The 72,089-nt window shown below is 40.8% G+C and overlaps 1 long non-coding RNA gene across 1 annotated transcript; it reads right to left on the bottom strand.

Annotated features, from left to right (window-relative positions):
• Positions 1 to 13,794: 13,794 nt before the first annotated feature.
• LOC140466652 (uncharacterized) lies at positions 13,795 to 38,405 on the bottom strand. The gene is made up of 4 exons (XR_011955245.1): positions 38,245 to 38,405; positions 28,477 to 28,660; positions 24,436 to 24,527; positions 13,795 to 13,922 (listed from the first exon to the last, which is right to left on the bottom strand). It is a non-coding gene; the product is annotated as an uncharacterized lncRNA (long non-coding RNA).
• Positions 38,406 to 72,089: the final 33,684 nt, after the last annotated feature.

Here is a 72,089-nt window from a genome sequence, read left to right on the forward strand (position 1 = left end):
GAAACCGGAGCACCCAGAGGAAACCCATGCAGACACAGGGAGAATGTGCAAACTCCACAAAGACACTCGCCCAAGGCCAGAATCGAACCTGGGTCCCTGGCGCTGTGAGGCAGCAGTGCTAACCACTGAGCCACCGTGCCGCAGCATCAGGGTCAGATTTTGCAGGAAAGATAATGGCGTATTAACTATGTGCACCATTATTAACATGCAAATTACCCAGTAAATTCAGAGGATTAAAGAGAGATCGATGAATTGCAATTCTCAGGAACATGCTGGTCCTGAGAAATGTAGCCCATGTATCACAGCTTGAGTTTCCATGGAGTGAAGGCAAGCTCATGGCTGTGTCTTTGGGAAGGAGGTCATTGAGGGAAGGGCATGACATCTCAGGAGAGTAAGAGAAACAAGATTCAAGGAGGTTGGACAGAGAAACTCACTTTTAAATCTCTCCAGCACACCCAGCCTGACTCTGGAGTGACCTTCTGACAGTTCATGGGGAACATGCTAACTGACATTGGTGGTGAATGGGTGACTGAGCAGACTTATCATCCGCTCAGTTTGAAAGCAGGGCTAAGCATGATGTCTGGAAGCCAACAGCTAAACTGAGATCTTACGTATGTTTTCAGTAGAAATCCATTTTCTCCCACTTCCTTTTGTGGATTATTTTGTGGGGCTGTTGCTTTGTTGGTGGAGAGGCCTTCAATCAATTATCAACGGCAGCGGACCAAAGCAGAATAAACCGACCCACTGCCCCTAGTTCGCAGCTGTTGGACTATGCAATTCCCAAAGACCCGAGTGTTCAGATTGTATCCTGCTCACAGGAGCAAAAAAAAATTGATGTCAGCTTTTGGTTAGAACAACTAAACCTTCCAAGCCCCAATCTGGCCTTGCTCTGCCCCAATTTAGGCTTACTCTTGGGAAAAGGCAGCAACCTTTTGGACACAGAGGCAATGCACTAAAGATGAATGGGCAAGACATTTCAACATGCCTCAAACTATAGCTTTCAAAAGAAAAACTCTGATATTGAAGCAGAGCTGAAATGTTTTGGCATTAATAGTGTTGACAGTGTGAGTAACAATTGGCCAATCCAATGGTAATTAAGTCCAGTCAGACTGAAGTGTTTTTCTTGTCCGAGTATGCTTACCGCTCATTATAGTCTTCCTTCCCAAGTCCAAACATCCATTTCACAACACCCTCCATCCCAGAGGTATTTACTAAACCCTTCCCAACTGGAATGTGAAAAGATAATAAATAAGAATGCAGGCCTGACCTCTTACATTCCTGATGACTGAATTAAAATGCTTGCATCTTGAGGAAAAGTGGGATATTTCAATGGTTGGGTTAGGAAGGTGATGCCTTGCTTCTCTCAAACAAAATTTGTTCGCGCTTTCTTGAGAGGTCATGACTTTAAAGTGTTTACGACTGAAGCAAGAAATAGAGCATGCTGAAAATGAAAGTAATAAATCCCATCACCTTGTCTGAGAACTGTGCGGGCATCCTCTTCATACACACTTGATTCTGATGGAATGATATGCAGAAAAGGAGGCTATTCCCACCCCCCATTTCTGTGCTATCCTGTGAGGAATTTTCATGGGAACAGAGTCTCAGCATTGCCATGCAGGAGTTATGACCCAATGGAGCATTTCAGTTGATTTTTCACAGACTGTTGAAAGCAGGGTTTGTATGAGGTGGCGTGATTTGAGGGATGGGCTTATTCCCAGATCATGACCCCACATTCCCCTTCCCCACAACAGGAGGCCAATCTACATTTGTAAATTTGGTAGAATCATAGAATCCTTACAGTGTGGAAACAGGCTCTTCGGCCCAACAAGTCCACACCGACTCTCCGAAGAATAACCCACCCAGACCATTCCCCTACCTTATTACTCTACATTTACCCTTGATTAATGCACCTCATCTATACATCCCTGAAGACTATGGACAATTTAGCGTGGCCAATTCACCTAACCTGCACATCTTCGGAGGAAACAGGAGCACTCAGAGGAAACCCTCACAGACATAGGGAGAAGGTGCAAACTCCACACAGACAGTCACCTGAGGCTGGAATTGAACACAAGTCCCTGGTGCTGTGAGGCAGCAGTGCTAACCACTGAGCCACCGTGCCGCCCCAGAAGAGAAAGGATTGTTGAAGATTGGGAGTGGCTGGGAGGGGAGGGGAAAGGCAATGAAGGTGGGACACCAGCATAGTGGGCCTTATCCTGACCTGACATGGTGGCCACGATCATGCCTGTCACAGGGTTTACAAAACTGGAAGTATCTGCAATGTTGCAAGCACAAAACATTATTTTTAAATCAAGTGTAATATGCATGGAATAAATCCTTTATGAGTTTAACTGCTCTTACGTACTACAAGATCAAGCCCATAATTTCTACAGAGATACGAAGTGTCCCTACTTTGACTTGAGGGAAACTTTAGTTCGAAAACTACTGCTGCTTTTACAGCAGACAAATACTCAATGTGTATGTGCAACATTTACCTGATTGTTATTTTAACAGAAATTTTAATTAATTTAAAAGATGTCACTTTATTAAAGTAGCAGACCACATAATCTTTTGGTTAGATTTTAGAATAGACAAAAATAGAAACTGCTGGCAAAGATCAGCAGGTCTGGCAGGATCTGTGGAGAAAAATCTGAGTTCTGAGGAAGGGTCACTTGACCCGAAAAGCTCCCTCTGATTTCTCTTCACAACTGCTGCCAGACCTGCTGAGCTTTTGTTGCAATTTCTATCTTTGTCTCTGATTTACAGCATCCACAGTTCTTTTGATTAGATTAGATTAGATTCCCTACAGTGTGGAAACAGGCCCTTTGGCCCAACAAGTCCACACTGACCCTTCGAAAAGTAACCCACCCAGACCCATTTCCCCCTGACTAATGCACCTAACACTATGGACAATTAAGCATGGCCAATTCACCTGACCTGCACACCTTTGGAATGTGGGAGGAAACCGGAGCACCTGGAGGAAACCCACACAGACACAGGGCAAATGGTTTTTAGAAATGTGATGGCCTGGTTCAGGATCATAACTTTTAATACTAATTTAAATTATCCAAGTATGCAATCAAACTATTCCTTAACTGCATGCCCATCAGAAAATTATTAGACCAGTTAGTGCCTGAAAAACAGATGTTACCTGGTCAGTTTAAAGTTTGAGAATGTATATCTGCTCCTATTGTCAACAGTAATTTCTTGGCTTGCATTGTATTACCACAGGGTGAGTTGTGGTGGTGACACAACTTTGGAGCCTTACAGAGGTTGCAGCAAAACTGCAATTAGTACAAAATAATGTTTAGAATCGGACCAGCAGACAACTAGACCCCCACTATAAATCTGAGCTGAAGGCAGACACAGACTGAAGGTTGTATCCAGTAACTTTGTTCTGCTCATAGATGTACTAAATATAATCAAAGGACAAAAAAAGGATGAAAAAACTCACGCAAATCACTTTTTAGCACATTGACAGGTTTCTGATTAATTACCTGACAAATTCTAAACTTAATTCGCACTGATTGCAATTTTACTGACAGAACTCTAAGGATCAATTTATCACCAAGAATGCTTTTATTTCTCGAATTCAGTACATTTTGAACTAGATATTTATGCTGATAATAGTACCACACTGACTTTGTAACCATCAATCTCTGATAACAATTGCCATTTAAGTTAATACTCAATTGTGAGTTACCTCTTCCACGAGTCTTCATGTGAACCAATCTGCTCCTGGGTTTAATCAGTTGCTCACATGAACTTGCCAAGGTTCAATGAAGGGTGAATGAAACTGTACCTTTAAAATTAACATTAACTTGTACCTTTAGATAGCAATCTCTGTACTCCAAACAGGGTTACTACAATTGTTCAGCATCTGCATCAGCTTTAATGGTGCAACGCATCAATAGTGGGTCATTGGTTGAGGCTCACTGTTTTCGAAAGTTGTTGATTTTCAGTATGGTGCACACAGCACGGCATTCAGTCATGTAAAGGAATCCTTCCCTCACACCAGGTTCAGGAAATGGTCAGATATACTGGAATGAATGTGCCTGCTTTCTTGTCTCTGTTGCATTTGCCCTGACCACAGTGGCTGTGCTGTGTAATTAACCATTGTCAATGAACGGAACACCTGCTTCATTCAGAGCTCCATCTGTAACACCTCAATAGCTGAAGGAATGAACGTGTTCATAATGGGTGGCCTGGGTTTGCAAGTCTTCCAAAGCAGGCATATTCACATTGGTCAAAGAGATATTTTAAACTCAAAATATGACAGCTTAATTTAAATTAGTGGGAAAGCTAGAAGCAAAATTACTGCGGATGGTGAAAGTCTAAAACAAACACAGAAATTGCTGGAAATACCCAGCAGGTCTGGCAGTATCGATGGAGGGAAACAAAGTTTTGAGTCTAGTATCTTCAGGACTGAAGGGGACTGGAATATAGATTGCTCCTACTTCCTTGCCAACACAATAAGTCACCTCATTCTCATTTTACCATTTCTGACCTGTGCTGTTGCAATGTTCCAATGAAGCACAATGCAAACTTGAGGAGCTACTCCTCATTTTCTACTCAGGCACTCTACAGCCTTGAAGTCTCAACATTAAACTCAATAACTTCAGAAACAGAACGTGTTATTTCTGTTCTCCATTTTTCTAGCATTCTCTCGCCAGCCCGCCAACCCCACCCTCGCATCTGTGTTGGGTTTATGTCATTCCTGCTTCATTCTTAGTTGAAATTGTAGTGATTGTAATGAGGGGAAAGTGAGGACTGCAGATGCTGGAGATCAAAGTCGAGAGTGTGTTACTGGGAAAGCACGGCAGGTCAGGCAGCATCCGAGGAGCAGGATTATAATGAGGTCAGCCAGCTGGAACTCATTGGATAAGAGCTCCCTGATTGAGGTTGTTAATCTGGTCCAATCAGGGAGCCCTGGCTGACGGAAAACCAGTGTCAGAGATTCTGGCACTCGGAGAGCTGACTTTAGCTGGAGAGAGTTCAGAGGAGATTTCCCAGTTTGTTGCTGAAAATGTGTTGCTGGAAAAGTGCAGCAGGTCAGGCAGCATCCAAGGAGCAGGAGAATCAATGTTTCAGGCATGAGCCCTTCTTCAGGAAAGGCCCTTCCTGAAAAAGGGCTCATGCCCGAAATGTCGATTCTCCTGCTCCTTGGATGCTGCCTGACCTGCTGCACTTTTCCAGCAACACATTTTCAGCTCTGATCTCCAGCATCTGCAATCCTCGCTTTCTCCTTCCCAGGATGTTGCCAGGTATGGAAGGTTTCAATTATAAAGAAATGCTGGATAGGCTGGGACTTCTTTCACTGAAGCATACGAGGTTGAGAAGCGACTTTACAGAAGTATATAAAATAATGAGGGGTATGGATAGAGTTAATGGTAGCTGTATTTTCCCTAGAATATGGCATTTCAAGACTAGGGGGCACATTTTTAAGGTGAGAGGAGAGAGATTTAAAAAAGACATGAGGGACAATTTTTTTATACAGAGGGTGGTTCATGTGTGGAATGAACTTTCAGACGAAGTGATGGATGCGGGTATAATCACAATACATAAAAGATATTTGGATAAGCATATGAATAGGAAATTTTGGAGGGATATGGGCAAGGACCAGGCAGGTAGGGCTAGTTTAATTTGGGAACATGGATGCTTGGACCGAAGGGTCTGTTTCCATGCTATATGATTCTATGACTGTTCACATGTGAATAAAGGGTGACTTAGTGATGGGATAGTGGCCTCTGTGGAATTATTTCAGAAATGACCAATTTTCTTTCTTTTATACCTTCATTTATACCCTTTTTATATCTCTTTTCTTTCTCTTTTCTATGAACAATCCCTTTGCCCTCTGCATTGGGCCTCTACCCCATCTGACCTCTGGGTCCTCTGTCTCTGTCAAAGGTATAAAAAAATTGTTGCAGTGGCAGTATCCCTAACTCTCACCCAGGTGACCCCGGTTCAAGTCCAAACTACTCCAGAGGTGTGTAATTAAATTTTTGACAAGGTTAATTAGGAAAAGTACAATAATATATGTCCACAATTTTTTTCCAACATCTTTCAGTTCCGAAAAAGACTCATACCAAACTCAAAATATGAACTTTGTCTTTTCACCATCTGTAGAGAAAAACAATCAGCATTAGTCAGTAAGTCTGTCAATATGAGCCAAAACGATCATTAAAATTGCCAACACATTTACTAAAATATATAACCAAACTAATGAAGTGCTGTGCACTACAAAATGTACTTTTCATCTAATATTTAGCTTACTATTTATTTCTTTAGTTTGGCCACAATAAACAAGAGGTTAAATACAGCATCTCACCAAACAATCAAGTATCTCTTAGACATAACGAATCGTTGTAGCCCTTGTGTGTTAAATTACCACAGTTTACCTGAGAAATGAGCAGAATCCCAAAAAAACGCTTTGTGTGTGATGTATCAATAACTGTTGTGAAAATGGACATTCAATATTCAAATGTCAATATATGATTTTAATATGTGAGATTTTCATGCATAAAGCAAATGTCCATGAAAGGGACATTATTGACATAAAATGGCTGCTGTGGTTATCACTCATCATACCCAAGCAACACACATGGAATATACAACACTAGCTGAATCGGAATTACCATTTTAATCATGAGCCACTAAAACACAGTGACGCATCAACAAATTTGCTTTTCTTGTTTTATTTACATTGGTCAAATAAATTCATATACTGGGAGATAAAATGTTACCCGCTGAGTGGTCAATTTGAAAACGAGAAAATGGCATCAAACTTGGAACATGCAAATGATTGATATTTGCTTCAAGCAGCAAGAGAGAAATAAATGACAAGAACTAATAACAGCAAGGATATTGGAAGCTTTTAGATCGTTTCCCTGCTCAGTCTCAGAAACCAACACAGTTGAAAAAGTACCATTCACTGAAAAATCAAGATTATCTGCAAAGTTCACTACTCTAGAGGCAATGGGACAACAGCATTACCTCTGGCACTCAGGTTTCACTCTCGACGATAATAAAAATTTAAATCTGCAACTGCTTGCATCTCTCCTCTAGTAAAAACAAAAGACTGTGGATGCTGGCAATCTGAAACAAACTCAGAGCATGCTGGAGAAACTCAGCAGGTCTGGCAGCATCTGTGGAGACAAGTAGAGTTAATGTTTTGAGTCAGGTGTGATCCTTCTTCAGATGTTCTCCTCCTCACTTCTTCGTGTTGTCTGCATGCGTCAGATGTCCGGTTTCTTTATTTTTGTTAGATTTAACAATCATTTTCATAATTAAATTATAAAATCCCACTCTCTTTCACTCGAGATAACCTTCGGATTGGCTCTCCTTTGTTTTTGTCCAGTTTAATTGAAGTGTGACATCTCAGTGCTAAAAACAAATCGAAAATATTCATTACAATTAACCAAGAAGGGTCTGAAAAAAGAGGGGAGCCAGCACTCATCCTTACCTGGTCATAACATTAGCAGCATTTGTCTTTATTTAAGTTTCTAAAGCTCTGTTAAACATGTCAGTAATATTTGTCAACATACTGTTCTTTCAGCTTGAATTTGGAACTTGAAAGGTCGTTTGTTTGATTTGAGTTTCTGAACAGCATTACATCTTCTGTAGAGAACTGAGGAAAAGAGTAAATAAACCACAGCCTAACAAAATGTGAGTTGTAAGTTTATCACAGAGATGCATGATTTCCACATGGTAATGTTGCAAAGCCTAGGAGCCACCATAAAACGTCAGGCCGACATTCTCCAGTGTCATCGGTGGCTCACTGGTGGTAGGGGTAGCCTCAGTTTAAAGGCTATAGCTTCATATTTAAATTTAGAATTAGATTTAGGTTTTATTGTCACGTGTAGTCAAGTATGAAGTACAGGAGTGCCCTGAAAAGTGTACAATCTTGCCACACACAGAGCCATCTCAGGTACAATGTGCCTGTGTACAGAACCTTAGAAGTAGAAAAATAAAGAAATAAAAGTTAAAAAGTTCAGCATTACAAGTCTTCTTTGTATAAAAGTAGAAAGTAAAGGAATGAAGTTAAAAAGTCAAATGTTACATTTCAAGTTATACTCAAGACTTTTGAACAGAATACTTAAAGTGACTCCCCAAAGTAATGCTGAGAGAGTAGAACCTTGTCAGGGGAGAAAATGTCAAACCTTCCCTCAGGTCATTGAGAAAGATCCTATGGAATTATTTTTGAAGATGAGCAGGAATTTCTCCTTCATGTCCAGGCCAATATTAAACAATTAAAACGGGTGAGATCATCATCCCTTTACACCAGGACAAATCGGTCACTGTGTTTCTGAAATTACGACAGTTCCTTGGCGATAAAGTGCTTTGGGACACCCCATGATTGTGAAAGGTATTGGGTAAAGGCAAATCTTTCTTTCCACTTCTCCCATCATGGCCCTAAACTCTAACATTTATATGGTGTCTGTCAAGATTCTGCTGATGCTATGGTGGAAGATCCATGGATTCATGAAAAATTTTATATTGCTACATCATAAAGTCAAGTCACCATAGTCCCAGAAGACCATATGGTTCGCTCTGCTTCGTTGGCTGGACAGCTGGTTTGTGATTCAAAATGACACCAACAATAGAGTGCAATTCCCACACTAGCTGAGGTCATCATGAAGCCTTGTGCCTTGTAATGACCCCCAGGTCTAATATTTGTTTCTCTTATAGCCACTGAGTAAATTTCCTTGCAAGTTAAAGGTCAAAACAAGCTGGAGGATTGTTTTACACTGTGTCATGTTTCAGAACGAAAATAGTTATGTGATACAGAACCAATACTTGAAGGAAATTAAAATACAATTCTTTATTTATTATGTGTGACTCATCAAGGAAGAGTCTACCAAACACTTCAATTTATCGACCAATGAGTCTGTTCGGCCATTCAATATGATCATGCCTGATCTGATGATCTTCAATTCTTTTTTTTGCCTTTTTTTCCCAAGCGCTTAATTCAATTTCCAATTAAAAACCTGTCCATTTCAGCCTTGAACACACTTAGCAATCTAACATCTAAAGTCCTCTGCAATAAAGAATTCTACTAATTCACTACCCTCTGACATAAACAAAAATCTTCCTCATTGTTGTCTTAAATAAGCCATCCTTACTATGTGATCATGCTCTCTGGTCCCAGATTCTCCCACAGAAGTAAACAACCTTTCTGCATCTAACCTATCATTCCCCCTGTATGCTTCAGTAAGGTCGGCTCTCATTCTCCTATATTGCAATGAGTACGGGCCCAACCTACTCAATCTCTGTTCATAAACAAAACTCAACATACCCGGTATCAACTTCATCAACCTACTCTGGGCTGCCTCAAATATCAGTTTATCTTTGTTTATATACTCAAACTTGAATGATTCACAGTATTCCAGCTGTAGTCTGACATGAATAGTTTTGGCAATACTCTATCCCCATTGAAATAAAGACGAACAGTCATTTATATTTCCTATCACCTGCTGAACCTGGATTCAACCATTTTGTGGTTTATGCTTAAGAGCCCCCCAAATCCCTTTTTGTTGCAGATTTCTGCAGTCTTTCTCCATTTAAATAATGTTCATCCCTTTCATTCTTTCTACCAAAGTGCATAACCTCACATTTTATCGCATTATATTTCATCTGTCAAATATTTGACCTTTACTTAACCTGTCCATATCTCTTTGTATGGGTCTTTGTGTCATCCACACCATCTGCCTTGAAAACTTGGCTATAGTACCTTCACTTTCTTCATTCAAGTCATTGATATATATACAATACCTTTTGGAAATCTAAATACATTACATTAACAGGTTTCCCTTTACTCACTATGCTTGTTACCTTCTCAGACACCTCAAGTAGATTTGTCGGGCATGATTTCTAATCATGGAATCGTATTTATTCTGCTTGTGTACTTACCCCATATTAGTTAATTCTAAATCCATTGCTATTGTATCTTTTATATTAGACTGTAATATTTTTCCAATGTTAAGCTAACTGGTTTATATAGATGTCTGTTTATTGTTTCCCTCCTTTTGTTGAGTCAATGTTTTACATTAGTGTTTTAAAAACATTCAAATTGTGTTATATGTGAAAAGTCTTTTTCTTCCATCATAAACTTCTGTTCTAATGTTAAAGCAAACTATGTAGCATTGTTGGCTTGTATTTCGTACAATGCCTCTAAACTTCAGCAAATAAATCCTAAGCAATTCAATCTTTTCTCATCAGTCCTGCCATCCCAGGAATCAATGTATTAAACCTTCACTGTACTCCCTCTACAGCAAGAACATCCGTCCTCAGGTAAGGAGATCACAACTGCACCCAATATTCAAGGTGTATCCTCTATAATTGCAGCAAGACATCCTTGTTCCTGTATTCAAATCCTCTTGCTGTTAAGCTCAATACACAGTTTGCTTTCTGTAGTGTCCACTGCATCTGTGTACTTTCACTGACTGGTGCACAAGGACACCCAGGTCTAATTGAGTATTCCCCTCTCAATTTACAGCCTTCCTATTTTCCTAAGTGGATAACCTCACATTTATCCACATTCTAAATTTCCATAACACATCTAAAACTCTGCAGAAATGCACCAGAAGGCTCTCTAAAATGAATGATTTAACTCAACAAAGTATGATGAGAGTGGTGCTGGAAACACACAGCAAATCAGGCAGCAGCCAAGGAGTAGGAAAATCGACGATTCAGACAAAAGCCCTTCATCAGGATTCCTGCTGTGCGTTTCCAGCACCACTCCAATCTTGACTCTAACCTCCAGCATCTGCAGTACCCACTTTTGCTCAGCAAAGTATGATGTTAATCCCAACACACATGCCCAATAAACTTATTTAAACACTGTGGCAAACCCCTTAAATTGATGCCACCTATCATGACCTTTCAGAATCCCAAAGTGCTATGGGTGTTTTTTTTTACTTTTAACTCCAAAATAAGTTTTTTTAATGAGAACTGCTACAGGCTAAAATAATACAGGCTGCAACTGTAAACTGTGTGAGACCATGGAATGTTATACTTGTGGAATGTCAGGGAAAGTTCATAAATTAAGAGATTCTAACAGGGAGAAGTAATGAGGGAGCTATATCTCCTCCTCCCAGCAAAAACTTACCTTGTGCAGAACTTATTTTTTGCCCTTCCAGGTGTATTCAAAAATGGATTAAAAACTGACTGCTACCCTAGTGTGTGTATTTGCACAGAAGCAAGCAATGGGTTTGAGCTCTAGTGCACCATGAAGTTCACAGTTGGAAAACCATTCACGAGTCACCCCTGCTTTGTAGGTAAAAGTATTCTCTCACTGTGAGTGGTCAAGGAAAGCTGTCTAACAAGAAAATCAGAAGTAAATTGGACAACAGAAAGACTTTTGCTTAGATTGTTTGAATAAACTATCTACTAAAAGAAACAGGACATAAGGATTTCAACGACCAGATAAATTCCAAGAATCTCAAAATTGGCTAATCAACTTTCAGTGTTCTAATATCTACTCTTCGCGAATAACCTAATGAAATTGATATGCATATTTTTAACTTTTCTTTATTTTTGGGCTCACTTCATATTACCAAACTAAGTATATGTGTTTGCATTATTAATTATTTTTGGATTACAAAAAAATTAATACAGTTTTTTTTCTGAACTGAAGGAAGCCAAATTTGTTCCTTTTAAAACATCAATTGATTTTGTCACAGAAAAAGGCATCAACAAGGAATGAGATCCACCCTGAACTAATCTTGATGTGACTTCTCACCCAGGCAATAAATGTTTGTGGCATCCATCTGGAACCACGATAGCCTGGAGAAATGCCCTTATTGGAACACACCATTGAAGAACTTGGAACTAAATGTCTGAACAAGCAGTGGAAGCAAATTCAATGATAAATTTCAAAATGCGAAAGGTTCAATAATTGAACAAAAGGATTTAAAACATTAGGGTTTTGAGAAAGGAACAGGAAAATAGGAGTAATTGAATAACTTTTTTCCAAAGAATTGGCAGGGACAAGATGAACCAAATTGTGTCTGTACCATATCATTTAACAATACCAACAAGCCAACGAAACAAGTCTATAAAATAGGCTAAAGAATGCAAGCTACCATATCAACACTCACCTACCAACTTAATTTCATTTGCTTTCCTAAATCTTTTTATCTTTTATATATAAGTTAAATGGTGAGTCAAAGAGTCTATTGTTTTGCACCTCAATTCTTAATGGAGCTATCTATGCCCTTGTTTGTACATTGTATTGTGTTCTGTGAATTAATAATGTTGTGTGATTCAAGCTGTCCCTGATCATCTACTCTTAAATCATATAAAGGACAAAAGATGCCAATACTTTCAGGTTCAGCATCAAGTCCTGGTGCAATCCCTACCATTTGCTAATTGAGTACTGCCTCTAGTTTCCCACGATAAATTGTAGATGTCCCAGGGAAGAGTGAGAGATACCTTTTATTGGTTGGCAAATCAAAGCAAGCGAAAATAAATAATTTCAGAAATGTTTTTGAGGATATACCATAATATTCAACTTTCTGATACTCCACATTTGCTTCTGATTCTCCACTCCAATCTTGCCTCTTATATCAACCCTTGATCATCCAAAATAAATAACTTTCTTTTAACTGTTGTGGTCAGCTGTAGACAATGGTTTGTTATAATTATATTGAGTATCAGATCAGTTTACAAAGAGACGGACAGAAACTATAATTACTGATTAAAATGGAATTTATTTTTAATTGTAGATTCTCAAGATGAAAAATAGCATCATTGTAAGAATGGAGCTGAAACCACTGTAAAAAGTTTTCTGATTTTCTTGGAATTTCTTCCAGGGTTTATTGATGACTATTGGATAAAACAGGCCCATTCACCATGACAGATTGACCTTGGATGCACAACATATTATCTGCCCATATTAGAACTTATATTAATTTGACTATTCCAATCTCTACCTCTATCTTCTCTATGAACATTTTAGCTGGTCTCCTAGATGCTGGCCTGTCACAGTCAATCTAAGCAAGATCATATGGGGTCATGCACGATTCGTCCCACTGAATGAGAGGTAGTGTACCGTTCAGTTGTTATGTTTTTCATTACATGACTACATTCGCGTATGTGGCTCACGCTGCTTGAGTGGTGCAAACTCAGAAAAATAAGCAAAGCTGTAGAAAGTTTAGGGGTCCTAGCTAGAAGCATGGAGCAGATATTTTAAAGCTCTTTAAACAAAATTCCTACTCACATAGAAGCTAGTGCCATCGCTGCATAGCTTCAACATATACAACTGTGCCAAGACAGCAAATCCTAACTGTGTTGCTGTACAATTGTGAAGACGCTGTATTTGGTTCTCTGTAGAATTTCAGGGTCATTCATGCTGTGTTCTGACCCAAACGTAGTTACTGGTCAGATCATCAGAAAAGCAACTGGATGAGATTTTAACCTGAGACAATGAAGTTTGAGTTGTTTAGAACTAAATTTAAAGAAAATAACGAATGCTGAAAGCATTGGAATTATAAAAGTCAGTGAGTGAAAAATGAATAAAATTCAACTAACATTGTGAATGACAGCATTTATCAAAAACATTTTCATTGTGACATTACAATTGTACTTCGTTCCAAGATAGCCAATATTTGTATAAAAACCATGATAAATTACGAGAGTGCTTTTGTCTTGTGTTTTATAGATTTGTTTTAATTGCTGTGAGGATCAAGTGATATTGAAAACGCAACAAGTAAGGAAAACATAGAAAATACTGTAAGGACAAAGTATAGCAGTTAGAGTATTTTGCATAACTACAGAAGCTGTAGAGAAAACCATAAACCATACCAGTGTGGGAGCTTTTTACTGATAAGGGGTATCATTACATACTCAACCACCATTCTAGACCAGCAGTAATGAGATAATTGGATTTGTGCACTCAGTCCACTCCTGGGGCAGTTTTCCAGCTGAAATAGAGCAGAGGGCAGATTAAATAGTGATGAGATCTTACTAGAACCCAATAAGAATTAATTACCATTCAACAGACTGAAATCCTATTATGAGAAAATACTGACCTGTTGTTGAGGTTAAGACCTGTAAATGGTGCACATTTTTTGAAAAAGGAAAATTGCCCACTTCCAACTTCTAAGTCAAAGATTAATATGCTGATTTCTGGGTTATTAGAGATAACATAGAGCCTTTGTTGCAACAATTAACTTTCTTTTTGAAAAATTATGCATACCGATTACATTATTATAAACAGCTCTGAGAAATATGCTTGTGATGTATAATTTCCCATTTAAGCCATGCCCAGGTTTTGACAGCTTTTACATTTTGTTATTAGGATGCGAACTTCACTGACATGACACTATTTACTGTCCGTCCTGAACTGTCCTTGAGATGAAGGTAGTGATGCACTACCTTCTTGCACCACTGCAGTCTATTTGGTGAAGTAGCTGTTAGGGAGTCACTTCCAGGATTTTGTTCAATAGAAGTGAATACATTTCAAAATCAGAACAGTGTATGCCTGTAAGGGAATTTGCATGTGGTGGTACTTCCTTGCCCAGAATATTACTGGCTGAAAGCAAAATCTTATACTCAGTGAATCTTCTGGGGTTGTTTGCTCTGATTTACTCAGATATAATGTTATATCATTCAGTTGTGCTTGATATAGCAGTAGACAGATTATATCACCAGCTCTGCACAAGGAAAGCTGGACATTCTGAAATAGGTCTTGAAGGTTGTGGCATGACTCCTCAAGGCACTAAGAATCGCATTCAGACAGTATTTAACAATTTCAATATTACCTCGTGATTTCAAGCAACGATCACCGTAGGTTTCAATGTACTGTGATTGTTACTGTTACTCATTTTTTTCAACAAACGAGAGACAAATAACTTAAGGACATACTTCTGTTTTACTTTAAAATAGTAAGGCATTTCAAAATGTAAAGTGTTATTTCCTATGTTCTCCAGCAGAAATTAATATCAATTACTAACGTGACCCTAACAGGGACAGCACTGTGGCTCAGTCATTAGCACTGTTGCTTCACAGCACCAGGGTTCGATTCCTGCCTCAGGCAACTGTGTGGAGTTTGCACATTCTCCCCGTGTCTGCGTGGGTTTCCTCTGATAGCTCCGGTTTCCTCCTACAATCCAAAGATGTGCTGGCCATGTTAAGTTAGCCCATAGTGTCCAGGGATATGTAGGTTCAGTGCATTAGTCTGGGGTATATGTAGGGGAAGGGGTCTGGGTGGATTACTCTTTGGAGGGTTGGTATGGACTTTTAGGGCCAAATGGCCTGTTTCCACACTGTAGGGATTCTATTTGTTTCTATGATGCTGTATTTGCTAGAGCAATTAACTCATACTTGACTCGGGGATAAACCTATTAACAGTTGTCAGTTTTCTTAAAGGAACAGGTCATTTTAACTATAACTCGACTTCAACAACAAAATTAGACATAGTACATCACATATTTATGTGAGTGGGAAAAAATCTGGCAAATGGAGCAGCTCATGAGAAAACATGAAACTGCCGATATTGGCAGGAAGAATTAAGAAAAGCACAATGGGGCAGCTCAGTGGGTCAGTGGCTAGCACTGCTGCCTTACAGCGCTGGAGACACAGGATCGATTCGACCCTCTGGTGGCTGACTGAATGAAGTCTGCACATTCTCCCGTGTCTGTGTGGGTTTCTACCGGGTGCTCCGATTTCCTCCCACAGTCCAATGATGTGTAGGTTAGGTGCATTGGATGTGCTAAATGGCCCATAGTGTCCAGGGTGGTGCAGGGTAGGTGGGTTATCAAAGGGAAATGGAGGGTTGCAGGGATAGGATAGGGTCTGGGTGGATTGTTCTTCGGAGGGCCGGTATGGACTTGGCGGACTGAATGGCCTGCTTTCATACAGTAGGGATTCAACGATAATATCGAAATGGTGAATGATTTCAAAATTGCATGAATTACAAAAGGCTAATATGCAGGGATGGAAAATAATTAAAACAAATGGAGGGAACTAATTGAATGCAAATGTGAGGTGGAGGGCTCTTGTGGTATTGCCCCTACCTCTAAGCCAGGAGAACCAGGTTCAAGTCCTACCTACTCCAGAGGTGGGGAATACAACCCTGGGCAGGTTGATTAAAAGTAGGGAGGTTATGATTCAGTTACAGAGGGCACTAGTGAGATCACATTTCTTTATTTAAAGGGTAATAGAAATGGATTGGAAGCAGTTCAGAGAAATGGTAAAATTGTGAATTATCCACAACATCATATTATAAATGCAAACTTTTAACACAATTCATTCATCAGCTAAGTGCAAAATAACATGTTTTGGATTGATTATGCTGTATTAAAATTACAGATATGTATTATGTAATGGTAAAAACCTTGAAAAAATACAAATGCATTTATACCAGATGTGGTCTGAACCTGGTGTTAGAGCTCAAAGTGACATTGACAGAAAATAAATTAAAGTTTTATGATGAACAAAGTATGAAGTTGGAGTCCAAATGGAGTTGGAGTCACTCTGGGCCCTCTGTCTGATTTTCACTTTCCAAGATGTAAAGCAGTTTGTGATTTTACTGAAGCTAAACTTGTGGGAGACCATTTGAAAAATAGCTGATATTGGATCAACCACCTGCTAAACATCCCTCCTAAAGCTCAATTCATTGCCTAAGGTCAGAATTCCCTCTGTGGAGCTGAAAAGCTTTGTAATACTTGGCACTGCCTGTGAGGGGTGACATGTGCATTGACAGATATCCAGTCAGACAGGTGGGAAGTGAAATTTCTCTGACATTTCCACAACGGTCTTAAGATCTCACAGTCTGGAAATTTCTTTTCTTCCCCCTGCTAGGAATGAGTGTTTCTCAAATGCAGTGAAAACAATGATAACCATCAGCGGATTAGCACACGTCCTTTCACCTTCTGGGACTGGGTTCACAATCAGGCCAAACACAAAGGATAAAAGCCTCTACTGTCTGACGTCAAAAGCTGTTTTTTTTTAAATCCTGGGACCTGAACCAGAGTCGATTGAAGGTGCTTTCTTTCCTGTTATAAAATATCATGCAAAACAATAGAATCTGCGGAAGCAAGTCATTCAGCCCTTCAGGTCCACACTGACTCTCTGAAGAGCAGCCCACCCCGAGCCAGCCCCTTTTCTTTCCCTGTAACCTCACATTTTTCATGATTGATCCACCTGGTCTGCACATCTAAGGACTGTGTGTGGAAACTGGAGCACCTGGAGGGAACCCACACAGACACGGGGAGAACATGCAAACTCCATAGAGACAGTTTCCCGAGGGTGGGTCCCTGGCACCTTAGGGCAGCAATGCTAACCGCTGAGCCACTGTGCTGCCCCAGTAGTGGTGACTTAAGGGTGCTTGACCTTTTCTTGCATTACGTTACACTAGATTCCCCAGCACGTTTTCCACCATCCTATCGTGAACCATGCTGTAAGTGAGATTGGATGTTAAAACAGAGGTAATTGTTGCCAGGAGATGATGCTAAATCACCAACCTCCTATAATGTGAACTGTAAGATAAAAGTTGTATGGACTGAATGGTCTACTTGGGGTCAATAAAGTGTGACGCTCGAAAATTCACAGCTGGTCAGGCAGCATCTGAGGAGCAAGAGAGTCAACATTTCAGGCCTCACCCTTCATCGGTCTATTCTCATCCATATTATCATGAGGTGATGTTTATGTACCAGATTGTTTGATATTTCTGCATATTTTTTAATGTTTAGTTTGAAGGAAAGATTTGTTATAAGTTCAGCCACATTCTTGATGGGACAATTACAATGTTTATTTCCATTGTTTTTAACTCCAGTTTCTTCTGCTGCTTTTTGGGCTCCTCTATAAAATATGAATTCTAAATAAACACACTCAAACCAAATTAAATTTTATCTGATGAACAGGAGGCATTGGCCTAGTGGTATTATCACTGGACTATCAATCCAGAAACCCAGGTAATGTTCTGGGCACCTGGGTTTGGATGCTACAATTGGCACTTGGTGGAATTTGAATTCACTAAAAGTCTGGAAATAAGAATCTAATGATCGCAATGAAACTACTGTCAATTTTCAAAAACCCATCTGAATCACTAATGTCCTTCAGGGAAGCAAACTACCATCCTTACATGTATGACCTATATGTGACTCCAGACCTATGGCAATGTGCTTGACTCTTAACTGCCCCCTGAGATGGGCAATAAATGCTGGCCTAGCCAGCCACACATTCATTTCCTTCGTCATTTCCGCCACCTTCAAACAGACCCCACCACCAAGGATATATTTTCCTCCCCACCCCTATCAGCATTCCAGAAAGACCACTCCCTCCGTGACTCCCTCGTCAGATCCACACCCCCCACCAACCCAACCTCCACTCCCGGCACCTTCCCCTGCAACTGCAAGAAATGCAAAACTTGTGCCCACACCTCCCCCCTCGCTTCCCTCCAAGGCCCCAAGGGATCCTTCCATATCCATCAGAAATTCACCTGCACCTCCACACACATCATTTACTGCATCCGCTGCACTGGATGTGGCCTCCTATACATTGGGACACAGGCCACCTACTTGCGGAACATTTCAGAGAACACCCCTGGGACAACCGCACCAATCAACCCAACCGCCCATGGCTGAACACTTTAACTCCCCCTCCCAGTCCGCCAAGGACATGCAGATCCTTGGCCTCCTCCATCACCAGACCATGGCAACACGACACCTGGAGGAAGAGCGCCTCATCTTCCGCCTAGGAACCTTCCAACCACAAGGGATGAATGCAGATTTCTCCAGCTTTCTCATTTCCCCTCCTCCCACCTTTTTTCAGTCTCAACCCTCAGACTCAGCACCGCCTTCTTGACTTACAGTCTTCTTCCCGACCTCTCCACCCCCACCCCCTCTCCGGCCTATCACCCTCACCTTAACCTCCTTCCACCTATCGTATTCCCAACGCCCCTCCCCCAAGTCCCTCCTCCCTACCTTTTATCTTAGCCTGCTTGACACACCCTCCTCATTCCTGAAGAAGGGCCTATGCCCGAAACGTCGATTCTCCTGTTCCTTTGATGCTGCCTGACCTGCTGCGCTTTTCCAGCAACACATTTTTAAGCTCTGATCTCCAGCATCTGCAGTCCTCACTTTCTCCTAGCCACACACTCATCCCATGAATGAAAAAAAAGGCAGACTCAGTTGCAGTCTATTCATTCATGGGGTGTTGGTATCATTGCCTGGAGCAGCGTTTATTACCTGTTCCTAATTGCCTTTCAATTGATTGGCAAGTTAGGGCCGTTTCGCAGGCACAAGAGTTAACATTGCTGTGGGTCTGGAGTCATTTGTAGTCCTTGACCAGCTCAGGACGTTGGATTTCCTTCGCGAAAGGGGTATTAATGAATCAGATGGGCTTTTACATCAGTGGTTACATTGTCAATCACAATGTACAATTCAAACCCCTCCTGTCCCCACAATACTAATGTGGAGCTCTGAATTACTAAGTCAGTGCCATCAACATTACGCCATCATCTTTCCATAAATGTTAAGTTGCCACCTCATGCATAGATTACTGCAGTTCTACAGCTGATGGGTGGTTGTTGTGCAAGCATGAAGTTGCATTTTAACAAAAACTTCTAATGGAACTCCTGGTGTTCACTGCATACCACTGAGATCATTAGAGTGGCTGGAGGAGAGAGAGGGAGCCCAGCTCCACATTGGAAGACAACTAGGATTTTTAAAAATAATTTCAGAAGCAGGATGGCTACATGAATAGGAAGGGTTTACAGGGATATGGGCCAAATGCTTGCAAATGGGATTAGATTAATGTAGAATATCTGGTTGGCACAGACAAGTTGGAACAAAGGGTCTGTTTCCGTGCTCTATATCTCTATGGTACTAAGAAATTGGGGTCGGTATTGCTTGTTGATTTAACAACAAGGAAGAAGCTTTTCAAACAAGAAGTAATTAGGTGAACTGTTCCTTTAAAAGACTTAAGAGTGAAGCTCTTCTCCTTTGGATGAAATGTAGTTTAGCAAATCTCCCTTTTGAGAATTACACATGTCTGCTGCTGTTTGATTGCACAGTGGGAACAGGCAGCTTGGGTAACCAATAGTAACCTTGCACTTCGACTCTCAATGTATAACATCGGCTGGACTGTTTTTAAATAATTTCTTACTTTCATGTGGATTTCGGCCTGCCCAGAACAGCTGCCGCCTCCTCAAATTTAATCATAACATGAAAGATGATACTGTCCCATCAAATTTGTGAGGTGACTCTTCGCAAAGGGATGGGTACAGACAGCTGACAGGACTGATTTGAATATACTGCAACTTGGAAGCTTGACCTGGTTATGACAAGCTCCTGAGAGCAGTGTAACTGAGAAATAGAGTAAATGGCAATGTCAGCCCCAGAGTGTGTTGCAACAGACTAAACACATATGTTCCTGTAAATAGGGAGAGAATGAATTCAGGAACTGACCTTGCTCCAGGGATAAGTGCTAACTGTTATTTAAATTTAATTTGCTGTTCAAAGTACAACAGCAACTTGCATTTGTGTAGAAACTGGGAACAAATAAGGCCTCAAAAAGGAGAAATGGGATAAGAATGAAATATTGGACTATTGAAGGAGGGATGTGAAGGGACAACTTAAGTAGTTGGAGCAGAACTAAAGGAGGTGGCAATTCTGCATTTTTTAATCGGAGAATCGAGTCTGAAAAATCATCGTTGTATTAATTGTATTCGAAAGTAATTTTCTGTCTGTACTTGAGCATTTTCCACATTCACTGAGATTCAGTTACAAACTGCAGTCAAAATCCATAATGACAGACACTTGGGAGCAATTTGCATAACCTCATAATGGTGCGCAGCATGCGTTGACAGGAAAAGAGGTTTAGGTCTCATGAAGAGTCATACCAGACTCAAAATGTTAACTCTGTTTCTCTCTCCACAGTTACTGCCAGACCTGCTGAGTTTTTTTTCTCGCACTACATGTGTTTGATTCAAACTCTGTCCCCAGCATTCTGGGGAGATTCTGCCAAATGAAAAACCACAGTGATTAACAAATAAGGAAGAAGGACAATAGGCGATAGAGCTCACTCAACATTCATATCTGGCTGGTTAGTTTTGGTGAGTTTTTGTTTGTACTTTGGGATCAGACTGCCATAGTCTTCCTATAGATGCCACGAAGCATGAAGAGATTCATAGATAAGAAAGGACGTATAGTTCCAAAAGAAAGGCATCTCACACTGAGCCAACCATTAAAAGAAAATACAGTAAAGAACAACAGAAAATGTAATGATCTATGTGTTACAACAAGACCTCTCCTAAAGTATTTGAATAAAATCCCAAATATTTCTTTATGGGGAAAGGTTCATGTGGTAAAAGCCATAAAATGTCAAAGAGTAGTTTGCTTTTTTATAAATGGGGAGATAGAGGGTGCAGGTGCTTATCAATAGTGAGATATATGTACAAATCAGTCCGCAGTAAATGCAATAGAATCAGTTTTAAATATTCTATTGTGGAGATGTCAATAAAGTCTTTCAAAGTTTACAACTTCATCAAGATCATACCCAAGATGAAAACCCATGTTATGACAAGAGACTGGAGCTATCTCCACTGGAGCAGAAAAGGATAAGGTCAGGTTTAATAAAGGCTTTATTTTATTATAATGAAGAATTTTGATGTAGTGAATGGGAAATCAAGACTGTAAGTTTTAAATTAAAGCTTCCATTGCAAATTGTTCAGCCTTTATAGAAAATGTTCAAAATTCAGATTCATTGATTCAAGGTTAATGAAAATTGAATGATTTACATCAGATTTACATGGGGAGATGGTGATGGAGAAGTAATGGGAATGGACTGTAGTGCAGAATCCCAAGTACATATTTCATTGATATGGGTTCAAACCCCACCACTTGGAATTAAAAAAAAACCTGAGTTTGATGGCAACCATATAATTGCTGTCAACTATTGTAAACATCCATGTGTTTCACTCATGTCCTGCAGAGCAGTAAACCTGCTGTAATTGTTTGGTCTAGACCACATGTGCTTTTAGATTCACAGCAATGTGGTCAATTCAATTTGCTGTCTGCAATAGCGTGGACAGCCATTGAGTTCATTGCAGCTTGGGATGGACACCAAACCCCAATACATTCCACATACAAGAATCAAGGAGAACAAATACACAAATGATTGATCTGCAGCCAGCTTTTCATCTCACTATCAAGTTTGAACTATCAAGTTTCGAGAAAATTTGTAACTCAGGTTGAGGTTCTGGATGTAGGTTTGCACGCTGAGCTGAAAGGTTCATTTTCAGATGTTTCACAACCATACTAGGTAACATCCTCAGTGAGCCCCTGAATGAAGCACTGGTGGTGTACCCCGCTTTCTATTTAAATGTTTGAGTTTCCTTGGGTTAATGATGTCACCACAGGAAATGACATCACCAATCCAAGGCAACTCAAACATATAAATAGAAAGTGGGCGACATAAATGAAAAGAGGCCATCAGGCCCATTGATTTTGCATCAAACCTTTGCAGAGCATTCCACTCAGACTAAACCCCCTACCCAATCCCTGTATTTTTATCATGGCTAATCCACCTTGACTACACATCTCTGGACACTACAGACAATTCAGCATGGCCAATCCACCCAACCTGCACATCTTTATACTGTGGGAGGAAACCAGAGCACCCAGCAGAAACCCACACAGACACGAGAACACATGCAACTTCCACACAGTTGCCCAAGGCTAGAATCGAACCTGGGTCCTTGGCACTATGAAACAGCAGTGTTAACCACTGTAGCACCTTGTCACTCTTGATGGCTGACAACTTTTCACTCAAGGTGGCATGATATCCATAAAATATATTGAATATATTTGACAATATATTGTATCATTTTATTTAATTTGATTCGATAAAAGAAAGAATGATGAAGAATATGTGATCTAAATAAATAGTGGATGAAGATGGAATCAGGGACTTTCTAAGGTGTATGTTTCCTCAACTTATCTGAGGAAGGGTCACCGGACCCGACATGTTAGCTTTGATTTCTCTTCACAGATGCTGCCAGACCTGCTGAGCTTTTCCAGCAACTTCTGTTTTTGTTTCTGATTTACAGCATCCACGGTTCTTTTGATTTTCCTCAACTTGTCTGTCAACCGGGATTTGGAGGTGCATAGTGAGGTATACTGACTGTGTGGTGGATTCGGAGGGCTGACTTTGATTCAGTTGCTTGTTATACATTCCTCCTGAGTTTTATATCCATTCAGATCTCTGAAACTTTTGTCCAATCTCCCTATAGTACATAGAATGATTGTTCCTAATGGCAAAAGCAGAGAAATCAGACTTAAAGTAATTGAGAGAAGAACCAAAGGCAACGTCTTTATGGAGATGTCATGTTGATGATAAAAGTTTCGCAATCAGTCGCTCATCAATGTTTAATTAACTCTGTGAGTTATTTTATTTAAAGCAGTAAAACACATAATTTATAAGGTGGTGGATATTGTAGCAAACCAACCGATTTCTATGTGTTCAACTTGAAAACCCAAAGCAGACTAATTATCAGGCTGTGTCACTACATTGTATATAAACATCATATGAAGTCCATAAATGTAAACTCACTTAAAGGCAAGGTACACATACTGTAGCAATGAGCACTTACATTTCAGAATGTACTGTCTGAGTGGTGGTTGATTCAATAATTCATTTCAAGAAGGAATCAGATAAGCAAGTGAAAGAGAAAATGTGTAGGGCTATAAGGAAAGAGAAGTGGAATGGGACCAGCTAATTTGCTCTTACAGGAAGCCAGCATGGATTCAATGGGTCAAATAGACTCCTTTTGTGGTATAACATGATTGTATTCAATGACAATACTCTCATTTGTAGTCAGTGCTCGCTGAGGATCTATACTACAGTATGTTTTAATATAGTAGTCACTCCAACTGGAAGTACATGGCTTGTGCAGATGTTGAAATACTTGTGTTGTAAGTTTCCCTCCCCTGCATTATGTGAGTTAGTTAAGATCTTTATAGCTTTTTCAATCAATCCTGTCAATCTGGGCAGTCCCGAATGCAACAAACAAAAGTTTTATGTACGGAACCAACGTAGCATCATTTAAGGGAGTTAGATTCATTGCCACATTTCTAATTATTTATTTTCTGAAAAAATATTACTGGCCTTGAAATTATGCTCTGTGAAAATTAGCATACAAATCCATTAATACCCAATTCCTTAATCTTATTTTAAGGTGGTCTTAACATGTTAAAAATTAATCATGTTAATCCCTCCGTGAACAGAAAGAGTAGCAAGCAAAATTTGGATGCTTGTTTTTGCGTAGCTTAATTTCAAGAACAATGTTTTATTAACTGTATGGAATTCTCGGAAATCAGCGACATTTGGTTTGTCATTTAGGTATACTTGGATTGGAAAAAAAGTAACCGTTCAAAGACCAAGTTAGATATAATATTCCATCCATTCTGTTTTGTTAAATATGAAAAGTACCAGATGATCTGTTTTTGGAGCTGTTTCCCATGTGCTATCTCAGAAGCTTGAGTTGAACTTGGCCTTGCCACTTTCAGGATGTAACTCTATACCTGGAAAATAAAGATGCCTGATTCAGAGCATTGTAGAAAGTTCATTCTTCAGGGACACAATATTCATTTCAAACCCATCAGTGTCAGTTGTTCCACTAAGTGGTGACATAATCAAAATCCTAATGCCCTTTGGGAGTGTTCAGCCAAACAATCAGCCTGCACTCACTCTCTGACCTTCTCCAAAAGCAATGGGCACCTTTTTCCTCTCTGTGGAAGAGGTGATTGTCAACGTACAGATATAATGGGACAGGGAGGGGGATGCGCAGTTGTGCTATGGGGGGGAAAGGGTAAACATCCGATTTGGACCACTTGCTCTATGATACAAAGTGGCAGGAGTGAAGTGTTTGGAGGAGGGCTGGGGGTTGTTGAGAGCAATACAAAGGTAAAAAGGAGAAGTTTACAGGTAAGCATTCCCTGGACTGACTCTTGCTGTTACCTTGGGATGTTGAAGCTCCGTAGCTCAATGTTGGGGTCACAGAAGAGGTGAACAATTTGTGGATTTTAGCTGCCAATCGATGCATGAGAGGTTACTTTGCAATATTTGAGCATATTCCAGGGACAAGACATGGGTAATGTAGACACAGTGCACGATTTATTCGTCTGCTATATCCTTCAATTATTAATATGGGCACAGGCATTTTAAAATTGTAAAACATACTTTGAATCTAATTTTGTGCCTGGGATCCCACTTATTTGTCAGAATTCCAGTCCGAGTAATATCTGATGAGTGTGACACATGGACGTATATATAGGTTACAAAAACCCCACACTTTGGCAAGAAAGGTTTAATAAATCCTGAGTGACTGCATTTAGTTCAATTCATTTTGACCTCTACTAAATTCATAAATGGGATTAAAGTAAAGAGTGTCTGCCTAGTCCAAATGTTTAGTTAGCGCTATCAGTTTCAGAGTCCCACCACATGTGACAGCTAAAAGCCCTGCTTAATTACTGTGCTATGTCATAAAGTGCTTGTAACTATTCCTTATTTGGTAAATGTTTAAGACAAAAATGCCATTTAATAATATTGGTGACATGGTTTTCTGTGAAACACTTGGAAAAATTTATCTTTTATTATTTGGACAATACAGTCTGTTGAGTGCAGTGAACATTACTTAGTCTTAGGTATAATTTGTTTCACAGAGTCTACCTGCTACTGGCTCATTATACTGCTTTATATTCCAACTTCATTGCCAAGCCCTGATATGCATGCATACTTGATATTCCAATTTGATGCCAAGAAAAGATCCATCAATTGTATAAGAGACAGGTTTGTGCTGTACTAATATTCAGCCACTTTTCAGACACAAGCAAAGTGGCAAATGTTGCATACAAGGAAGTTAAGGAGGTTAAGTCATCATCCCAATAGTCCAAGAGCCAAAGAGAGTCTGCAAACATAGACATGAATGGCCTTAGATTCTCACTCAACAGGTGGTAGGCATTCTGTGATGACATACAATAATGAACAAGCCTCAGAGCAGTACCTCCAAGTATACCTAATTATACTTACAGTGATTACTCTGTAAGCTAGTAGATAATTCACATTCTAAGTTATGGACAAGATTGCACTGCACACTTCATCCAAATTGAACTGTTGCAAAACATTTTAATTACCAGCCTTCCAGAGACAACCATCAATGTATGGATCATAATACCATCCAAATACTCTGAGGGTAGTTTTATTGCTGCTGTCAGAGGTGAGGACAATATGTGAAGCCATTAACCTAATCTAAAATGAGATAGCATACTCAGTGAAGATTTATCTTTATTATTTGTCCCTATGGCTTGAGTGACTGAGGATTCCAAGGCTCAGTGTTCAATTTTGTTAAATACCAAAATCAAGTAAAATCTACTTTCTCCATTACGTCTGCACCATCTTTAACAAATTTGCTGCCAATTTCTAACTGATTTTTCTTGTTGTGGTTGAATGTGTTTAAGTGGTTATGGCAGGTGAGCCCTTTGAAGAAGTTTAGCAAAGGTTTTTGCTTGTAGATTGAGAGGGTAGATTTGAACTAGGATATGTATACTTTACAGTTACACATACCTTCTTGTAATACTAATTTTCTAGTAAACAACAGTTAATACTATTCATTTTTCCCTTAAATTGAAGTTTGGTTAATTGTGTTATGAGATTTGAGCATTGTTGGCCAGGCCAGGTGCTATCTTTTGCTGCTGCATGTTGGGGTTGGTTTAGCTCAGTTGGCTGGACAGTTGATTTATAAAGCAGTATGATGCCTATAGTGTGGGTTCAATCCCCACGCTAGCTAAGGATGCCATACAGGACTGTCCAACGCAACCTCTTCCCTCACCTGAGGAATGGTGACCTTCAGGTTCAATCACTATCAGTCATCTCTCTAATGAGAGAGCAGCCCAATGGACTTGGTCAGACTATGGTGCCAGTAATGATGAAGAGATTTTTAGCACAATTCTAGACTATGCAAGTGATTATGCAGGACCACATAGAAACATAGGAGTAGGGACAGTCCATTTAGTCCTTTGAATTTTCTCCAATATTCAGCATGATTATGGCTGATCATCCATTTCAGTCCCCTGTTCCTTCTTTCTCCCCATATCCTTTAGCCCTAAGAAATATCTCTGACTCCTTCTTGAAATCATTCAATATTTTGGCCTCAATTGTGTTCTGTGGCAGAGAATTCCATAGGCTCACCATTCTCTGGGTGAAGAATTTCTCCTCATCTCAGTACTAAATGGCCTATGTCAGATTCTTACACTGGGGTCCCTACTCTGGTTCCCCAGGCATTAGAAACATCCTTCCTGTGTTTACTCTGTTTAGCTCCTGTTAGAATTTTCTATGAGGGCATCCACCCTCATTCTTCTAAACTGCAATGAATATAGTCCTGACAGATCCTACCTCCCCTCATATATCAGTACTGCCATCTGTTAGGACATAGGGTAAACTCTCCTGCCTAATTTAAACCAGCAACACAGAAAAGATTTATACCCCGCAGTGAGCTGTGATATTCAAGAGGCCAAGAACTATTTAACATAAAAATTGACAACTTTATTTCTTAAAGTATAACAGAGAATAAGTAACTAACAGCTATTCACAACTTCTTCCTCTAACCTATCTTTCACCTTCCCCATCTACAATATAAGTCCAATAACCACCACCGTCCGATTGAGATTTATAAAACTAAACTTCTTATCTCAAAAGCGGGCAGCTTTCGGTTCTTGTCTGTATTCCTGTCTTCTTTTCTTCTTCTTGAGTATTCTGCTTCACAGGTTACTGATCGATAAAGGTACCTTTTAGAGAGTTATTTTTCAGGCAGTCTTTACATGCTGGTAGCTTGGCAGTTCAAGTTTCCCCAGTCTTATACCCTCAAAGCATCGGATTGTGTCATTAGCTTTTAAGATTGTCAATATACTCAATTCAAACTTGATTGGAATTTGGTATTTCAGGGTATAATTTAAACTGATTGGCCAAATTCAAATTTGTTTTTGTTTCTTAGCAACTCAGCCTGTGCTATCTGATCTGAACCAAATGTTACATTATAAAGTCTCCAGCACTCATGTGCTTGCCAAGTCCTTCACTCTCTTAAAGGTACAGTACACTTCCACACCTTTGTAACACATCACAGGAATCAGAGTTGAGAGTGTGGTGCTGGAAGACCACAGCAGGTCAGGCATCATCTGAGGAGCAGGAGAATCGACATTTCAGGCATAAGTCCTTCATTAGGAATGGAGGAGAACTTCTTCAAGGTAATCATCCTTGAAAGAGGCTTCACAGTAGGGTTGAAATCAACTAGGAGAAAGTGAGGACTGCAGATGCTGTGCTTTTCCAACACCACACACTTGACTCTGATCTCCACCATTACAGGAATCAGTCTGTTAAATATTTGTTGCACTCCCTTCATAGCCAGAAAATACTCGATCAAATATGACATTTAGGTGTGCATTTAGATTCTCACTGAGGGATTGATAATATACTCACAGTAAGGCTGTTCCTCCAAGCTGGAGACGTGACAATCAACGAGTTGACTTTCCATGATAGTGTGCAGTCTGTTCATTTAAAGGTCAGTGTTGTATCAAGACCACAAAGTGCCCGGAATGGTGAGCAATTGGAGTAGGTTTCTAAAACTGCCAGCATCTGAAGGAATTGCCTCTTAAAACTTATCCTGAAAATGAAAAGTGAGAAATAAAAATTCTGGTGTCTCCGCATACAATGTGCAAAAAGCATGGCACTGGGAGGGATATCAATCTGAAAACATGCCTAAGATGGCAGCAGAGTAGAATTCTGAGCCAGAGCTCGTCCACTCCATCAGTTTCTTTTCTTTTCTCTCTTCTCACATTGTTCTTTTCTTTTTCTTTTTACCTCCCATCCTTGTGTGACATTGGCCATGTTGGGGTGAACTCCAGAGCAGACTCCCAGCCTCAGCATGGACTCAAACTCCCAGCTTCAGTGTGGACTCGAACTCCTGGCCTCAACATGGACTTGAACTCCTGACCTCAGCTTGGACTCGAACTCCAGGCCCTGAGGTGAAGCCCAACGATTGAAAGGACTGTTATTCTGAACTCTTATTTCTCTATTTTTCTAATTTATTGCTGGACCTTTTGTTTCTTTATTTTTCTTAATTTTTTGCCCTAAGAATTTATACTTATGAATCTGTACCTTGGTCCCTGTGTACCTAAGTTGCTGGCATAAGTGGCGATTTGTAAATTTCTCGCTGTACTCATGTGATTACATGTGACAACACAAAATATGTGTATCAGACATGAGAAAATAAGAATTTCAGAACTCTGATATGTGAGATGGACTGAGAATTCAGGAATGACAATATATTGCTTACATCAAAATAAAAGACAACCACTAAATCATTCAGAAAACTAACATACTGCAATAGAAACAGAAATTGCTGGAGAAACTCAGCAACATCAGTGGAGAGAAGGCATTCAGCACTTCAAGTCCTGTGATCCTTCTTCAGAACTGGATTCGCAGTTTAACTCTGCATTCACGCCACAGATGCTGCCAGACTTGCAAAGTTTCTCCAGCCATTTCTGTTTTTGTTTCAGCATTCACACTTCCAGCAGAACACTACAATGCTGGAAATTGTAACATAAAAAGAAATTACTGGAACTATTCCACAGATCAGGTAGCATCTGTGTAGAGACAAATAAAGTTAACAAACAGCGTATCAATAGCACTTTAGAATGAAAAACAAGTAAAATTTGCAAATGGCACAAATTGGTCTGACAAGCTTTGTACATCTCAGACCAGTCCTGCAGTGAAACCCTCTTTATTTGAGGTATCACTGCTTTCCTTTTACTGTGTTTTTTTCTCTCTGCGATAGTGCCGGGAGGTGGTGGGGGAGGGAATTATTTCAGGTTGTGACCTCCAATTAGACAGTCCTGTATCACAGGTCATTCTGTTATAGCGCACGTCTCATCAACGCAAATTCGCTGTAACGGGATTGATGAACTGGAGACACTCTTGCTAGAACATGAACTTTTAGAATGAGTGTTGGCTGTAACACGATTACATCACCAACACTTTAAGTGCTGTTTCTGACCTGCAAGTTTTCTACAAGCCGGGGTTGCACAAGAACGCAACCATCACGTTACAGAAAAGCTGACTGTATTCTGTACCAGAACAAGCCAATGAAGAGGGTTTTTATGGTTTCTTGGGTTCTCTGACTGGAGAGTTTCAATTATGAAGACAGATTGGACAGACTGGAGTCGTTTTCCTTTGAGCAAAGGAGAGTGAGAGGGGACATGATTAAGATGCATAAAATTATAAGGGGCATAGGTAGCGTAGAATGGAAGAAACTTCTCTCCTTGATGGGGAGATCATTGACTAGGATGGGACATATTTCTAAAGGTATGAGGAAGAAGACTAAGAGGAGATGTGAGGAAACCTTTATTACTCAGGGAGTGGTGGGACTCAGAAAGTCATTGCCTGCAAGGGTGGTTGGGGAAGAAATCCTCATAAACATTGCATATGTATTTAGATAGAGTCATAGAGATGTACAGAATGGAAACAGACCCTTCAATCCATCTCGTCCATGCCAGCCAGATATCCTAACCTAATCTAGTCCCACCTGCCAGCACCTGGCCCATATCCCTCCAAAGCCCTTCCTATTCATATACCCATCCAGATGCCTTTTAAATGTTGCAATTGTACCAGCCTCCACCACTTCCTCTGGCAGATCATTCCATACACGTACCACCCTCTGTGTGAAAAAGCTGCCCCTTAGGTCCCTTTTTAATTTCTTGCCGATCTCACCCTAAACTTATGCCTTCTAGTTCTGGACTCCCTCCACCCCAGGAAAATACCTTGTCTATTTATCCAATGCATGTCTCTCATGATGTTATAAACCTCTAATAGTTCACCCCTCCAACTCTGACTCTCCAGGGAAAATGTTCCAGTCTATTCAGCCTCTCCATGTAGCTCAAACATTCCAACCCTGGCAAAATCCTTGTCAATCTTTTCTAAACCCTTTCAAGTTTACCAATATCCTTTCTTTAGGATGGACACCAGAATTGAATGCAGTATTCTAAAAACAGCCTAACCAATGTCCTGTAACCGCAACATGATTCCCAATTTCTGTACTCAATGCACTGACCAATAAAGGCAATCATACCAAATGCCTTCTTCACAATCCTACCTACCTGTTACTCGACCTTCAAGGATGTACACTTGTTATGTCAATGCATACAAGGCTATGGGACAAGTGCTCAAAAATCAGTTTAGATTAGTTAGCTAGTTGCTTGAGACAGCACAGACATTATGGGTTGAAGATCCTTTTTCTGTGCTGTGGATTTCTATGATTCAATGCTCAATTAGAGAAATTGAAGTGATGCTTGAAGCATTTTGTCAGAGGGATGATTTCTGATCAAAGGGATCACTGCAGTTTTTAGGCACATTCAGCCACATGTAGATTTTCCAGACTGCAGCCAATAATAGGAACAGAGAGGAACCCTGAGAAGACTGACCTGTGGGTCTGTCATTCTTACCTGGAGTTGCAACTGAGACGCAGCAGTGAGGTAAGCTCTCTTAAGGACACGAGGAGAATGAGAGCCTCCCAAAGGAAGAAGCTAGACATGGATGGAAGTTGTTTTCAAAAGCCATCATCCACAGCACAGTCTCTGCAACCTGGAGATTGAGCACCAAGATTATCCAGGATCTCAGCTGGGTCTGGTTTCTCAGTGTATTACTTTCATTGAGAACGTTCTTTCATCAAATGTCAGGACACTGCATGGATATCCTGCTTTGCAGGGAAAGAGGGAGTCAATTTTTAAAATTCATTTGTGAGATGTGGGTGTTGCTTGCTGGGCCAGCATTAATTGCCCGTCACTAGTTGTCCCCTTGAGAAGGTGGTAGTGAGCTGCCTTCTTGAGCCGCTGCAGTCCACCTGCTGTAGGTTGACCTACAAATGGGGAGGGAATACCATTAGGGAGGGAATTCCAGGATTTTGCCACAGTGATAGTGAAGGAATGGTGATATATTTCCAAGTCAGGAAGGTGAGAGACTTGGAGGGGAACTTGAAGGTGGTGGTGTTCCCATGTATCAGCTGGCCTTGTCCTTCCAGATGGAAGTGGTTGTGGGTTTGGAAGGTGCTGCCTGAGGATCTTTGGTGAATTTCTGCAATGAATCTTGTAGATGGCACGCACTGCTGTTACTGAGCAGCAATGGTGGAGGAAATGGATTCTTGTGGGTGTAGTGCCAGTCAAGCGGGCAAAACATTGTGGCTGGCAGCAATGACCGACCAAGAAGAAGATATTTCTGACTTTTTCAGCAATGTTTTCAAGCAGTCAGCTGTCCTACTAGAGCCCGAGGGGTTAACAACTTGAAGGAGCTACCCTGCTGGAATTCAGCCTTCAGGAGGAAGTTAGGGTCGTAAATGTATGGTAGCGTGCATGATGTGTTTAATGATAAAAATGCTTTGTGGTAAAATAAATGCTCGAGGTATGTCTGACTTGTGGTTAAACTGTGTAGCACCAACTTGGAAGGTTAAGATCTGCAAGTTAGCTAAGATCCCCTCTTACGTTTTAAGCAGACCACATCATTTCCAATGCATTTCAATGCTTTATGACAATCCTGTTATAAGAACCATTGATCTTATTACTCTCATCAAAGCACCGTGTTAGACAGACCATGACTGATTAACATTAGCGTAAGATAGCCCTCTGTCAGCACATGACATCCACATACTCATTAATTGCTAATATTGGTAACTGGCCATGTTTTACATTCAAAATTCTATAGATCAAGCCAGGATGATCCTGATTACTTATTACATTGAGAATTAAGCAGTTTGTTGTCTTAGTTTAGCAACAATGATCAGGAATAAAAGTGAGGAATGACCTTCCCTCATATTAGCCAACCAGACATAATACTTTACTTTTATTTTCATTTGTTGACAGTGCTTGAAATTATTTCCTTAACCACCAGCAATAGGAATGTTTTTTCAGGCATCCAAGCTCTCATGCTGGTTTGGCCTACAGCTGGAACCAGTGGTCATTCAGCTTCCCATACCCCCCATAAGGAAACCCAGTTGTGGACAAGCAACTCCTGCAGAACAGACACAAGTAGTAAGCTTCCATCTTTGGTATTTCCAAGGCAGTGCCCCTTGGTGTTTGGGAGGAGGGGACGAGGTTGTGTGTGTGTGTGTGTGTCTAACGGTGTCAGTTTAACACAAGTGCCACATTCAATCGAGCAGCTGCTTGGGAAGCTCTCAAAACCACATGCGTGACCAGAAGCTAATGGTTTCTCTCTACTCCGATTCCAAATTGTAACAAAGCAGCAAAGTGATCAACCACCCAGTCACCGAGTAATGATAGCGGTCCTTTCATTGGTAACAAGATAAACACATGAGCAAGTTAAAAAAAGGAAGGAAATGAGGCTAGATGAAGGTGGGTGCAAAGGAGGCTAATGTTAAGAATAGGATAACCATTGGCTATGAAAGCTTTACATGTCTGCATAATTCCAATGTTAGCAGAACACCTGGCAGGAAATGCTTCTTACATTTGCAACCCCTGATTGAGAATGTCACCACTGAAAAGAAAATTGAAAGACTTGCATTTGTATGGTGCCGTACTCAAAATTGCAACAATCCAAAGTGCTTTCCAACCAACATGGCGCTTTGGAATTGTGGTCACGACTGTAGCAAGGTGAGCCACGTATCCTGAGATTGTTCACCATTATTGCCATCTCAACATGATCAGCTTGGGAGTCCCAACCATGAAAGAGAGATTCTAAAAGAATTGTGCTGGCGGTAAAATGCTCAGTGTTCTGGCTTAGTTGGAAACATACATAAAATGCTTTGCTATGTTTTGTAAAATGCTTTGAGATGTTTCAGAATGCTGTGTAATTACAGGTTAATTTCTTTTTTTTTTATCTTGTACATTATTGACTAACATTGAAAACAAATGCAGGAAGGCATTTGTGAGGGGCTTTTGCCCAAAACATCGATTTTCCTGCTCCTCAGATGCTGCCTGACCTGCTGTGCTTTTCCAGCACCACTCTAATCTTGACTCTGATCTCCAGTATCTGCAGTACCCATATCTGCCATAAGTTGTGATTGACCTGTTGCAGAATGGTTACAATCTAATTACTTAAATATTGCAAAGAATTAAAAAGTAACACAAACCTAATATGAAATCAAAACAGACTGCACTGGTTAGATTTACCCTGCACAAGTGCGGGTACAACAATCTTTGACAGAGCCTTCAAACCCATCTGGTTCACTAATGTTCTTCAGGGAAGGAAACTGCAATCCTTACCTGGTCTGGTCTACATGTGACTCCAGACCCCCAGCAATGTGGTTGACTTTTAACTGCCCTCTGGGCAATTAGGAATGGCAATAAATGCTGGCCCAGCCAGCGACACCCACAGCCTGTGAAAGAATCGAAGAAAAAGACGCCAAAATGCAGGAGATATCACTCTGGTGCATCTTTGGAATCTGAGCATCCAGTCTCTATCGCTCTGATGTCACAAGGTTTGCCCCTTGTTTATAAGGTTGGAAGGAAAAAGCAAGTTGAAGAAAGGCATTTTTTTATGTTCCACAAGCAAGGGCAATAATCTGGAAAGCAGTGTAACCTCTCAGGCCAAATACCATGAGCAAATCCTTTTTTTTCTCATAATTTGGAAGCAGCTCTAAGACCTATGGAATTCAAAAGATTTTTGCCTGTTATTTCTCAATGCTTTCAACTTCCACTGTGTTCTCCCTTTGTGTTCAATGGTGGCTTCCAGGCAAAACCATGCACTCTACATAAACACCAAAGATCAAGTCAACATTGCTGTTGATGAGCTGTTGACAAAATGAAACTAGCAACCTGAAACACAAGCAGCACCGATGCTGCTAGATCAGCTGAGCTTCTCCAGCAATTTCTATTTGCGTTTCTGACAACCTGCCTCTCCTTGAACAACACAGACTCCATGGGCTGAAGGATGTCTTGTGTACTGTGTGATTCTGGGTTGCACATAGTGGATGGGTTGGAATAGGCATCCTCTTGACGTGTCAATTTCACCATTTCCAATCCTCCATTGACTTCCAAATCCACATGTTCTTTCAAGTCAAAACTCAACTCAATGTTTCAGTTCAATGACCTGTCACCAGAATGTTCCATTGACCTATAATGTTAACTCTTTTATGTTTGCCACAGATCTTGCCTGAACTGCTGAATCTTTCCAGCACTTTCTGTTTTTATCTGTGGAAGCTAGATTTGAAGACATTGCATTACGCCTGTGCATTGTCACTCTGGCTGCTGCTGCTGCTAAGCACAAATGCAAGCATCTATCCTAATTGTTTGAACCTAATTCTTCATTTGCCAGTTTTCATTATTCCTGTCCCAGAGAGACAAACACAGGGAATGATACATTTTCAGGCCTAATGTCTACTTTTCTCTAACACTTTCACCTGACGGGCTATTGGCACAGAAAAGGATGTCATCAGAAGGATATTGGTTTCCAAGAATGGCTTAGGTGTGAGAAACCTCACATTGATAACTTGGGACTCTTTTCCATGGAGAGAAGGGGGCTAAAAGGAGATCTGATAGAGATTTTCAAAATCATGAGTGGGCTGGATAGAATTTATGGGGACAAACTACTCCTGCTCAGAAAAGGAACAAGGTATAGATTTAAAGTGATCTGCAAAAGAAGCTAGAGTCAATGATAACCATTTTCATTCAGTGAGAAGTCAGAGCAAGGAGTGCACCACCTGGAGGTGTTCTGGAGGCAGGTTTAATTGAGGCATTCAAGAGTGCACTGGGTTATTATTTGGATAAAATAATGTGCAACTGTATTGAGTAAAAGTAGGAGTGTGATACTGGGTAATGTTGTTCATTTAATGAGCCATTGCAAACACGATGGGATGAACCGTCACCTTCTGTGCCACAATACTTCATTTTTGTGGGATCTGGGTGATGCTGACTGGGTCAGCATTTACTGCCCGACCCTAATTGCCCTAGAGAAGGTTCAGGTGAGATGTCTTCTTGAACCGTTGTAGTCCACCTGCTGTAGCTTGACCCACAATGCCACTGGAATTCGCTTCCTAATAGCATTGTAGGTCAACCCACAGCAGGTGGACTGCACTGGTTTAAGAAGGCAGCTTACCCCCACCTTCTCAAGGGCAACTAGGGACGGGCAGTAAATGCTGGGCCCAGCCAGCGACACCCACATCCCACCAAAATGAATAAATGAAAAAAAAAACATAGCTCACTTATTGTCACTAAGTTTGTTGTGAATGTGACAATTACTGCTTTCATTAATTGTTGTAAAAACCAGCCTGGTTCACTACTTTTATTTAAGGAATTAGATGTGTTATCCTCTTTTAGTCTACACGTGACACCAGTAATGTGATTGATTCTTAACTGCCCTCATAAAGATCTAGCAAGCCTCTCAGTTCAAGAGCAATTAGAAATAGGCAACAAAACACATCTTGTCCAACAATGCCCAAATCTGATGAATGAATTTTAAAAATTATATGCAATTTCAGGTGAGGATATCTTACAAGGTGAGAGTTAATTTTTTTTCTGTCCTTTGCAAAAGCAACATTGGAACTAAGACCCTAATTTCTGCCAACTCAGAATAGAGTGGAAATCCAAATAGGTATCTTGTAAGTCTATATGACTGAGTACCAGAATACAGCGACACGACCATGGGGTATGATGAATGCAGAAGCAATACAGTTGGCACAAAGCCTATCAGAAGCTCTGGAAACCTTGTGCAGCTTCCAAACCTCTTCAGAATCTCCATCTCAATCTTGATGTTCCGAAAGAGAAATCGATTTTGTTCTGTGTTTACAAATTTTGTTGTAAAAAATATAATTGTACAACAAAAGGTCAGCAGAAAGATCATATTAAATGCCTGGGTATTTAAAATAGACAAAATCATGCTTAACGGATATGAATGAATATGGAATGGGGTACTGTGCAAAAAATGCACCAAAGTTCAGAATATCAGCAGATGCTTGTCAGTTGCTATCACATTGTATAATCTTTGTTCAGATTCACAAATTTATTTTAATGCACTATATCACAGAAACAAGTTGTTGCAATTCATCTTCAGCTATTATGTATTGAATTTTGTTCAAGGTGTGACATTCTGTTAATCTGTGGGCTTACATTAACATTTCTCACCCTGTGTGTCTCAATGCAGCTTGAAAAGGCTGTGGTTCTCAATTGTTACATTGTACAGAGAAGATTTTCCCAGTGCAGTTTCCGACACCGAGCAAGGTGATATTTGTAGCGAGTGAAGATCTACATTCAAGCAGATCAGTTGCACACTTTCCATTCAAATTAAGGTGACATTTTGTCTGCATTTTTATATAGAATCCCTACAGTGTGGAAACTGGCCCTTCGGCCCAACAGGTCCACACTGACCCTCTGAAGAGGATTCCACCCAAATCCATTCCCCTACCTTATTACTCTACATTTACCCCTGACTAACGTTCTGGATTAGTGGTGCTGGAAGAGCACAGCAGTTCAGGCAGCATCCAAGTAGCTTCAAAATCGACGTTTCGGGCAAAAGCCCTTCAAACGTACCTAACCTATGCATCCCTGAACACTATGGGCGATTTAGCATGGCCAATTCACCCTAACCTGCACATCTTTGGACTGTGGGAGGAAAGTGGAGCACCCGAAGGGAACCCCAGCAGACATGGGGGGGAATGTGCAAGCTCCACACAGACAGTCACCCCGAGGTTGGAATCGAACCCAGGTTTCTGGTGCTGTGAGGCGGCAGTGCTAATCACTGAGCCACCAGCTGTTTTATAATGAAGGAATGTACAAAATTATTTTTTTTCAGCTGACCACAGTGAATGAGTTAATCTGAGTGCCATATTGAGTTGGTTTTCACTGATTTCCTTCTTTACCAAGTTTGGAATATTGCATCCTGTAAAGTGAAATGGAACTTTAATTAAAAACAACACTTAGCTTCCACCTTAATAAACGTTCTGCGGCAAGTGTTATTTTTTTCAATAAAGCTTGTGGAGATATTTCATCCATGAAACTACCATCATGCTTTAACACAGAGACACTATAAGCCTGCTGTCCAGGCTAATGGTTTCCCAGCACTGGCAGCTGTTTAAATCCATGCTTTACTCTCCCTGCAATGACCAGCAGCTTTCAAGATTAATAATCTCTTTTTGCTTTGCATCACCACTCCCCCCCATCATTGCATCTGCCCTAGTAATAGAAAGCAAGGTGTTTGCAGCAGTCACATTAATAGTGGAGTTTATATCATTACAAGAAATGTGCATACACATATCACTTAGCTTATTCCTCCTCATTTCTCCTGAAGGTCTCTGGCTAGTTTCACAGGTCCAGGGGAGGTGTCAGCCCCTTCATCTCTCACTTGAATTGACACTATTCAAGTGTTGAGGGGTAACTTGCTTCACGGCTTGACTTTCCATGCTCAGTGCTGCCTGGTTATCTGTTGGTATACCAACATTTGCAGCAATGTTAAATCTCGATCACCGTGCCTATCCACAGATACACATATTTTCCAGCAGAGGTCACTGGTGATCAGAGGAGAAACCACCGTGAATGTCTCTCTCCTCACCCACCACTAACGCTCCGACATCCTGGTGTGACAATATGAGCAATGTCTTTTCTCAGTATGTTACTGGGGGACACTGCACAATATTTTTTTCTGTGTTACGGGGGTGGATTGTGTAGGATCTGGATTGCATTCTGTGATGTTTCTACAGCATGTTACTTAATAGCTAGGGAAATAGATTTGGTAATGGGGTGTGCTTTCTGTCTGCAGAAAAGACCCTGAGCTTCCAGTTGCCTGACATTTCAACAAACCACCCTGTTCCTCTGACCAACGTCTCTGTCTCAGGCTTGCTGCAGTGCTCCAGCGAAGCTCAGAGCAAGCTGGAAGAACAGCACCTCATTTTCCGTCTGGAAACCCTGCCATTTTCTGGACTTAATATCAAGTTCAACAATTTTAGGTGTTGAGACCGTCATCTTACCCCAACCCCAATGTACCAGGTCTTGCCACCACACATAACCCTATGTGACTTACTAATATAGTCCAGCACCACCTGCAGGTTTCCCCCGCTATCTGAAAGTAGTGTTTCTTATGAAACCTTTTGTAAGCCGAAATGGCGTAAAGTGAAGAAGCGATTACCATTGATTTATTTTCCTAAACGCAAAAATCCTCTTCGGATTTCTTTTGGTTAGCGAAAACAGGTATGATTGTGGGTCTTTTGTAAAAACAAAGTGGCGGAAAGCGAACCTTTGAAAAGCAGGGGATACCTGAATTCATCCCCCCACACTGACCTATAACCACTCCTTTGTTATCCATCTGGTTTTCTCTCTCTTTGGGCTCTCTCTCCACCTACCATTCACTCTCCCTCCTCCCCCTTTTGTTCTTATTCCTTTTACGAGCGGGAACAGTTTGTCCCCATCTACTCATGAGCCCGCTCATGATTTTGAAAACCTCTGTCAGTCTGCTTTTAGCCGCAGTTCTCCACGGAGAACAGTTCCAACCTTTTCCAAGCTGTCATCGTTTTGAAAAAGGGTCACTGATTTCTCTCCACGGTTGCTGCCAATCCTGCTGAGTTTTTCCAGCAATTTCTGGTTTTGTGGGAAGTTTATTGTGGTGGGGATAGGAAGACTGGGTCGATGTGGCAGGAGAGGTTGGGAAGATGTGACAGTTTACCCACACGCCATGAGCTCCCACAGACTGAGCCTAGAGATCGAAGGTGACCGGCAGATGATCCAGGGAGCCAATCAGAGGCTGCCATTCAAAAGCCAATCTGAGTACCTTGTGAGCACCAGCCTTGGCTTATCGTCTTGTACCATTGTGGATTCAAACTAGCATCAGGGGACTTGAACACATTAGCTCTGCTATTGTGGCAATGCAGGACTGAGGCAATCCTGCACTTTAGGCAGCACTATCTTTCAGATAAAATATATTAAATCCACATCTCCCCAACCCGAGCAGGCGACAACAAAATAGAATCATGATTGGTTTGTTTCCTCTTGAAATTCTCACTGGCTCACTCACTCCAAGTGACAATTGTTTCTTCTATTGACATTCCCGTCCACACCAACAGCACAGAATGGAACCAGCATTTATTCTCAGCAGGTTTAGAAACATAGAAACAGAGCAATAGGCCATTTGGTCCTTGAAGCCCGACTCTGCTATTCAATATCATCATGGCTGATTATCCAACTCGGTTAAAAAAGACTAAGAACAAAAAAAATGCCTGAACTAAAAAACAGAAATTGCTGGAGAAAGTCAGCAGGTCTAGTAGCATCTGTAGAGAGAAAGCAGATTTATATATCAGGTCCCAGTGACCCTTCTTCAGAACTGGAAACATTAATTCTGCTTTCTCTTCACAGATGTTTCCAGATCTGCTGAGATATTCCAGCAATTTCTCAGTATTGCATCCAAAGCAGTACTCTCGTTCTACCTTCGCCCCATACTCTTTGATCTCTTTAGCCCTAAGATCTAAGTTTACCTCCTTCTTGAAAATAGACTAGAGAGAGTCACAAGACCAGATGGGCATTGTTCCCAGACCAGGTTAAATACATTTTCAAGAAATATTCCAAGCTGCTGCATAATGTAAGTACACAATTCCTTTAGCAGAGACATGCATTGTGTCACCATAGTCTTACCAGACCACAGGCTGTTCTCTGATTAGAAAGAGGTGAACTGGTGGTAATTTGACATAAGGGCCCCCAGACCTCAGGCAAGGGAAGACAGGCTGAGAAGGAGAGCCCTTCATGGCATCTCAAGTCAGTGATGGGAATTGAACCCATGCTGTTTAGTATCACACTACTCTACAAACCAAGGATCCAGCCAACTGAGCCAAACCAACTCCTAGCTGAGGCATTAACTCATATAAATGAAGACAGAATTGTAGACCAAGGCATTACTTATTCACCTATTAATATCTCATCTCAAGATTTCTGTGGTTGTGCATATTGGACTCTGTTCCTGGTCACAAGGTATCAACTCACCGGTGTACGATTGTGTAGATACTGTGTTAATGTCTCACGGCAGAATCTGGCCTCTAAGTGCTGTAGAACCCCCTTGAGACTGGACCAATTTTCCACTCTGCCAACAGTGCGTGATAGTCAATGTGCAAACAACCAATCCATGTTTCAAAAAAAAGTCATACACTGACATGTTCCACTCACTGATTGAAAGTTAGAACCTGGACCATCAGTATCCTGATGAGAAGCCTCAACTGTGATTGCAGAGACTTTAGATCGCACACATAATTTTGCCAACCATCTCAGTGCCTAGTGAACTAGAGTGGGAGCAAGTCATCTTCAAACACTAAGGCGTGCCTAAAAAGAAAACTCTGTTTGCAGGAGAAGACAGAGCTGCTGGGTGGCACAGTGGCTCAGTGGTTAGCACTGCTGCCTCACAGTACCACAGACCTGGGCTTGATTCCAGCCTTGGGCGACTGTCTGTGTGGTGTGTGCACATTCTCCTTGTGTCTATGAAGGTATCCTGTGGATATTCCAGTTACCTCCCACAGTTCAAAGATGTGCAGGTTTGATGGATTGGCCATACTAAACTGCCCATACCGTGCAGGAATATGCAGGCTTTGTGGATTAATCATGGGAAATGCAGGGTTACACGGATAGGGGTTGGGTCTGGGTGTGTTGCTCTTTGGAGGGTCAATGTAGAAGGAAATGGCCTACTTCCACACTGTAGGTGTTCTAAGATATCGACATAGAAAAAGAGATCCTGTGTAAATTGATTCATTTCCTCAACCTCCATTCCTTTACCTTCTTTGCAGGTGTCATCGGGAAAGAGACAATTACGTGAGGGGAAATTTGAAAGCATGCTTCCAGCTCAGGCTTTGTTCTTAGACTGATTTTTCTTCATTCCTTTTCATTATTCATTGGTGAATTGGATGAGTTAGACTGTAATACAATAAAAAGTATTTCTTTGGTTGGAAGCTAAATCTGAGGAGTTCTCAAGAAGAAATGATCCATCTTTCTGAGTTGCCTTGAGGTTGCCACATGGAGCTAAGTACTGGAATTGAAGTGCAGGGATTAGATTAGATTACTTACAGTGTGGAAACAGGCCCTTCGGCCCAACAAGTCCACACCGCTCCGCCGAAGCGTAACCCACCCATACCCCTACATCTACATCTAGATCTACCCCTTACCTAACACTACGGGCAATTTAGCATGGCCAATTCACCTGACCTGCACATCTTTGGACTGTGGGAGGAAACCGGAGTACCTGGAGGAAACCCACGCAGACACGGGGAGAACGTGCAAACTCCACACAGTCAGTCGCCTGAGGCGGGAATTGAACCCGGGTCTCTGGCGCTGTGAGGCAGCAGTGCTAACCAAAGATTGAAAGTCAATCTTTCAGCTGAAGCTTTCTAAATATGAGAAACATCCAGGTCCGTACATTTTGAGAACAATGTGAAGGGGAAAGCACACAATGATGTACAATTCTTGGTGAACAATTTCCTACATTTCACAAGTGATAATATTTCAACACTGCTCCCTTGGCTGTATGGCACCTGGGGTCATCCTGAGCCCATGAAAGGTGCTACATAAAGGCAAGTTTTTTTTAAGAGGAGGTGATAGAAGAAGAGCAGGCAGCTGCTGAGCATCAAGGTAACTCATATCTATCTTCAGTTAATGATTCAAGACCTCAGGGAACCTGTTTTAGAAAGAAGGGAGCTTTCTCTACATCAATAATTGCTTTAACCATTGGGAACTGTGTGAAAATACCTTTAACACAAAACTGTTTGCCCAGGTTATGTATCTCTAATAGATTGATGTGTGCTTCTAAAGAGTGTCACACAAGGTGCAAAAATGTAGGTGAAGTCATACTTGTTAAAAATGTGCAAATGCTTTCTCGAATATCATTCAATCGGTGGGTGAATAGAACAAAATGAAGAATTGTCTGACTCTTCCTGCAGGTTTATAATGTTGACAGTTGATTGATTGACCGATTGGTTTATTGTTGTCACATATACCGAGATACAGTGAAAAGTCTTGTTTCCCAAACTTAGTTGAGAAATATACAGTAAATACTGATGATTTTAGAGTATTTTAGGATTACAAAGAAAATTTACTGAACCCAACATAACTGGAGATCTATCTGTCTGCTTTAATATGCTGAAGGGTTGTTTAATGATGATGATGGTTGCTTTGTATACCTCAGAATATTGGAGTTTGACAAGTTTATTTGGTTTTAGAGTGGTGAAAACTGGAATTATTAAAATAAACAAAAAGATCAGTTAATTAAATAAAATATTTGTGATGATTATTTAAACATGTGTTCTAATAGATTATTCTTGAGGAAATCAGTAAAGGCTATTCTGTGGAACAGTTTTAATTTCTCATCAATAGATATATATGTTTTTGGTTTTCAGTTCATAGGCAATGAATAGAGTTCTGTTATGATTAAAAGACAGATTCACATGGAGATGCAATATCAAATCCAGACATAGACATTGCTGTCGTCTTTTATTCATTCATTGGATGTCAGCTCACCAGCAAGGCCAGTATACAGTACTCATCCCTCATTGCCCCAGAGAATTTGTTGGTGAACCGCTTATTTGAACTACTGCAGTCCACCTGCAGTAGGTACTCCTGCAATGCTGTTAGGGAGGCAATACAAGGTTTTGACCCTGCAACGATGAAGGAATGTTGATTTGTTTCCAAGAAGGTTTGCTTGTGGTGGTAGCCCTATTCATCTCCTGCCCTGGCCCTGAAAACTCCTGTTAGAGACTTGATGAGTTGCTACATTGCATCTTGTTGATGGTACAGACTACCATCACTGCATGTCAGAGCTGAGGGCAGTGAATGTTCAAGATATTGAATGAAGTTCTGATTTAACATTTGCAGCACCCAGTTTAATTCCATGTCCATTATGTACTCACGAAAATCAGGGTTTTGCGAGAAAACTGTAATGAGCGGGGGAGAAAAAAACACAAAATGTGAATTTTCGAAGTGCGTCACTCTTTTGACAAGAAAATATTGAGCATTTGTTTGCAAAAACATGAATGAAAATGGTGGTAAATTCATACTTTCTCAATGCTTCCAATACTGAGAGGCAACACACACACTATTTTTACTGGCACTGGTCTGATTGCAGCTTTCAGACTAATACAAACAAAGATATTTTCGCGATTTAACGACTCATTTTTCTCCTCCTGCTTTCACCCAGTCACCTGCCTACACAAACTGACACCTGCTTCTAAGAATTCCAAATTGAGAGTTTTGCATAGAATTCTGAATCATGCCATCTTTCCAAATGATTTGCCTAAGTCGCAGACAATCTCAGCTGAACTTTTGCCCTGTAAGAGTTTTAATGAACATAGAGATGAAGGTAAACTCCCCCTGCACAATCAAGTTTTCATATGCTTTTATAAAGTCATACAGCATGGAAACAGATCTTCAGTTCAACCAGTCCATGCCGAACATAATCCCAAACTAAACTAGTCCCACCTGCCTGCACTTGGTCCATTTCCCTCCAAACATTTCTTATTCATGTGCTTATCTAAATATCTTTTAAATGTTGTGACTGTACCCACATCCACCACTTCCTCTGGAAGTTCATTCCACACACGAACCACTCTGCGTAAAAAAAAATTGCCCCTCGCATCTTTTTAAAATCTTTCTCCTCTCACCTTAAAAACATGCCCCCGAGTCTTGAACTCCTCCACCCGAGGGAAAAGACACCTGCCATTCACCTTACCCCTGCCCCTCATGATTTTCTAAACTTCAATAAGGTCCCCCCCTCCCCCCCCCCCCCCCCAACCTCCTGTGCTCCAGTGAAAGACGTCCCAGCCTATCAAGCCTCTCCTTTTAACCCAAACCCTCCATTCCTGGCAACATCTTGGGAAATCTTTCCTGAACCGTCTCCAGCTTAATAATATCCTCCCGATAGTATATGCAGCATTGAAAGAATGTTGCACGTATTAAGTGAAGTGCAGGTCATGCATTTTATTTTTTATTCACTTGTGGGATATGGGCTGGGCCAACATTTATTGCCCGTCTCTAGTTGCCCCTTGAGAAGGTGGTCGTGAGTTGCCTTCTTGAACCACTGCAGTCCACCTACTGTAGGTAGACCTACAATTCCCTTTGGGACGTAATTCCAGGATTTTGACCAAGAAACATGTGATGAAATTGGAGGCAGACCTTGGTTAAGTACACTCAGTGGTTGGCCTCTCGGATTAACTTCAGTTTCCACTTTGCAGTTCTCTTTCCTCAGGCAATACGTTGATAAAAAGAAAAAAAAACTTGCATTTATATAGCAATTTTCAGAATCTCAGGCCATCCCAAAGCACTGTTAGTTCAGTTGGCTGGTCAGTGGGTTTGCAATGCCGACGGTTGCCAATAGCATGGGTTAAATTCCACTACCAGCTGAGACTCCCACAAAGATCCACCTACTCACCCTGACTCTCAGGCTAAACTCACCCTAATGAGAGAGCAGCCCTATGGTCCTCTGGGACTATGGTGACTTTATTTTGCTTTTGTTAATGCAGAATAACTGTTATAATGTAGCAAATGTGCAGTAAGATCCCACAAACAACCATGTGATATTTGTTGATAGATAAATAACCAGGACATGGGGGTTGGAAGAAGGCATCGGTTAACTCCCTTGCACCTCTTAGTGCCAAGAGATATTTTACGTCCAGCTGAAAGAACAGAACTGTTTAATATCCTGCCCAATATTAACCACATCTAACAATGCAGCACTCCCTCAGTATTGTACTGTGTCAACTCAGATTGCTTCTTTGTGCTGAAGGATCTGGAAAAGCAATTGTACCAACGTCTAATGGAGAGGTGAGGGTATGACCATCTGAATCATAACTGACACATCCACTTATATCTGAGCTCTCCTGGTCTCTGGAGGGTAAAATCAGTCAGGATTCCTGCAGCTACTTGTTGTTTCACAGCTACCTGCTGCATGTCTCAGTGTGTGGACCCTAGCCAAACCTTGGTGGGTGTGCTGATGATGTGCAGTACAATCAGAGAGTTGTAACTTCCACTTTTGCTCACATGTTGTCACGTAGAGCCAGTGGTGGTAGAGGCTCCAACATCCTTTCTATCACTTCTGAGGAAGGGTCACTGGACCCAAAACTCTCATTGCTCTCACAGATGCTGTCAGATCTGCTGAGGTTTTCCAGCAATTTCTGTTTTTTTTTCTTTTCTATCATATAGCTAACTAGGAGCATGCACCATTCTTTCCACCCGTCATTGGTGCCGCTGGAAGGAATTGCAGTTTGGTACTCAACCTGCATTGCTAGACTGTGAATACAACTTCTTTGGCCATCAAGTTCCTGGGATTGTGACTCCAACTTGGAGCTTCTGTCTCTGACGCAGGGATGCTATCCACTGCACCACAAGATCTCCTCTAGTTAACCATAACTGAACAACCACTGCTACATAATAGTCAAAACTGCAGTCAAGCCTAATAGTCAGAAGTGGGTTGACAGATCAAACTAAGCATGTTATGGCAAGTGAATTCTCTTCTTGCAGATTGCTTTCCTTTACCTAACAATGTAAACTGTTGGGAGAGAAAGTTGGTCTTTCACCACATTTTAAATACACTTTTAAAGAATGCAATAATTGTTTTCTGCCATATATTGCAGGAGATAATCATCCATTCCTGTTGCACTGTGGACTGTTAAGTCCTGAGGTCTGAAATACCCAATTTCAACCTCCGCTCTCTCTCTTTCCTTTACATGCTCCTTAAAACTTACAACTTCAACCAAACTTTTGGTTACCTTTTCCGTTTCCTCCAAGGGCTTGATGTCATCATGCATCTGAAAAGTACACAAGCTGTGTGTAATAAAAGTATTCTACCAATAGGCAGTGTAAATGCAGGAAGGATGTTCTCAATGAGTCCAGAACCAGGGGTCACAGTTTAAGGTCAGCCATTTAGGACTGAGCGGAGAAATGTCTTCACTCATAGGGTAGGGAGCTTGTGGAAGTCTCTGTCCCAGAAAGTGGCTAAGGCCAAAACATTTAATGTTTTGAAGGAGGGGTAAAGGGATCAAAGAGTACATGGAGAAAACATGAATAAGACAGTGAGTTGGGTGATGATGAGCTATGATCATAATGAATGACAGAGTAGGCTTGAAGGGCCAATGGTTTACAACTGTTTTCTATGTTTCTATGTTTATATTCTAGTGAACCTTGGGTCCGTTTGCTATATTAAAGGTGCTATATAAATATAAACTGTAGGCTGAGATCCTCTATTTGTTAAATAGCAGAGGTATTGTTGAAATTTAAAGTACACAGGCAAATGTGTACTTGGGCTACACAGAGATGTGAAAACGTGGAAAACCGGAGAGGGATAAATGCAGAAAATTGGAAAATAATGGAAAACATGGAAATTGGGCAATGATTCTGCTAACCTGCCCCAAATTAACTCCACTCTCCAAGTTTTCCAGCACTCTCCAGAACAGCGAGTATTCTTAGCCTAGGTTAATGCCACATATTTATTTCCACAGTTGCTCACAAGGACATTAGTGCTATGTTTTGTGTTGAGGAAGCAAAAAACATCTTATCGTAATACATTTTTACCAGAAAATAACTGGTGAAAAGTAACCAGTAATCCCTATAGGATGTTGCAATAATGAAGAGATCCATTTGACCTCTCAAGAAAGTACTTTTATTTCCCACTATGTCAACCAATAAATCTACTCCTACTTTCCCATTCACATCCATTACCTTTTTCCAGGCAAGTAGTTAAATGGCAAGTTTTGAGCCTCCAGCTTACAAAACAGTGTAATTTACTTTCATCAATATGATAAAGTTAGGGAGTGATATGAAAAAAAGAACTTGTCACTTTGTGGAATGTATGAAAATTGCTGCAGAATTACTGTTGCTTTTAACATACAAATACTTAAGGTAATTGATTGAACCCTGTTTTGTCCATTATTTGAACTGCTCCCCCGTTTAAGATAAATGGCATAACTCTGCAGGGGGAATGAAGAGGAAAAAGTGTCATTTCTTGTTTCGTTCTCAGAATATGAGCATTGCATTTATTATTATCCCAGTTACCTTTGTAGATCAACTGGGGCTTTCTCTTCCAACTATAAGTGTCCTTGGGGTGAAAGTCCCCCTGCACTGCTGTTAGAGTAGAGGCTCCAGTATTATGATCCTGGATTTTGATAGAACAATGATAGAAGCCCAAGCTGGGAATGTGCTGCTACATACGGGGAACTTTGATGTTGATGATGTTCCCAGGAATCTTCTGCTCAATGCTGCGCAGTGGTGATGGGTGGGTGTTGAGAGTTTAAAAAATATTGTTACAGAAACCTTGGCGAATTGCTACTGTGCATCCTAGAAGGTATACACATTGCTCTCATGGTGCACCAGTGATGGAGAAAGAGAGTACTTAAGTTGATATGTGAGTAGCAGGGAAGAGTTAGCATCGTAGAGCTGTACAGCATGCAAACACGCCTGCATGCAATTCTGGTCTCCCTCCTTTTGGAAGGATATTGTGAAACTTGAAAGGGTTCAGACAAGACTTACAAGGATATTGCCTGGGTTGGAAGACTTGGGCTATAGGGAGAGGCTGAATTGGCAGGGGCTGTTTTCCATGGAGCGTCAGAGGCTGAGGTGTGGCTTTATAGAGGATTATAAAGTTATGAGGAGCACAGATAGGGTAAATAGACAAAGGTCTTTTCCCTGGGGTGGGGAAGTCCAGAATTAGAGGGTATAGGTTTCGGGTCAGAGGGGAAAAATGTAAAAGGGACCTAAAGGAAACTTTTTCACACAGAGGGTGGTGTGTGCATGAAATGAGCTGCCAAAGGAAGTGGTGGAGACTGGTACAATTACAATATTTAAAAGGCATCTGAATGGGTATATGAATAAGAAGAGTTTAGAGGGATATAGGGCAAGTGCTGGCAAATGGAACTAGATTAATATAGGATATCTGGTCGGCATGAACGAGTTGGACCGAAGGGACTGTTTCCAATCTGTACATCTCTATGACTCTAACGCAGTCTCATTTGCCAGCATTTGGCCTATATCCCTCTCCATCCTTCCTATTCACATACCCACCCAGATGCCTTTTAAATGTTGTAGGTGTACCTGCCTCCACTATTTCCTGTTAAAGTTATCAATTATTATTAATTTAAGTTATGAAATTTAAAAGAGCAAAACAATTGCAAACTTGCGGCTGGTATTAATTCTGAATACATTAATGCCACTATTTAAATGATGGACAAAGATGTGTCATGTGACATCTCAAAGGTTCTCACACGAATGTCACAGACCTGAGTCTCTAATTCATTGTTTCCTATGAGAAACTGTCGGTTTATTAAGAAAGGACCATCTTAAAAAGCATCATTCTGGAAGCTGCACCCACGAGTTTGTTTCATCTATGCTGACAACCAAGTTTAATGCAGTTATGCAAATACAAAAAAAATGTGGTTGATAGTATTTGCTGATACAGCAAAACTGATAAAAATCAGTTCTATTTCATGAAAACTGATCTTTAGCAAAGTGAGATGTTATCGGGTTTAAATTTTATTAAATATTACTGCCAGATACTTCTTAAAAAGGAAGTAAAAGACTTCATTCTCAATCAGGAGACTCAAGTTGTAGCTAACATGCATATAATTATTGATAATAGTTACAAGGTCTTTATTGCATTGGCAAAATGGGCAATGAGTGTTTTGCGTTGTCAGCATGCTTTGTGGCGCTGTTGCTGATATCTTGTCGATAACCATCTTGTGAGCCTTTTTTACGAGTGATTAGACATGTCTCATGCCTCTTTCAGTACAGAGCTTTCTGACCTGGTCAAAAATGCGCAGGACCTTGTTCCACTCGATCACTGGGGGCCAGCACCACAGAGCCACAACTCTCTGCTGTAAGCTACTTGCAAAAGCTGCAACTTTGTATGTTCTGCACACGGGCTTCCATCTTACACAGAACATCAATTCCATTTGCCTATCAAGTGAATGGACATCAGTGGTTCTGTGATTATAGAGGATTTTTCCTTTACGTTGCAACCAGCTTCCTAGCTGATAAACATTAGACTGAAGCTCTGGCCGATCAGAGCAAATTAATCTTGAAGGGTGAGGCACTTTCACATTAGACCTGTTCTTGCAGTTTCAGTTAGTGTTCGCTATGTGCGGGGGACTGGGGGATGAACTCATTCAGCCTAAGACTCGCTCGTATCAATCCGAATTAAAGAAAATGACTCGTGCCACACAAACCTTCACTTATTGGCAGTTTATTTCATGAGCTCGTGGGGAGAGACAAGTTGACAACAATGGTCACAAGTCACTCTGACAAGATGCAGAGGGTTGCTTGGTTATATAGGTTACAATCATTTAACAATTAGCAAACTTGTTAATTGAACCGTAATGAGTAAGTGGTCAATCAGCCCAGTCACTAGCCGCGGTCATGTAGCTTTCTGGACAGTGCTGGCTAGTATTTGATAAGCAATGTTAGTATAACAATAGATTCTTGTAAAAGAAGAACTTTCCAATGCTGGGAAAGAGTTCACTATCAGGTGCTATTCCAGCTACAAGGTCAGTCATCTCGCTGAGCCTGGGAACATACAAGCAGACACTAATATGAAAAATAAAATGGATTTCAGGCTTTTAATATGTGACAAGATGGCTGCTTGGGTTATAAAGAAAACCTCCCACACTTTGGCTCACTGGTTGCTATTTGTTTTCTTAGTCCACAGGAATTGTGGGTTCAAAGCCCCATTCTATGAGATAAGCACAAAACCCGGGTTGGCACTGAAATGAGGTTCTAGGGGAGAGCTATATGATCACAAGTACTGTCATTCACACAAGATGGTAAACCAAACACATGACTGTCATGTTTTCTACATTACAGAAGTCACTTGAAAAGTGTTTCATTCACCATAAACCGTCTCTGTGATGTCTTGAGGTTGTGAAAGATGCTAAATAAATGCAGAATTTTCCTCTTCATTCTGTTTTCCTGGCTGAGGTGGAGCTACATCCGCAGTAAATGTGAGAGTCAGTGAATCTGCCCATTGGAATAACAGCAGGCATTTGATGAAGTAGGCATTTGGTAGAGCAGGAGAATGGTGTAATAGAATATTCAAGTGATGGGAAACATCGAATAATTACATATGTAAATAAATAATCGGAATCAGGAATTAAATCAAAAGGGATACAATTAAAATGAGCAAAAAGAAGAACATGATGTTAAAGGAATCTGAATTGCAGTATACAAAACACAGTACATGAAATATAAATGAAGGCAAAATCATGCGAAACTATCGCTATTACTTTGAAAAGAAGCAAAATGAATTCATTATCAATTACAAACAAACTGAGAAATGCTTGAAAAGCTCAGCAGGTCTGGCAGCATCTGTAAGAGGAAAAAGCGAAGACTGCAGACGCTGGAGAGACTTAAAAAGTGCAGTGGTGGAAAAGTACAGCGGGTCAGACAGCATCCGAGGAGCAGGAGAATCAATGTTTCAAGCACAGGCTGATGAAGAGCTTATGCCTAAAAAGTCAAGGCTCCTGCTTCTCAGATGCTGCCTGACCTGCTGCGCTTTTCCAGCACCACACTTTTTGACTCTCAGCATCTGCAAGAGAGAAACAGAGTTAATGTTTCCAGTCCTGCATGAATGACACTTCTTCTGGATAATTAGTCTGAAATCAAGCTAAACTCATTGACAAAATACAATCTGGATCTCAAGTGATTCAGTTATATCTACAATTGAGTTCTATCTAACAATGAAAAGTACAAATGTAAGTGCTGGCTATGTTGGATGACAAATGTGTGAGAGTTTGCTGATGGTGAGAGTGTTTTTGCCTGCTCACTATCTGCCATAGAATGTGAGTGCAATTGAGAGACACTCCAAGACATCAAGGAAGAGGGGAATTCCTGGATAATTTACTCCAGAGTGTAGGCCTACCTCAGAAGAACACACAGGCACAGGAAATGTTAACTGTGACTGTAAGTCAGCAGAGTACATTAAAAACATATACATATCTAGTACCTTTAACACAAAACAGCATCCCAAGGCAATTAATAGGAGCGTTAGAAAACAAAACTAGACACTAAGGCAAAAGAGAATACAGTATTAGGACAGTTGACTAAAAGCACTCAGTCAAAGATGTGGATTTCAAGTTGTGTCTTAAAAAGACTTTGGGCCAGGGAACCAGGTTCAACTCCACCCTTGGGCAACTGTCTGTGTGGAGTTTGCACATCCTCCCAGTGTCTGTGTGAGTTTCCTCCAGGTGCTCTGGTTTCCTTCTATAGTCCAATGGTGTGCAAATTAGGTGGATTGGCCATAGGAAATGCAGGATTACAGAGATAGGGTGGGATGCTCTTCAGAAGGTCAGTGTGGACTTGATGGACTGAATGGCCTGCTTCCACACTGTAGGAATTCTATGAAAGAGGAAAGTGAGGTAGAGAGATTGAGATATTTAAGGAGACAATCCCAGCGCTCGGGTCCAGAAAACTGAAGGTATGGCCTCCAAGAATGATCAAAATTGGCATTGCACAAGAGCTCGGATGCATTGGAGGCAACACAATCTTCACAATCTGTGGAATTTACTATGTCAAAATGCGTTGGATGCTGGGACAGCAAATACATTTAAGGAGGGGTTAGACAGATTTTTAATTGATAATGGGTTGAAGGGATATGGAGAGAAGATAGGAAAATGGGGGTGAGGAGTATATCAGCCAGGATCAAATGGCAGAGAAGACTTAAAGGGCCGAATGGCCTCATTCTGTTCCTATATTTTACGCACCTATGGAGGTTTGTTGGTTTGGAGGAGAATCATGGCCATGTAGGGACTTGAAAACAAGGATGTGGATTTTAAAATCAAGACCTTGCTTGATTGGAAGCCAATGTCTTCAATTGAACAGTAGTAAACAGGAGGAATAGTGGCAGCAGACGTGCTGTGAGACAAGGCAGAGCAGCTTTGGATGACGTCACGTTACTGAAGTGATTTAGAGGCAGTCCCTCACAAACTGGACCAACGAACAGGTATACAGGTGAGTATCAAAAGACTGCGTGAATGATGGCAAAAGTACAGAGCGAAACATGGAACAGATGGCTGTCTATGGAGTGCGGAGGAGGAGTGGGAGAGTGGGGAACAGAATGGAAATACAGCTTCAGTCAATATCTAGGAGAATTCTAGCATAACGTATTGCCAGCCTTCACAGTTAAGGTTATGTTGCCTACATGTTGCCAGAGTAAGGGATAGTTTACGACGAGGGGAAAGAAATAAGAATCAGAGGGAAGATATCCATTTGCAGTGGCTCATATCAGGGCTAATGGGAAAGGGAAGAAAATGGAGGAGGCCTTTCTGAAGGGCTGTCAGAAGGTGGATCAAAATTAAATGAAAGAGAATATCCCTGGGTTATTACCCAAGCTGTGTTCTATTTGGTATAGAAAAGGGGAAAAAAATCAATTCTGTTGCACTTTCATTATAACCAAATGTTCAAAACACTTCACAAGGAGAAAATTCCAGAGTTTGGGCTCAAGACAACTGCTTAGTTAACTGCAATGGCATTCTACAGGTCTCCTGATAGCAGCGGTGAAGTGGTAGAATGTATTAATTAGGTGATTCAGAGAGGATTGTATTAAATGCAATGCTGCTTTAATTTTTATACAGATTAGCAAATACAGAGTAGTTTAAATCAGAAAAGTAGTGACTATGCATAGCAGTTTCCTGAAGGAATAGTGGATATAGCAAGCAAGTGGACAGGTTGCACTAGATTTAGGAATAAGTAATAAGTTGGTCTTAATCATTGCAAGGCATTTCTGACAGCGATCACGACTTGATTAAATTCGCTTCCAGTTTGTATGGGAGCGAAACTGAATGCAGTTACTTAGAATTTGGTTGAGTCAATTTTAATAGAATGAGATAGATGATGAGGGTAGCATACTGGACAAAGCTGAATCATAGATGAATATACAAATTAGTAGAAAGAATGTTTAAAAAAGAATGTAGATCTGTGAAACTTCTAAAGGAAAAGAACATAACAAATTATCTGTCATGGTTAATTTGTCCTCCTTGTTGCTTTTCTCACAGGGGGTAGCATGGTGGCTTAGTGGTCAGCACTGCTGCCTCACAGCACCAGGGTCCCAGGTTCAAGTCCAGCTTCAGGCAACTGTCTGTGTGGAGTTTGCATATTCTCCCTGTGTCTGTGTGGGTTTCCTCTGGGTACTCTGGTTCCCTCCCACAGTCCAAAGATGTGCAGGTCAGGTGAATTGGCTATGCTAAATTGCCCATAGTGTTAGGTGCATTAGTCAGAGGGAAATGGGTGTGGATTGGTTGGGCCGAAGGTCCTGTTTCCACACTGTAGGGGATCTAATCCGAAGAATATCGAAAGGAAGCAGCACATTAATGTTTAAAGAACAATGAAGATCCAACAGCCTCAGATTAATATAAAGAATAACAAAATATAGTAAGCATTGCAGAAAGGGAACTCAACAAGAAACTTATGAGGAAGGTCAAAATTAAAACAAGAATTTTTCACAATGATATTTTAGGAGATAAAAGCAGTCGTTGTTTAGAACAGCAGAGGGGGTAATATTGCAGGCACAATTTCAATGTCTAAAAGACACTTTGTTAAATTAATGAATCGGAAAGATTCAGAGGAATATGGGCCAGCAGCAGGCAGGTGGGACTAGGTTAGTTTGGGATTATGCTTGACATGGACGGATGGACCAAAGTTGGACTGTTTCCATGCTGTATGACTCCATGACAACAAAGAAATAACAGATTACTGAATAAATTAAGTAGATTTTGAAATAGAATGCATTCTGGAGAAATTACAAATGAACCAAGTTGTGTAACTCATGAATGTTAACACAAATACAAGAGAGATGCTAGGCTAATTGCATTAATTTTGCCTAAGATTTTTAAGGTGTTGATACATAACAGGTTTTCTTTCTCTAACTTCCCATCCATTGTGATTGTCTTTATTCCTTTGCTCATTCTACTGCTACACCAGAACTATCAATTTGAAGAACTATAAACCAGAATTTGAAGTCTTTTAGTTGTCCACCAATTTGTATAAATCATCGATGAAGCCTCTTCCACTATGATGGATATTCTAAGTTTTATTACACTGCTAATTAGTCTGAATTTGCCACATATTCAGAACAGAATATGAAAGATATTAAAATATGTGATGCACACCGGACTGCAATACAATTTTGCAAAGAACAACAGAGAAAACTAGTAGTTAAATATATTTACATTTATATTGTCTTTTTGATGACCATTGACCATCTGAAATTGCTTACAGGCCAGTGAAGTACCTTTGAAGTACAGCCACTGCAGTTACGCTACAGGTATACTGACTGTTACACTACAGTTACACTGCAGTTACACTACAGCTATACTGACTGTTACACTATAGTTACACTGCTGTTACACTACAGTTATACTGACTGTTACACTAAAGTTACACTGCAGTTACACTACAGGTATACTGACTGTTACACTACAGTTACACTGCTGTTACACTACAGGTATACTGACTGTTACACTACAGTTACACTGAATGTTACACTACAGTTACACTGCTGTTACACTACAGGTATACTGACTGTTACACTACAGTTACACTGCTGTTACACTACAGGTATACTGACTGTTACACTACAGGTATGCTGACTGTTACACTACAGTTATACTGACTGTTACACTACAGTTACACTACAGTTACACCACTGTTACACTGCTGTTACACTACAGTTATACCGACTGTTACACTAAAGTTATACTGACTGTTATGCTACAGTTACACTGACTGTTACACTACAGTTATACTAACTGTTACACTACAGTTATACTGACTGTTATGCTACAGTTACACTGACTGCTACACTACAGTTATACTGACTGTTACACTACAGTTACACTACAGTTACACTGCTGTTACACTACAGTTATACTGACTGTTACACTAAAGTTATACTGACTGTTATGCTAGTTACACTGACTGTTACACTACAGTTATACTGACTGTTACAAAACAGTTACACGACAGTTACACCACAGTTACACTGCTGTTACACTACAGTTATACTGACTGTTACACTACAGTTACACTACAGTTACACTGGTTACACTGCTGTTACACTACAGTTACACTGCTGTTAGAACTGCAATACAGTTTGAAACAAAAAGTCAGTATCAGAAGCTATTTGTTCATTGGGGACCTATTTTGTTAACAGTTCCATTTCTGCAGGAAGTGGCCGATTAACAGAGAAAATTTAGCACACAATGTCTGGATTTAGCAAGATTCTTTTTGCCTTTATTCCCCTATATCTGGTCTCTTAGCCTTCTTACAACAACTGGAAAGGAATACAAAGTTAAAAAGTATTAGTGTACTTAGATAAGGCCTTAGTAAGACCCTGAGAGTGCTCTGTAAAGTGTAGGTCAGCTTGGGAAGGATATACTTGTCTCAAAAGGAATATGCCAAATGTTCATTATGATGATTCCTGAAACGAGGGGCTATTCTAGAAAGAGAAATTGAGTCAACTAGGCCCATGATCACCAGTGATTATAGGAATCAGAGCTGCTCTCATTGAATCAGTAACATTTCTTAAGGGGCTTCCTTTTAAATTGAAGACACCTTCTAGTTGAAGCACAAGATAAGTTGACTACGTAAATAAGGATCCTTTGTTAATGGAATAACAATAGAACAGTTAAAATTTAAAATTAACATTCACTGTTAAATTTGGGGGAAAATTCCCTTGTAGTCTTTTATCAGTTCTTTCAGAAACATTGAAAACTTCATATCAAATGAACTGTTTTGAAAGATCATTTTGAATAATAACTCTCCTTCAGAAATCTCCTTAGGATGCCAGCAATGTGGAAGTCATAACTCCTTCAGTCATCCTTCTTCAGGTATTTAAATCTCAAGTATTGTCAAAAGAAAATCCTGCACAACTTTTAACGTTAGTAATGTCTTAGACAAAGACTACTTGGTCACCTTGATTTCTTAATTCCAAATAAAACTTCTTGGCACTTTTTTTCCAGTTGTCAGTATTTGTTTTTGCATCGATGTCGGTTAGTTTTAATTCTCCAAAACTGTCTTTTTTGGCTTCTCTTCAATGACAGAATTCAGATCAAGTTTCACCAACTGGAAAGCTGCATTCGTACCTTCCCTTGTCCCAGTGTCGAGGGGGTAGATAGATGGATATATATGCAACATGAGTTTGAATATACAGACAGGCCAAATTTCATGATGCGGGGATTCTTCATTCGACTGGCCATTACAAACAGGAGAAACAAAGAACTATTTGCATCATGTGGATGACTTTGTGGTGTACTTTAGACTATGGAATTCCTTTGTCTGACTCTTCTCCCTTTTCATTGGCCCTCTCTCCACCAATGACATGTTTCTTTTTCCAGCAAGTGTTCACTCAAATTTCCAGCTGACCTCCATCATGTCACAGGTTGTGGAGAACGTTTTAGTGGCCACCATTGCCACCACCACCACCTGGTGCTGGGTACCCCATTACACAGAGAGGGATACGAGTTACACGTATCAACGAATGGACATGCATGCACATTGGACAGAGCTAAGTAATGATATCCATATAGCATTGAGATATTCTTGTATAAAGGTACTCTCCCACCTGAGTAACTGATACTTTACTGTGAGAAAGTGAGGACTGCAGACACTGGAGATCAGAGTCAAAAATGTTTCGGGCATAAGCCCTTCGTCTGGAATGGGATGAACTGCTTATGCCCGAAATGTCGATTCTCCTGCACCTCAGATGCTGTCTGCCCTGCTGTGCTTTTCCAGCACTATACTTTTTGACTCTGATACTGCATTGTGTCATCCATCAGGAGAGACATTTAGTCAATCAGTCGATTACATGGTAGAGCCCACATCATACTAATGTCTGTGATCGAGCTGTAATGTATAAAGTTACTTTGAGGACAAATCTTCTAATACTTGTTAATAGTAAGAACCGCATCTCAGTGTTCATGTTACCAGAGCTTAGAATGTTAGAGAATATTAGGATATTAGAGAATATAATATTAGAGAACACATCAAGGTAATTGGATTGGTAGATTGGCGAAGAGACAGATAGAAATAAGGACAGATAAAGTACAAAAAGACAACTGGATGAAAGATTTGGCAATGAATAGTGAAACTAAAAGCAGTCCCAATATGACACATTAATGCATCATAAATGGCCTAACCAAGGTTAACTGCTATCACATTTTCAAGTTCTCCCAATTATTTACAGGAATACCAGAATCAGAACCACCCACTTCCTGTAAACACTATAACCATGTGGAGAAGCCACAAGATGTTTAACCCATAGAAGGGATGGATTGCAAGGGTGTGAATTGTTCCAATGTTTTGATGAAAGGAAGCAAATTGAAGCTTGTGGCTTAAAGAGCAGTCAAATCTCCGCATCTGATCAGCAAAATAAAATGCATCGAAACATGCTTCTTGCCCACAGACTGATCATTATCAATTATATCTGTCCGTTTTAAGCACTTCATACGTGTCATCCTAAAAGGAACTGTTTCTGATGCCCCTAAAACATAATCACTGAACTGAATTTTCATTAATTGCTCCAAATTGCAGATAATTGTCCATTTGTTCCATACATCACCCGAGGTGATTCTGAGGCTCAGAAGTCCAGTATTCTGCTATCATACTGTGGTTTCATTTCCTTATCTCATTGCATTTATATTTCCTTCATTTAATTCAAACAACTTGCTCTTCACTGAAGAATGCGGAAGTATGTTACTAGATAGTTTCGATCATCCATGTCAATGATAAAACTCAACTTAGGCCATGAACTTCAGATTATATCTCTATCAATTAATGATTTCAGATAATAGAATTATAGAATCCCTACAGTGTGGCAACAAGCCATTTAGCCCAACAAGTCCACACCGACCCTCCGAAGAGTTACCCACCCAGACCCATTCCCCTACCCTATTACTCTTAATTTCACCTCTGACTAATGCACCTAACCTACACATCCTTGAACACTATGTCCAATTGAGCATGGCCAGTTCACCTAACCTAAACATCTTCGGATTGGGGAGGAAACCGGAGCACCCAGAGGAAACCCATGCAGACACAGGCAGAATGTGCAAAGTCCACACAGACAGTTGCCCGGAATTGAACCCGGGTACCTGGTGCTATGATCTTAAGTTTGCAATGCAAACCCAATCTGCACAATTTCTATGGGGACCGCTTGACTCAGTTGGCTAAATGACTATGGGTTTCAGTGTGGACACAATAGAACAGGTTCAATTCTTTGCCCTGACAAGACTCATTACCTGCTCCCTACTAATGCAGCATGATGCCCCTCAAGCTATATTATCAATTGATTCTCACTATTAAGGAAAGATACCTGCAATATTTTGCAAACTGTGACTAATTACTTACCGAGATTTGATAAATTTGGTCAGTTCTTCTGTAACGCGAAGGTTGTGTTCTTGTGCAACCTCACATGATCAAAAAATCACATTTTAGAAACAACATTTAATGTGTTGGCGATGTAATCGCGTTACAGCCAACACACATTTTAAAAGGTTGCACTTCAGAAACAATGGCCCCAATTCATCAATTGCGTTACAGTGAATTCACGTTGACGAAACGCAGATTATAACCAAATGACTTGTAGGTTAATCAATCAGAATCTGAAAATATACAATCTGATTTTAATGATGTTGGATGTAGTCAGGAAGAGGGAGTCGAATTTACTGTATAGCAAGTAAATGTGGTAATATTAGGAGTTGATATGTCTGACTGTCCATCAATAAGTTCATTTATTTCATTAGATTATACTATTCTCTTTGCTCCTTGTTGCAAGCTTCTTCCCTTTTTGCTCTTTTGCATGTTTCTAAATATAAGATCATAAGGCCATCAAAAATAGGACCAGGAGGAGGCCATTTGGCCCCATGAGCCTGCTCAGCCATTCAAAAGGATCATGGCTGATCCTACATTCCTCACATCCACTTTGTTGTCTTTCCCCCACAGTCTTTGATTCCCCGACGGATCAAGAATCCATTTATCTCAGTCTTAAAAATACACAAGAACTCTGCCCATGCAGCTCTCTGTGACAAAGAGTTCCAAAGACTCACAACCCACTGAGAGATGAAATCCCTGTTCATCTCAATTTTAAATTTATTCTGATACTATACCGACTGATTCCAAACACTTCCATGAGAGGAAATATTGTCTCAGCGTTTACCCTGTTTAGGCTCTTAAGAATTCTAAATGTTTCAAAGAGATTGCCTCTCATTCTTCTATACTCCAATGACTAGAGTCCCAATCTGTTTAACCTTTGCTCATAAGACAATCCCTCCATACCAGGGATCAATCTTGTGAATCTTCTCCAAACTGCATCTGATTAAATGACATCTTTCCCTAAATAAACAGACAAAAACTACTCACAATACTCCAGATGAGATCTCACCAGCACCTCATATATTTGTAAGAAGAATTCCTTATTCTCATACTCCAACCCCCTTGGAAAAAGAGGCAGTAGCATCTGCAGCCCTCACTTTTGCCTAGCGTTCCCCATTAGCCTACCTGGTTATCTCCTGCCCCTGTGTGCTTGTTTTCTGTTCTTTGAGCACAAGTACCCTAATCCTTTTGTGTTGCAACATTCTGCATTTTCTTTCTTTTTAAATAATACTCCTTTATTTTGTTCTCCCTTTCAAAATGAACAACTTATATTTTTTCCATGTTACCTATGTGTAATAATTTAGAATATCTGACTGAAAAAAAAATAATTTATTGCTGAAAAACCAAAATTGAGCCACTACTCATGGGGGTACATAGCCAAGACCCAGTCTGGGACAGACCGTTCTGCAGACCCAAACAAGGGTAGGCTTTATGCTTTTCCAAGGATCAACCTGTTCAGGCCCCCTGCCTCAGTGGTAGAGACACTACCACTTCACCACTAGAGCTCTTATGAGTCTGCTTCATTATATTTTCTAATCAGCCAGTTCAGAGATGTTTGATTTGGATATGAGCATATGAGGTGTAGTTAGTAAGTTTGCAGATGACACCAAAATTGGACATGTAATGGACAGTGAAGAAGGTTACCTCAAAGTAGAATGGGATCTTGATCAGATGGGCCAATGGGCTGAGAAGTGGCAAATGGAGTTTAACTTCGAAAAAAATATTCGCAGGACTAATCATAAGGTGCATAGGAGTGTTGCTGAACAGAGACCTTGGAGTGCAGGTTCATAACTCCTTGAAAGTAGAGTCGGAGGTAGATAGGGTAGTGAAGAAGGTGTTTGTTATGCTTTCCTTTATTGATCAGAGTATTGAATACAGGAGTTGGGAGGTCATGTCGTGGCTGTACAGGACATCGGTTAGGCCACTGTTGGAATATTGTGTGCAATTCTGGTCTCCTGTGAAACTTGAGAGAGTTCAGAAAAGATTTACAAGGGTGTTTCCAGAGTTGGAGGATTTGAGCTATCGGGAAAAGTTGAGTAGGCTAGGGCTGTTTCCCTGGAACGTTGGAGGCTGAGGGGTGACCTTATGGAGGTTTTTAAAATCATGAGGGGCATGGATAGGGTAGATAGGCAAAGTCTTTCCCTAGGGTGGGGGAGTCCAGAACTAGAGGGCATAGGTTTAGGGTGAGAGGGGAAAGATATAAAAGGCCAACTTTTTCATGCAGAGGGTGGTACGTGTATGGAATGAGCTGCCAGAGGAAGTGGTGGAGGCTAGCACAATTGCAACATTTAAAAGGCATCTGGATGGGTATATGAATAGGAAGGGTTTGGAGGGATATGGGCTGGGTGCTGGCAGGTGGGACTAGATTGGGTTGGGATATCTGGTCGGCATGGACAAATTGGACCAAAGGGTCTGTTTCCATGCTGTACATCTCTATGACTTTATGACTCTATGTTACTGGAAACCTCTGGAGTAGGTGGGACTTGAACCCAAGCCTCCTGTTTCTGAGAGAGGGACATTTGCAAGATCCCTTACAGGTCAGCTTTTTTAAATTTTATTTTCTCTTGCTTTTATATTCCCTGAAGTGCTAACACACCCAACTGAATGATTTTTACACTACCAAATCACTGTGACCTTTGTTTTGGTTCTTTTTAAAACTAACCATCACCAGTAATCGCCCATGTAGCCGATTAAATATTTACAAGCACAGTCCATTATGGACAGTGGAGACTATCAAGAATAAAGTTGGAGGTTAGGGAGAGAGGGAAGGGGCTAAATCAAAATGGTGTTAGATTGGGTCTGCTTTTTTTATAAAACCTATTTTCTAATTAACCTGTTTTGAGATATTATTATGCACCTCTGGAGGAGATGAATGAATGGGCCACTTGGAGCAGGGGTAGGGACACTACCAATGTACCACAAGAGGGCCCCTCAAAAAGAAACCACAATTTCTTTTTCTAAATTTAATCTATTTTGCTCATCAACCTGGTCAGAGATGTTATTACACACCTCTGGGGCAGGTGGGACTTGAACCTTGACCTCTCTGTTCAGGAATAGGTAACTTTTTCACACAGAGGATGGTGTGTGCATGGAATGAGCTTCCATTTAAAAGGCATCTGGATGGGCAGATGAATAGGAAGAGTTTAGAGGGATAGAGAGCAAACACTGGCAAATGGGATTTGGTTAGTTTATGATATCTGATCGGCATGGTGGTGTTGGACCAAAGGGTCTGTTTCTATGCTGTACATCTCTATGATTCTTTGACTTTATTTCCTAATTCCTAGAGAACTCATACTAAATGAGTTCCACAGTGAGATTAATTAGTGAGCCCCCATTAGCCTTAAAGGGTTTATCACTTTAGCACTTTTGTCTGTCTTTTTTTTCTCTTTATACTTGAGTATTTTGGATTTGCACTCAGCATGGAAGTCATGCCAGTAAGATCACAATCTATTGTACATTTCCAGCTGTCCTAGGTAGATAGAAGCACCCCTCTCTTCTCATTGGATTGCTTAGTTTCATCCATTTTTGTAAATCCCTCCATGGTCTTGCCTCTCTGTTTCTCTGTGATCTCCTCTAATCCTACAAGGTATCTCCAAGATATCTACACCCTTGCTTCACTGTGCCTAAAGTTGTCCTAAAGTTCTCGAATTCCCTCCCGACACATTAATGCCTCTAATTCTTTTGTTCTTTGAGACATCTTTCAAAACCTACCTCCTTAAACAAACATTTGTCCATCTCACCTAATATCTCTTTATGATGTACTCCTAGGGGCATGCATTGTTTTAAAATGGGGTGGCATGGTGGCTCATTGGTTAGCACTGCTGGCTCACAGCACCAGGGACCCGGGCACAATTCCTGCCTCAGGCGACTGTGTGGAGTTTGCACATTCTCCCTGTGTCTGTGTGGATTTCCTCCCACACAAAATTGTGCAGGTTATGTGAACTGGCCATGCTAAATTGCCTGTAGTGTTAGTTGCATTGGTTAGAGGAATGGGTCTGGGTGAGTTGCTCTTTGGAGGGTTGATGTGGACTTGTTGGGCCAAAGGGCCAGTTTCCACACTGTAGGGATTCTAAAATGATGTGAAACATACTGTCGTTTCATTATGGTAACGGTGCTGTATAAAAGCATGCCATTGTTGTTGCAGAGCCGCGTCATCCAGCACTGATTGACAATCTGTATATCTAATGAATATTTTGACAAGTTAAAGATCATGATAGACACTGAGAGTACAAGGGTTAATTTAGATGATATTCAGGAAACCATAAGCTGAAGAACATACTCTGAAGCTGGAGTCTTTGCAACCACATCGAGAAAAGAAATTAATGAACTTTTCATCGCTTGACTTAAAACAGCCAGCACACAGAGTCACAGCTTGCAACAGTGACGATATACACAAGTCTGTTAAGTCAGACAAGTATCTTCTGAGATAGTAGAGTACCGAAAAATGAGTGGAAACCACTAGCCAAGACAGCAGCTGCAACATGCTCAGAAGATTGAAATGACACACACCACACGAGAGCTCAATCCCCTTAAATTCTGTTGAAGTTTGCGTAATGATTAGACTTATGTGTCTTACATATTGGCAAATGGGGAGGTGATGGCCTCGTGCTGTTGCTGCAGGATTGTTAATCCAGAGACCGAGGTCATGTTCAGGGGACCCTGGTTTAAATCCTGCCAGGGCAGATGATAGAGTTTGAATTCAATAAAGAGTTGGCATGAAGAGTTTCATAATGACCATTACAGTCTATTGATGATCATAAATCCAATGCTGATTGTCAGAAAAACTCATCTGGTTCACTAATGTTCTTTAGGGAAGGAAAATACCATCCTGACCTAGTCTGGCCTACATGTGACTTCTGGCCTGCAGCAATGTGTTTTATTCTGAACTGCCCTCTGGGCAATTAGGGATGGGCAATAAATGCTGGTGTAGTCAGTGACACCCTCATCCCATTCATGAATAAAACAAATGCCTACACTAAATCATACTGCACGACAAACCAAAAGAATGTGGTTTTCTTTTTAATTAGTTAGACTTATCATAATATGATTACTTTTATTTATTCAATCATGGGATGTAGGCATTGCCGGGTAGACCAACATTTATTGCCCATCCCTAATTGCTCTTGAGAAGATAATGGTGATCTACATTCTTGAGCCACTACAGTCCTTACAGTAATGTAGTGAAGTATGAAGGGAGCATCAGGATTGTGATACAGTGACAGTAAAGGAATGGTGATAAGGTTCCAAGGCAGGATGGTGATTGACATGGAGGGGACTTGCAGGTTGTGGTGTTTCTATGTATCTGCTGCCTTCTCCTTCAGGACGGTGAAGGTCACGGTTTTGGAAATTGCTCTTGAAGGTGTTTTGGTGAGTTACCCAGTGTCTCTTGTAAGTACAAACTGGGCATCAGCAACAAAAGGGGCGAATATTGAAGGTGGTGCATGCAGTTCCAATGAGAAGGGCTGCTTTGTCCTGGATGGTATTGAGGGGGTTCGATTCTTTCCAATTGGAGATGGTCATTGCTTGACACTTATGTGTCATGAATGGTACTTGGCACTTATCAGCCCAAACCTTGATTTGATGTTGTCCACATCTTTTTGTAAGTTGATGTGAGCTGCTTCAGTACCTGAGGAGTCACAAATAATGCTGTACAGTGTGCAGAACATCCCCACCTTTGACCTTATGATGGAAGAAAGGTCATTGATGAAGCAGCAGAAGATGATTGGACCTATGACACTACCCTGAGTAACTCCTGCAGCAAAGTTCTGGGGCTGAGATGGTTGATCTCTACCAACTACAATCATTTTCATTTGTGCAGGGTATGACTCGAACCAAGTGGAGGCTTTTCCCCTTTTTCCTACTGACTCCAGTTTTGTTTTGTCTCCTGCATCCCACATTTAGTCAAATGTTGCCTTGATGTCCAGGGCAGTCACTCTCACTTCACCTCTGGAGTTCAGCCCTTCTGTCCACATTTGGACCAATGTAAGGAGATCAAGAGCAGCATGATCCTAGTGGAGCCAAAACTTAGTGTCAGTGCGCAGGTTACTTTATTTTCATTATGTCATAGAAATCCCACTGTGTGGAAGCAGGCCATTTGACCTATCAAGTCCACACTGACCCTCTGTAGAGCATTCCACTCAGACCCCTACCCTATAAACCTGTTTCCCATCGCTAATTCATTTAACCTGCACATCCCTTGACACTATGGGGCAATTTAGCACACCCATCCACCTTACCTGCACATCTTTGGACTGTGTGAGGAAACCAGAGCATCCAGAGTAAACCCAGGCAGAGAATATACACACTCCACACAGACACCTGAGGGTGGATCCAAACCCAGGTTCCTGACTCTATGAGACAGCAGTGCTACCCACTGAGCCACTGTACGACCTGCATTTTGCCCACAATGAACAACTATACAAGGCTGCCCTAGTCATGAACCCACGAATGGAACCAAATCAAATTTCACTGGAAAGGGAAAGGTAGATGGTTATTTTGAAGGTGATCTTGCTTCAGAAATGCCTGAAAAGTTTCAATGCAAAACAGTAACCTTTCTCTCTTCTTTAGATGTTGGCCTTGCCTATCATGGATTTTGAGCATTTTATGTTTCTAAGCCAGTTTTCTAGCTTTTGTGTTTTATTTTCCCCTTTCATGGTGTTTTTATGGGGTCTAAGAATCTCAGGTATAAAATCCAGTGTGGTCTTCCTTCCACACCCACATGTACACTGCTAACTATGTTAACAAACTCTTTAATAAATTAAATACTACACTCGGGGAATTTATAATTTATCATCGTGAATTGGTAAATGTGTCACATTGGATATGGAGCATTATCTCTGCTTTTCTCTTCACAGATGTCCCCATAGCTGCTGGGATTTTAGGGAATTTTGTGCTCTTATACTAGGCCTCCAGCCTCTGCTGTATTTTTTTGGTAAAAACGCCTACGTTAGCAGGTTAGCTGCCAAAACCTGTAGGTCCCAAACCTGCTCTGTAACCTCAAGCATAAAGATTTGTTTACAATATTCATTATCTTATAAATCTTACAGCTGAACACCCTGTCAGCTCTTTACTTGGCACAAATTGGGTTTGGATGGGTTTTTTAAAAAGACAAATGATGATAGTTACAGCAGGTGAGGCAGCATCAATGGAGAGAGAGTAAGCTAACTCTTCATCACAGTCTTCTAGACTTGAAATGTTAGCTCACTCTCTCTACATGGATGCTGCCTGACCCGCTGTGATTTCCAACATATTTTGTTTCGAGTACAGATTGCAGTATTTTGCTCCTAAATGATGACAGGTGTTATGGTCATCATTACAGAGACTAGTTTTCAAATCCAGGTTTTGATTATCGTCATCTGTGTTTTACAGTAAGAGTACAATAAAATCCAGTGAAAAGCTTTCATTTGCTGCCATTAAACAGGATTATTTTGAATAATTTAGGAATAAGGGATCTAAGGAGAAGGAAGATACAGGTTTAAGTGAGTCTATCAGACTTGAGCCAGCTCATCAGTTTACGAATTTAATTCAGATTTCATCAGCTGCTGTGCTGAGATTTGAACCCATGTTCCCCAGAGCATTAGGCTGGCTTCTGGATTACTAATTTGATTAGATTGCCAGTATGCCATCAGGTGTCCAATTTATTGCCAGTCATCTGCTACTTCAATGAGTTTGGACAATATTAATTTAATAAAAATGTAATAGCCAACTTTTCTAGAATGTTCTGATATAATTACAGAGAAGAAAATTCTTGACATGGATCTTGATGTTTTAAAAATCTTCTTTGCTTGGACATTTCGCATTAATATTGTCGCAGAACTAGCCCTGAATTTTGCATGATAAGAAGATTTTTAACTTGTTGGAATTGATAGAAATTTTTAAAAATCTAGTTTTTCTTAATATTTCACAATAAAAGTTGAGAATTATATAGCCAATGTTTTTAAGACTTGATATTATAATGGAAAAGTATATGTGTCATACTGGCATCAAGGAAGCCACAGAAAATATCAACAGAAATCACTGGAGGAACTCAGCAGGTCTGGCAGTGTCTGCAGAAAGCAAGCAGAGTTAACATTTTGAGTCCGTTGAATCGTCATCAGTTTTTTGTTTTATTTTAGCCACAGAAATAAGTTGTGTGCACTTTGGATAGGAATCTGTCATGACCTTTGTCAAACTTGTTTTTGACTTTAGCATGTTTTTGAGCAGGGAGTTGTTTTTTATTCACTCCCAGGACGAGGGTGTCACTGGCTTTGCAGTATTTATTGTCCATCCCTAATTTTCCAGAGGGCAGCTAAGAGTCAACCACATTGCTGTTGGTCTGGAGTCACATGGAGGCCAGACCAGGTAGAGGCAGCATTTCTTTCCCCAAAGGACATTAGTGAACCAGATGGGTTTTTCCTGACAATCAATTCACTGTCATCATTAGACTCTTAATCCAGAGTTCTTTTTATTGAATTCAATTTGAATTGCGTTATCTGCCTTGGCAGGTCCCCAGAACATTATCAGGGTCAACAGTCCAGCAATAGTACCACTGGGTCATCGCCGTCCCATGGAATCTGTGCGTAAGTGATGAAATAAGTAGGATATGACCAGTAGGATATGGGCGTACGGAGTCAACTTGGTGAAAGGCTGGGGCAACCAAATTCCGAAAAATAAATGAAAGCTAAGTGCTGTGGACAGAGATGTCATCTGGGACTGAAACATTAACGCTGTCTCTCTCTCTCTCTCTCTGTCTCTCACAGATGCTCAGTTTCTCCAGCAAGTTTTGCTTTTATATTAGATAACAAAATGGTTTGTGAAATGGATTTCTAATAAAGACAGTAAAAGTAAGAAACTTGGAATCACATAAGAAAAGGTTGGCTTCTTTAAAAGATGGGCCGCAGATTCTTTCTCGATGGTTGAGTCGAAATGAACCAACTGGACCTTTCATCCCCAGTTATCATATGGGTGGCATGGTGGCTCAGTGGTTAGCACTGCTACCTCACAGTGCCAGGGATCTGGGTTTGATTCCAGCATTTGGTGTCTGTCTGTGTGGAGTTTGCACATTCTACCCATGTCGGTGTGGGTTCCCTCCTACAATCCAAAGATCTACAGATTAGGTGAACTGGCCATGCTAAGTTGCCCATCGTGTTCAGAGATGTGTAGGTTAGGTGCATTAGTCAGGGGTAAATGTAGAGTAATGGGTTTGGGTGGGAGACTCTTTGCAGGGTTGCTGTGTACTTGTTGGGCCAAAGGGCCTGTTTTCTCACTGTAGGGATTCTAAATTCTAAAAATCTTATGAGTAGTCTCAAGCCCTTGTCTAATTTTAGGTGGACCCCACAGGAACATTAGCCAAGGATGAAGTAGACATGTAGTCCTTGAAAGTTAGCAATTGGGAATATTGTTTTTGATTATAGATTGTCAGCAAATCTTTTTACAATTCAATGAAAAGCTCAATTTTCTTTTGAAAACCCTGTCAAGAACTCAATGTGGTGAACTTCACCCCCTAGGCTTATATAATCCACACTCCACCATCAAACATATTTTCTAAGAGATATTTTGAGATGCAGCTGCTGACTACGATGTTCTCTGCTGCTTATCAAATATCTGCACCTTGTTTAACACATACTTTTAATCGTAATTTCTCAAAAAGAGGTTATACAGGCAGCTGTTTAGCAAAATATGAAGCCTTTTTTGTTGGAACTTCAGGAAATCAAGGGGGAAATTGAAACCTAACAATTTTGGCAGGAAACTGATATGATCATTCACACATTTTATATCCCACCCAATTTTACTTTCCCTTCAAGCTATAAAATTGGCGTTCAATACATTGCTGTCATTATCATTTTGGACAAGTTGAACTAAAATTCCCTTTTCAACCTTACTTTGTTGTCTTCTGCTCTAATGAATTCTTTCCCAGGACCTCGAAGTATATGAATCAGGAAGATCTCAGTATTCTCCTCAGTTTTCCCCTGAGGACTTACCAAAGTCTTTCCTTCCTCCTAATCTGCAGAGGTCTTTAAAGTCCAAACCTTGGGTTACTTAACTAATAAATTGTGAATTACTCTGTCTGCTGTTGAACATTGTACAGCTTTGTGGATGGCCTATCATATGAACTTTGGCCCTTTACAACAAAAGAAAACTGAAGCCAAGAGGAAAGAAAACCTGAAATTTTTCAGACTTCTCTCACACAGAAACTGTAACAGAATTGGAGATAAGCACAATAATAATGAAAATTATTTTTAAAAGTTGGACTTAAACTGAAAACATAATATCAACACATGTCTGAGCATTTTGTGTATGAAAACTCTTTCACAAAGACAATGAAGGTGGATGACAATGTGAGAGACTATTCAGTCTATTTGACTCACCTTACCTCATCTCTTAAACAACTTCAGATTTGTTGCTCCCTTTGCCTATTACTGAAAAAACGTTCTGGAATTCATTCCCCCATTCCAACAAGGACATTGTCAGAGCATCTAGCCTTCGCAGGATCCAATGCATTCAGCCATTCCTTGATATCACTTGGAGTGAGTCAAACTGGCTGAAGACGTGTGATGCTGGGCATCTAAGGAGGAGACTGAGCTAAATCATCCATTCAGCTCTGCTAGCACTGTCTTTAACATTTCGTGTACTGGGTCCCACCATCATTGAGGATAGGGATGGTTTTGGAGATTCATCCACTGGTTAATAGTTTATTAGCCATGCTGACACTTCAGGCTTCCTGCCTTTTGTTGGAGCTGTACTCAGCCAGATAAGTGGGGAGTATTTCATCACAGTCCCAACTTATGCCCTGTAGATGGTAGACAGGCTTTGGGGAGTCAGGAAATGAGGAACAGCAGGATGTCTAGCTCTGACCTGCTCTCGTAGCTATTGCATTTATATGGGCTCCACAATGGATAGCGAGTTTATCACATGAAACATTCATTCACTGATTCTTCAAACTGACCTTGATTGGGCCCAGGTGACTCTGGTTTTAACTCCCTTTCTTCAGCAAAGCATTCATCCTATGCAGCAGTTTCGGGCTCCTAGTGGTCTGTGACATAGCACATGAGCACCCCGGCTACAGCTGACACCAGAATCTCTGACTTCAATGTCTTTCTAAATTCAGAGAAGCTCCTTTGCAGCTAATCTTCATATTATTATTTTGTAGTTGTCCTTTTTTAACGATGCACTGTTAAGTAAATTTCAATGGAAGCAGAATAACTTGCTTCAACTTTTCCTTCTTGAGCTTTCTTCTTGATGATGGCTTTGATGCTGGTAGCATCATCCCTCACAGGTACAGCAAGCAGGCAAATCCCAAATCAACTGATGGAACATCATGCATTTGGAATTAATCTGCTAAGAGCTTTATTAAGATTTGAAATGGTTTAAAATGGCAGAACTCTTTTTTATTCATTCGTGGGATGAGGGTGGAGCTGGCTAGGCCAGCATTTATTGTCCATCCCTAATTGCCCAGAGGGCAGTTAAGGACCAATCACAACACGTGTAGGTGAAAGTGAGTACTACAGATGCTGGAGATTAGAGTCAAGAGTGTGGTGCTGGAAAAGCACAACAGATCAGGCAGCATCTGAGGAGCAGGAAAATCGATGTTTCAGGCAAAAGCCCTTCATCAGGAGTTCCTGATGAAGGGCTTTTACCCAGAACGTCGATTTTCCTGCTCCTCGGATGCTGCCTGACCTGCTGTGCTTTTCCAGAACCACAGTCGTGAGTCACATATACACCAGACGAGGTAAAGATGGCAGTTTCCTTCCCTAAAGGACATTGGTCAACCAGATGGGTTTTTCCAACAATTGGCTCATGGTCATCACTAGATTCATAATGCCAGATTTCTTTTTTATTGATTTCAAATTCCATCATTTGCCATGATAGGATTCGAACCCAGGTTCATAGAATGCTATGATTAGATTAGATTACTTACAGTGTGGAAACAGGCCCTTCAGCCCAACAAGTCCCACCGACCCTCTAAAAAGCAACCCACCCAAACCCATTCCTCTACATTTACCCCTTCACCTAACACTACGGGCAATTTAGCATGGCCAATTCACCTAACCTGCACATCTTTGGACTGTGGGACGAAACCAGGACACCCAGAGGAAACCCACGCAGACACGGGGAGAACATGCAAACTCCACATAGACAATTGCCCGAGGCGGGCAATTGGTCACTGCATTAACAGTCCAGCAATAATACCACTAGGCCATCGCCTGTGCAGTATTGCACCTTGAAGGCTCTAAAGCTTGGACTTTATAGCCCCCTGGGGGTAGTGGATGGTAATACTTCAATACTATGAGTGGCCTTACCATTAGCACCTGTGATCTGGCTCCCATAGTTCTGGTGACTGGTAGAGGTGTTAGGGACCCTGCTAGCCTTAGGCCTATAGAGGGAATTAGCTAGGCATTAGGGGTCACAATCCACCTGCACAACCAGTTTAATCATGGCAGGGTTAAGCTAAGGCAGGATTGGATGCCTGGCTGTTTTTGTTGCAGGATGAATCCCCATAACTGCACATCAGAAAAACCATCTGGGAGATTTGCTGCCAACGTCGTCTTTCAGGGTAGGAGTCTACAGGATCTCGTGTGCTGGAGGAAAACCACTTAATAGTCTAAGGCCCTTTTCTCACACAATGTTGCTGATTGCATGATAGCAACTGGGTACATTAATATGATGGACATAGTTACAGAGACTATAAGGAAGACTCCAACACTTGGTCTTATTGGATTTGGTGCTTGGCAATGAACCAGGTCAGGCGTCAGATCT

Source organism: Chiloscyllium punctatum, chromosome 44, assembly GCF_047496795.1.
Source record: "Chiloscyllium punctatum isolate Juve2018m chromosome 44, sChiPun1.3, whole genome shotgun sequence".
NCBI lineage: Eukaryota > Metazoa > Chordata > Chondrichthyes > Orectolobiformes > Hemiscylliidae > Chiloscyllium > Chiloscyllium punctatum.